We start from the raw sequence: 72,089 nt of genomic DNA on the forward strand, positions 1-72,089 counted from the left end.
ACTTTTACTTGTAAGGGCACGGTCACACCAAAGTATGGCTGCCAGCTGATAAACTCTTTTTGTGAGCGGCTGACTAAAAACACAGAGAGCGCATTTTGTCCCAAAGCCTGTGACGCACCTGTCACTCGCTTCCAGGACCCTCCCCATATCCAGCACCGACTCACCCGATTGGACAGAGGGGGAAAACCAGCATCTATCTGGAGAATTTATCTGCTCCAGCATAAACGCAAGGTCTGCGCGGCACGCAGAAAGCTGCGCAAGACCATAAATCCACGCCATTCACATTGTAATGCATTGGCGGAATCTACTCTCATGGGTAGAATATTTTTCCGTTGTGACTGTGCCCAAACAGAGTATTTTTTCTACATTGCAGTATTGATACTTTTACGCAAGTAAAAAATTACTAGAGTACTTTTTCCATCACTGACCTCTTTATCCCGCAACAAAACAACTCTGCTTGCTGCAGGTCCTGGGTACCCTGCTCATCTACATTCTCTTCATGGTGGAGGAGTTCCGCAAGGCTCCAGTCGAGAACATGGACGAGGTCATCTACTGTGTCAATGGCACCTACCGCCTCCTGGAGTTCCTGGTGAGGGACACACAGTAGTTTAATAGTCAGTGATCGGCTGGTCACTGGTTGAACGGGCCACAACATTGGGAATGACAGTCACTCACGCAGCAGTCAGCTGAGCTCAATGCTCGGTTTCCTGTGATCCTATTCACAATGGCCCCCGCACAGCTAGCCTCAAGCATGCAGCCACATCTAAGGCCTAGTGAGAATGCAATAAGCTGGTGTAACTCACTTATTTATTTACTTGCATTTAGATTATTAACTACTGCAGTAATTGTATTAGTAAAAGTGAGTCATTTCGACGTCTAGTTATGAGCTGTTGAATACAGATGTCTGAGTTTAAAAAATAAATTGATAAATTAATTAAACCCAACCTAAAACTAAGCATTTTCTAAAAACTAAGGCTAAACTAGCAAACCTGCTTTAAAAATGTAATAGAAACTGAACTGAAATGGAAAACAAAGTCAAAACGAAATAAAAAATAAAAAACTTAACCGCTCCTCCCCTGCCCACCAGGTGGCAGTGTGCGTGGTGTGCTACGGCGTGTCAGAGACGGTGTTTGGCGAGTGGAGCGTGATGGGCAGCACCATCATCCTGGTCCACTCCTACTACAACGTGTGGCTACGTGCCCAGCTGGGTTGGCAGAGCTTCCTGCTGCGCCGAGACGCCGTCTACAAGATCAAGAGTCTGCCCACGGCCAGCGAGAGCCAGCTGGAGAGCTACAACGACATCTGTGCCATATGTTACCAGGTATGAGGAAACGTGCGCGCGCATGTGTGCAGTGGTTCTCAAACACTGTCTTGTCAAGGACGTGGTCGGGATCCCCCATTTGAAAAGCTTTCATGCGCCGGGGGTACGGTGCAGTGTTGTTTTTGACAGCATATTTTGATTTAGTTTTAGTCATAGTCTTTTGAATAAAATGTCACTTAGTTTTAGTCATAATTTAGTCACCTTAAAAGTTTTAGTTTTAGTCTAATTTTAGTCGACTAAATATCATGAGATTTCAGGCATCTAAATCTACAGTTGATTTAGTCGACTAAAATGTATTTTGGCAGGCCTTGATGGCATCGTAATGACTGATTTTACACTTGGTTGCGTGCTGGAAATAGCCGTTCTACAAGCTCACAACGCGTTGCGCTGCGACGCGTTGTGAGCTTGTAGATTTTCTATTTTCAGCACGCAACACCGGAGAGCAACCAAACATAAAATGACTCTCTTCTCCACCAGTCCCTCCCCAACATTTTAGTCTACTTTTTATTTTGTTGACGAAATTGTCAATATATTTAGTCTTAGTTTTAGTCATCACAGCGTACTTTTTATTTAGTTTTCTTCAGTAAAAGTCGACAAACATTTTTCGTCATAGTTTTAGTCGACAAAATCAACACTGGTACGGTGGCGCAGTCGGTAGCGCTGTCGCCACACAGACACTGGGGGTGCTGGGGGCCGTGTTCCTACCTAGGTGGGGTTGGTTAAAGGGCCTTTCTGTGTGGAGTTTGCATGTTCTCCCCGTGTCCCTTAGAGTAGGTACCCTCACAAAAAACATGCAGTAATCCTGGTCTCTATACTGCCTCTATACTGGGTTGGGGGGGTAGTCAACCTAACCTCAGTAAAACTATACCTTAACCCGAACCTCAGTAAAACTAACGCTGGTGAACGCTAACCTGGTGAATTTTAACCTGTTCGGACCAATGGCAGTTCGAACCATGAGGCAGACCCCAAATGAGGGCCTGGAAATCCCATTGAGCAATTGGGAGATATACAAATATATTTTAGTTGATTTTGACGAAATCAAGGGAATTCCTTAGCAATTCTAAAGTGCTTTATAAATGTGTGTGTGTGTGTGTGTGTGCGTGTGCGTGTGTGTTTCCTCCAGGACATGAAGAACGCGGTCATCACCCCCTGCAGTCATTTCTTCCACGCTGGCTGTCTGAAGAAATGGCTCTACGTCCAGGAGACCTGCCCCCTCTGCCACGCGCAGCTCAAGGGCCAATCGCCGCCCGCCGCCGGTTCCACCCAGGACTCCCCCGTGGCCAACCAGAGCCCGGTGGAGGCGGGGCAAGCAGAAGCCGCTGCGGGTAGCGGCGGACAAGAGAATGGGCCTGCTCTGGACCGCGGGACGGAGGCAGGAGGTGACGGGGAGGGGAGAAGAGAGGACGGACCAGGAGAGACCTCGTCCTCCTCGCTCTCCCCTCCATTCTCCAGCGAGCCCTCGCCCCCCCAGGACTCGGTCAAAACGGACAGGCAGGACTGCTCGCCCTCCTCTCCCTCATCATCATCATCATCATCCTCATCTCTTCCTGCTCCTCTGCCCTCTGGCCCTCCGGAGAGTCAAATGGCAAATGAGCACCCCCTTCCCGTTCCCCTCGGCCCCTCTGCCTCCTCAGACTCCTCCACCACGACAGCTGATCTCGCCGCTCACCCTGCCCCTCCTCCGCTGCCGCTCTACCCCCTGGCCTCTCGCCACGCGTCGGCGTCGTGCTGCCGGCGTCGCGCCGTTCCTCATCAGTCCGCCTCTGACCCGCCCACACATCCCGACCCCGTCCCTCAGCTCTACACAGCGTACCCATCGGACAGCCAAGACTCACAGAAACGGGTCGCGGTCTGACCCCGACAATGGCTGAAGGACGCTCATTTCCTCCCTCACATGCAGCCTCTGAGCCCCATCACATGACGTGCGCGCTCATACTGTACACACACACACACACACACACACACACACACACACAAATATTAATACTTAGTACTCCAGTGGCCAATTTTCTGGCTCCTATGCCGCCTTGTCCTTCTCTTACCTGTTGAGCCTGCTGCCATGAGCTTCCATTTTTACATCTCAAATAGTCTGCAATGAGTTCAGGGGCCATATGTATGAAGGGTGTGTACACATCAAAAATATGCAGAGCACAAACCTACGCAAAGATCAGTATTTATGTAAAGGAAACCTGAAGTGAGAAGGTGTTGTACGTCTCTCCATGCTCTGCAGGAGGTGTACGCAGGTTTTCTCTGAGAATTATTTGGTGAGGATAGATCATGCAGGAAAATTTCTAAATGTGATGTTTATTTATTTTTATTTTCTTACACACAGTGTAGTAGCATTTTACTCTACTTTATTGGCCAGTATGTTTTTATGTGAAATAGAGATTTATCTTTGGTTCAATTCATTATGAACGTATGAGCAGATATATTTCTCAAAAAAACATCTGGGCAATGATGTCTCCCTGGACGAAAGAGAAAGAAAGAAACAATTGTTTGGCGCAGGTTACCAGGTTTCCTTCTCCAGTGTTCGCAACACTTGCCCTGTAGACACTGATCTGCATTTTTGAAGTCCCACCACTTTTTATTTTATTTCTTCCACAATTAGTTTCTCTGAACCAATGCTATAGTGTAAATATGTTTACAGCATGAGCCAGTTTCACTCTTTTTCTTTGATATGCCAAGTACGTTGCCAATTAATATTGTTTATTATTTGCTACCTCCTCAACTAACATCTGATGAGAAACTTGAGAAACTCAGGCTGTGCAAGTTTTCATACATATGGCCCCAGTTCTTTGACGTTAAAAGTCTAAGTCCCTAGCTGTTCCTGTAAAAAAAGAAAAATGCAGACATCATCACTCAATATTTACAAAACTTACATGCTCAAATGTAACTGCTTTGCAGTGAAGGCACTTAATGAAATACAAAGCGTGTAATTTTTTAATTTGTCAAGTTTCAACACTGACTCTGAAATTGTAATTAAATAGCGGTTTCCAGGAAACAGTCCCTACCACCACAGATACAAGAGAAACAAGAACACCATCTTTAACTAATCAAAATGAATCAAAGTTTTGGATCCAAACTGTGAAATCCTGAAAAAAAAGAAGAAAAAAAAAAGAAATCTCATGTCCTTCAAACATCATTACATTTCAACCACCAATAATCCTTGTTTCCTTCTCATGACATTTCATTTGATGGCTGTACGTCCTGCCTTTCTCTCTGTGCAGTCTCGTTCACACCACTGTTCATGTCACACTTTGGGCATTGATTTTTGGTTATATACAAGTGCCACAGGCAGGTTTTCTCACAGGTACGGAACGAGGCACAGGCAGATCAGGCCATCGAAAAGACTATATGGTGATTACGTTTCGAGACTTCTCTGTTGAATTTTAAATATTGACTTTTCTGTTGCATTTTAAATACCGACAGAAACAAAAGGCCAATGCTCTGAATGTCTCCATTGGTCGATACCAAGTATGGACCGAGACTACCTCTGTTAGTTATTGTTGACAATAACAGTTGACTGGTTACCGTTCTGCAAGGGTGTCATGCAACATGAAGCACTTTGCTGCGTTGAGGATGCCTGGTGCAGGCCCCCAATCAAGTATTGCAATGTGAACCATTTCCACGGGCTCACGTGGGACCAGTGTTGTCCAATCCTAGCTCATTTTACATGCTATGATAATTTCCTTCCTTTTCTGTTAAGTTTGTGAATTCATACTGGCTGGTCCCAGCAAAAATGACGCTGTTCCCAGTGATGTCCCATGGTCGCCAAACTTTCACATTGCTATTGAGCGATCTTTTTCTTTCTTTCTTTCTTTCTTTTACATATGCCAATTCTCCTTCAGTGGAATGATTTTGGGATGCCACGCTGTAAGGGCTGTGGTCCTCATTTCAGCCTAAGACATTGGGAAGGATCCCTTTGTACACAGAGGGGCACCAGGATGGCCAAACCTGCTAATGTCATCATTTCTTGACTTCATTCGATGAACATCTCGCTAGCCTAGCTGGCCGAGAAACACAGCCCAACCACACACACCCATCTAAACATTTTCCCATAAAAACTGGCTAGTGCTCATTCATGGCCAGGAGAGGCGTGCATTTTTGTACAACTGACCTCTTAATCAGTTGATGAAAGGTGCATTCCATAAGAGTGTGGTTGAGTTGCGTCTTGATGGGATGAATGAACCAGGGGTGGCTTTAAATGTGCCCATGGCAGGATAATGCATCAGGGTCCTAACATAAGAACTGTGACGCAGAAACTATCAGGAGAGGAAGCAGCCCTTTTGGACAAAGTGTATCTGTTTCCGGGCTAGCCATTGGTTGGCCAAGTAAAGAATTCAGGGTCAGAGGTTTTGAACCAGTCACATCACAACCCAGCTGCTTCATTCTAAACCGCATTACTCGAGCTGCTGCTTCTCTCCAGTCATTTCAGTCCACATGATGGAACCACCAGCAAGTTGAGCCATTTCATAGGAAAGCTCAAGTATATTGCATTTTTCTTTCAACACGCACTGAAAGTTGTATCCTTGTCCCAGGTTAGTAGAAGGGGCAGGACAGGGAGAGGTGTGTGGCCTTTGTCTGTGAGCGTCTGGCAGACACAGAGACGTAGAGACATGGCCGCATATAGATTTGTCGCACGCTTAGGGCTTGCACGCTGCATTTCTGCTGTTAACATAAACTATATGTTTGTCCCTTACGTTCCTTAACCTTGCTATATGCGTATGTATCCTCTGCCATTGTTTTATTTTTGTTATGGTTTTGTGTTGCAATTGCACTAATGTTGTTTATACTAGCAATGCTCTAAAGCCCTTTCTGTGGCTGCGAGCAACCAAATATCCCCTCTCTATTAAGTTTGCATAATATGGGAAATGGCCCATTCTATTCATGTGTGTACTGTATATAAACGTCACATATACGACACCTGCATATGAATGAACTGGGAGGGGGTGTTGATTATATAGTATATACGATGTGATCTGGGCTTCAAAAGTATAGCATCTAGATTTGTCTTTGGTACTCTATAAGACTATTACCTCTGGAATGCTTTGGAAGGGAGACTGAGCCCTAATCTGTTAGACCAGCCAGTGTTACTGTACCTTCAATCTGAATGACGGGCCTCAAGCTGGTGTGAACACTCCAGTGCCCTCTACTGGTAGGAGTGGGATCAGCATTGGCACCGACGGAAGAAGATGCACTAACCAACCCTTAGCAGTGTTATTACTACTACTCTTAACTATGATTACTAAAGTTCCTCTTGCTATTAACATCTTAATTGTTGCTTTTTTTTGGCATTGGCTGATGGACTGACAATGAATACATGACAAATGGAAATGTATGATCGTCAACATGACCAATGCTCTTTGTTTCACACAAAGTTTTTGTTCAGAATTATAGAGTTTGGTGTATTTTGCACATTGTTCTTTTGAAAGATGAAAACAAGGATTTTTTAAAGGGCCTCTAATTTTATTATCAAAATATTAGTTCCATTCCTCATAGACCTGGACCATAAAAACATAGGAAATGGTTACTATTAATTTTGGTTTACTTTGCCAAGTTCTGTCTTGGAGGGAGTGGCATGCATGACAGACGGTCAAAAGTGTTACAAGTCAGTGGGATGGCACTGTTATGTGTGTCTGTGCGTTCCTCTGTATAATAATGTCATTTCACATTGGTGGTTGAATGGTGAACAACAAAATAACCACCATTGATTCTGCCTTTGTACACATTTAAACATGGTCCACGTGTTAAACTGAGCATATTATGAAGTTACATAAAGCTAGGTCAATATTTGGAATCGCGGTAAATCCAATAACAGAAGGCTTTGCTTGATCAACACCAAATTAGATTATATTCCAATGTTTCTCTGGGATTTCAGCTTTAGGATGCATATATACAGTATATATAGTGTCCTACTCCTGTAGCCAAACATTTTAGGAACTGCAAATGCAAGACACAGTTGTAGTGTTTTGCTGTTGACCCTTCTACAAAAGCATATGGATGTAATATCAAATTAGCTTGCATGTATTTATTGACCCCAATTTACATTACAAGTTTTGCTTTCTGTCCCATATGTGTGGTTTAAATAATATTCAGTGAATACCGAACACATTTTGAATATTGAAGGGCTTAGGAAGAGAGAAACCTTTATTGATCCCTTTGGGTCAAATCTGGTGGTGTACTCATGTAATCTAGCAGCAACAGCACAGCAGTAAGTGTGAAATACAGGATAAGTACACTTGAGTAGAGAGATGAGAGTATGGTATTATTAAATTAAATAAATAGACTTAGAGTTCTGACACTAGGCCTCTTCTTTTGGTCTGACTGAATTATCTCTATTCTATAAAATATAAGTATGTACAATATATCACCAGTGAAATATACAGTATGCATGAATATACCCCCCCGTTATGAAGGCTGCTATGCTGCCATTATAGTCAGACACACACACACACACACACACACAACTGCATGCAAGTATCAGTCCTACAGCTGAAATCCCATCTAATTGCATTGTCATATTATTACTTAAAATCTAAGTAACTGTACTGTACATATCATTTTGCTGGAGCTTGGTACTTTGCAGAATCAATTTCTGTCTGTTGAGATTTTTACGAGGTCTGATCATGTTCAGGATTGCTCTCACTGAGAGACACCATGCAGATATTCTGTTCACTTTTTTTTTATTGCATACACATGTTCAAGGTGCTCTGTGAAACCTTCAGTCTCTGAATGCCATGTAAATCTTTCAGTTCAACGCTCAATGGTTTTTGGATTTCATGCCTGGCGTTGCCTTGGGTTAATTTGCAAAAACTGAATGTCAGAAATAAAAGGAATCTAACAAACCCATCTGGTATTCTCAGCTTGTTCAATTGAACAGTAGAGACTAGAGAGACAGCGGTGAATGACATAGAGAGGTATGGTTTACCTTTGTGTGTGTGTGCGTGTGTGCATGCGTGTGAGTGCGTGTGTGTACTGAGTACTGACATCAGCTCAGTATGTCCATGTTTCCACCGTAGTAGTGGCATATTAGAGTGGGGTGTTCCGTGGCGCACTTCTAACCATGCATGCACCAATGGTTACAGTGAGTGCATGCATAACATAACAGATTTTTGCATAATGTGCGTAGCCACTCATGTCAATGGTTCATAATGTAATAATAACTGCAAATTGTTGAGAGTTACATCTTATAATCACTATCAGTATCATGTTAGTATCATGGCCAGTATCATAGTGGGTATGATGTCAGTATTGTAGAACTTTCCAGGACCTTAAGTAGGCTATTGTTATTATTATGATGATGATGTTATAGTAAATGAGTGATTTTTTTTTTTTGTATGTTCATTGTTCATACATTATATTCAGATCAGGGGTCTTCAACGTTTTCAGGCCAGGGACCCCCTAGTTGAGAGAGAGATGAAGCAGGGACCCCCACAACCTTTTCAGAGATTCCATATAGTTTCATTGTTTGACCATATAGTTTCATTGTTTGACAGCACAATCATCATTTTGGATTCATGTCAATTTGTGTTTTGAGATATTTAACCACTTGAACCATCAATACTTAATAAACTTGACCTTTCACCCTGTACTTAGTCTGCTCTTTTCCCCCTCTACACCAAAGAAGAGGGGGATAGCCGAAAATAGCTGATCTACAAGCTCACTGAGCTTGTAGATCTGCTATTTTTGGCTAAAGTTCTCAGGACACTAGGGTTCAAGTGGTTAATATAAAAAAGATTAAAAAAAAAAGCTTCTACCACACAAAGATTTGGAGGACCCCCTGGAGTAACTCTGAGGACCCCCTAGGGGTCCCGGACCCCCTGTTGAAGACCCCTGCTATAAACCTCAGGTCTGACCTAGCAGGGGACTTTGAACATGTCAGATGAAAGTGGCATGACTCATGAGGGCCACAGGAGGGTACATAGTTTTGAATAGGTCAGATAAGCAGCTGAAGGACAGTGGCTATTTCCCTAGAACAGTGCTGTACCTTGTGCTTCCACTCTTAAGACAATACTCTAATCTCATGATTAATCAACCGGAGGTACAGTAACTCACATGCCTAAAACCAACCCATAATCAATATGTCAGGAGATGGTCACAGATGGACACAGGTTTCTGTGTCACTAGATCATGGTGTTGTTGCTGTGTGTCATTCAGTGTGTGTGTGTGACTGACTGAGTGACTGACTGAGTGACTGACTGGTATGTAAAAATTGGTTGTTTAAATATGTGGCCATATTTTCCCAAATATGGAGATGACCTATGTCTGACATCATAGATGTCTGATGCCATTATATGGGCCACTATATACAATGCCATTATATGGGCATTCCCAGATATGGGCTTAATATTGATGACATCAGATATCTCCATAAATGGGCATACAAGGGACAAGGACGTGTATAACAGTTCCTGAAAAAATAATGCATGCATGGCTGTATTGAAAAGGATAGGCTTATTGTAGGCTAACTGCCCAGGGCCCACCATTTCCTGAACATTCATTAATTTCTAATATTAATAACAACTCAGAACACACAATAATGAGGAGAAATTACGAATACTAGTGGGACAGGGGGCACTAGGGACATCTGGACACCATACTTTTGTTATGACTTGGCATCTGGACGAGTGGGCACCTGGACATCTGGGCAATAGGGACATATGTGGGCAATCTGGGCATTTGGACGAGTGGGCACCTAGATGAGTGGGGACTTAGGGCCCCTAAGTCCCCAGATGTCTCCACCCCTAAGTTAGGGGTGGAGACATCTGGGCACCTGGGCACCAGTTTTTGGTTGAGCGGGGAACACACCTTTTTTGGGGGGGAAGTGGGGAACAGGGATGATGACCCCAAGTAGGGCACTCAGATTTCTTACTTAAATTAGGCCTAAGTAAAAGTAACAATACCACAAGTAAGTCTGTATTCCAAATTGTCATCAAAATAACATACATACACTCCTAGCAGGGCTCCCAATGTTGTCATATAGGACTACTAGCCTACTTCCCAATCATATTCATATCAGTAGGGTAGGGATCATAGGTTGGGAGTTTAATCCCATAGTCTTTTTTTTGTATTTTAAACATGCAACGATTAAAGGCCTACTGTAACATTTCAAGAACTTAACACACTACTGCGGTCACATAAAACATTTTACATCATCATCTAGCTTACTAAATAGGTTACCCAGCAACCAAGGGGCCAATCACAACGCTACGGCCCCTCCGCGCTATGGGATCAACACTACCGATACATAATCTTGCTGCTGTCGTTCGGTCTCTGCAATCAGTGAGTGTGGAGAAGGTAAGGATAATACATAAACTGGTCACTTTTATAGGATAACTAGTGTACACACGCTCAGTAACAATACTGTAATAGTGTAATAATGTGCTGCCTTGTCAACTAGACGTTAGCTGTCGACCATCAGCTAACGAATGTATGATCAACTCGTGTTGTAGGTTGTTGTAGGATGACGTTAGCTAATAGCTTATAGCTTATGTGTTGAACGGCGTAGTAAATAAAGTTTATAGATAGAGAATATGTCTGTCACACAGTACTGTTCTGTACACGGCAGGCCAAATGATGTCAGATGACGGCTGCTAACGACGTTTACATGCTTGCTGTTGCTAAACATGATGCCACAGCAACACAGCCAGCTGCAGGGGTAACGTTAGCCCACAGCCATACATACAGCTACTTTGTGTCAGAAAGGGGGCAAAGTCCCCCCTGAAATCTCAAAATACTCCCATCTCTCTCTCTCTCTCTCTCTCTCTCTCTCTCTCTCTCTCTCTCTCTCTCTCTCTCTCTCTCTCTCTCTCTCTCTGGTCCCCCACCCCACTGCCAATAATAATGAATAGTTCCAATCTGAGTGGTTCTTCTGACATTCAGCCTATGCCTCCAGTGACATAATGTTGTATAGGTTTCAAGATGTCAAATTGGATGTTTTATTTATTTTGTATAAGGCAAGAACAATGGCTTCTGTTAAGGCATGCCAACCTTCCGGAAAGAGAGAGACTGTAGTTTATGTTAGTGTGCCTTGGAGATTGCCTGGAGATCTTAATTGATCCCATTGAACTCCAAAGGGGTTGTGCACTTGAGTTGATTGCCATAAAAGTGTCAAACACGTTCTGTGCTCGTTAGTGCTATCTCTAATCAATGAATGCATCAGAGACAGCAATCACTTTGATATAGCTGTCAGAGAGGGGAACAGGGGAGTGAGTGACACAGATTTGCGATTCTACCATTACAGAAAAATACTGTCAGATACAGCAATACAAAGGTGAGAATCTTTCGATGTGTCATTCTATTGACATTCTTTTGACAACCATTCTTTTGACAACCAGCAGGTTAGCTACTCACCCGTGTCACGGTTACTGAGGTTAGGGTTTGCGTTAGGTTTAGGCATAGAGGTTAAACATTCACCCGCGTCGGCAGTCGAGCTACTCACCCGCGTCGGTACCCGTGTCGAAAGAATGGACTGTCGAACAGATGCTATGTCGCAATATAAGGTATACATTATTATGTTGATGAGTGATGACTGGTTTTTTGTTTTGTTGTATTGAATAATAAGCAATATCGTTATTTGACATTTGTGTGCTGGCAACATGTGACACCTGTGTTTACCACAGTGGCTGTAGTGTTACTTAGTTGACACTAGCGGTCCGGGCAGCTAGGCTCCAATGTAGCCTGACAGTGCATCGCAGAAGTATGAAATAATCTTAAGTACAGTTGTTGTTGTTGTTGTAGGAATGTAAATGTCTGAGGAGGACAGAGAATCGCAGGAGGATGAGCTGCTTGCTCTAGCAAGTATCTATGATGAGCAGGAGTTCCACCGGGCCAACACGGCCCAGGGAGGAGAGATGCAGATGTGTCTGGAACTACCTCCCGACTTCAAAGTTGTCGTGAAAGGTATGCTGTTGGAGGAGATGTTTGTTTACTTTAACTATGTTTTTCTTTCGCTTGTTTGCTATTTGTCTTAGGGACTTTGGGAAAAAAGTATCTCAATGGAAATGTTAAGCTTTCAAACTTTTCTGGGGTTTTATCCTTTTGACAGATGTACAAATACTACAGTATATTACTTATGTTACAATCAAGTACATTATTTCCAGATCCGTTTTACCAATTATAGAGGGTTTAAGTGTTGCTCTCAACCTTTTCTAACCTAAAATGTGCCACGTTGAATTGTTTGACAGCGGAAAAACGGGCAGAATACAATGTCTCCTTCCTACCTCCTCTGGTCCTGAACTTCGAGCTTCCTTCAGAGTATCCATCTTCCTCCGCACCAATCTTCACGATCAGCTCCAAATGGCTTACCAGAGCACAGGTGAGGCTCATGCTGAACAGAAACCTCACTATACCAAACATTAGTCTGTAGAAGCAGTGTACTGTCATTTCAACACTACAGCTCTGACGACCGTGTGTGTGTGTGTGTGTGTGTGTGTGTGTGTGTGTGTGTGTGTGTGTGTGTGTGTGTGTGTGTGTGTGTGTGTGTGTGTGTGTGTGTGTGTGTGTGTGTGTGTGTGTGTGTGTGTGACTACATATCTTTCCTCTTTGGGCCTCGTTAGATGAGTTCCCTGTGCAAACGTCTGGACGAGCTGTGGGAGGAGAACCAGGGCTGTGTTGTCCTCTTTACCTGGGTCCAGTTTCTCAAGGAGGAGGCACTGGACTTCCTGGGTGTCCAGTCCCCTCTGGAGGTAGTCAGGGGAGGAAACAAGGCCAGCAGTGAACGCAAGAAGAGTGAGCCTGTTACAGGTACAATATGAGAGCAAGTGTTGCGTGGGTTTCATTTACTGTGCTTACTGGTACAATATGAGACGATGTGTTAAGGGGCTCATTAGCCTGGCTATGCAAAGAGAAAGCATAATAATAATAACTTTAATCTACACAGTAAAAAAACAAGGGAAACAAAAATAGTTAAAATGGATGAAACAAGAAAAGCAACAGTTACACTAAGTCTAAGGTAAAAAGGCAACAAATTCATCAACAGAATGCATTATTTCAGGAAAGAGTGTCCAGAGACTTAATATGACGCAAGGAAGAAAGAAATAGAAATCTGTACATACAGTACATAGGCAATATAGATAGACATTACATAGATATACACAGTACATAGAAACATCTGCAGAGTTTCTGTCTCTCCCTCAGTGAGTGAATAGAAACCATGACCATTATCTCTGACTGATCTCTGACGGACGAGGAGAGGTGATGACATGGCGCAGTTCAGATTGTTGTCTTGTGGCCACAAGAAAAAGTCGTGCCTCACGAAAGCCAGAGCTCGGGAGTTGTGCTCACTAGATCTTCATCTAGTGGGCACGCCTTACAGTTACAGTGGCCACAACATTAGACTCTTGTGCCTTGTGGGCCCATCTTAAGCGTCAAATACAATTACACATTGTGAAAGGAGATGTTTTTCAAGTGGACTAGCTGTAAGCTGAGTGTAAGCTTCACTATTGTTTCCCCAGTCATGATGGTGATTACTATTGCATGATGTCATAGCGTGCATTTATTGGGATACATGATTAGGTCATGTACGTTAACAGAAGTCAAGGCTCGCAAACTTCAATGTGCCTGTAGTCAGGGTGGATATATCATCAAATGTTAAATGAAACATTTGTAAATGTGCTCAAAATTAACTGAGGTCTTCGCCCCAGACACCTTCGGATTTAGCATTTGTTCTCATGCCCGCCATGACATTAGTTGTGTGGCTTTAATATGAATTCGATTTATTGGTGTTTAGAGTTACATTGTGCCATCATGCCCACGGACTTGCAGTTAACTTCAAAACAAAGCACACTTTAGAGTTACATTGTGCCATCATGCCCACGGACTTGCAGTTAACTTCAAAACAAAGCACACTTTAAGAGGGAAAGACGGCTTTGTTTTCTACAAATGAACCCCAGTTTATAAGAGCCCTGAGTTTCACTTTCAGTTTTAATGACTTGGATTTTAAAATAAAAGGATTTCTCTGAAAACGTAGATGATAAAGACACGACTAGGAAACTACTTACAGGCCTAACGTCAGTTGCACTACATTCAATATTAGTTACTGTGTCCAAGGCTCATGAAGTGAGTGCACTACAATGTTAATTTGTATAAATATGACGTCATGCTATGGTTAACGATGGGTAACCACATTCACTCCCATAAATGTGCCTTAAAGCCCCTACCCACCAAGGAGGCTATTGTTTGTTTTTACTTTTTACTATTTTGTAGTAGTGCTCATGGTTGAAACTACATCTCTACAGTGTGTGTGTGATATTACATTACAGTAGTATTATGGTATTTGGGTGTTTGAGCTTGCTATTTATTCTGTGGACTGTTGTGTTAGTGATTGCATCATGGTGCGCAGGCCGGGCAGATATTTCGCATAGTTTAGCAGCATATAGAGCGTATTGTGTCCAGCAGGCTGCCAGAATCCTTAAATTACTGGTCAAATAGTGCCCCAATCCAACCCGAGACTGCATTTGAATAGGCTGGGTGTGGATATGAAAGCTCATCTATTGAAAATCTGAATTTTGCAGTCTTTACCCAGTTGAATGTTTGACTGTGATCAGGGGCAGACAAGATGAAAGTTATTAATGTTGTCAAAAGTCAAATAATGGCCGTTATAACCGGTTTGGCTGATATCTCTCGAAACATACTGTATACTGTATATGCACTTTCCTTCAGTCTCTTCAGCCGTGAAGTGTTCCGGTAAATCCTCTGATCAGGAAGAAGAAGAGCGACCGAGGAAACAGAAAAGGGGAAATTCTGAATCGCAGTCGTCTCCATCTTCGTCCCCGTCGCCCTCGTCTCCGCTGGACCCCCGGGCCGTGCTGGCAGTGGACCCACGCGCCGACATCCTACCTCAGCTGTTGGACTTTGATGAGGCACAGCGCCAGAAGGTGTTTGATGGCAAGGTGTTCTGCTGTGGGATCTGCTTCATGGAGAAGCTGGGCTCGGGCTGCCTGTGCTTCAATCAGTGCCAACACGTCTACTGCAAAGCCTGCATGACGGAGTACTTCCAGATTCAGATACGAGATGGCAACGTACAGTGCCTTAATTGCCCCGAGCCAAAATGTACCTCTGTTGCCACACCACTGCAGGTGAGCAAGGCAAGGGTTGTGAAAATAGCCAATCTACAAGCTTTTAGATTGTGTGGCTCCACTGAATATTATGGATTTCACTGGCACATGATAAGCACAACATAAGTTGTAATAATGTTGTCTTTGATACGCCTCGTGTGTGTGTGTGTGTGTGTGTGTGTGTGTGTGTGTGTGTGTGTGTGTGTGTGTGTGTGTGTGTGTGTGTGTGTGTGTGTGTGTGTGTGTGTGTGTGTGTGTGTGTGTGTGTGTGTGTGTGTGTGTGTGTGTGTGTGTGTGTGTGTGCGCGCTCTCTAGTTGCCTTATGCATCATGTATATTTTGCCAGTAGATTCCTGGTAACGAGAATTTTGCTCTGGGTATATCCTTCTCTCTGTCTTGTTTCTCAGGTCAAGCAGCTGGTGGACGAGGAGCTGTTTGCTCGATACGACCGCTTGCTGCTCCAGTCCAGTCTGGACCTGATGGCAGACGTGGTGTACTGCCCCCGGCAGTCCTGTGCTGCCGCCGTCATGGTGGAGCCAGACACTACCATGGGCATCTGTCCTGTCTGTCGCTATGCCTTCTGCACCCTCTGCAAGCTGGCCTACCATGGCCTGTCCCACTGCAAATTCAAAGCAGGTCTTTACCTCTGTCTCCTACTGTTCCTCTTAGCCTTTTGCTTACCATCACCTATTTTTGACGAATTTCCAACAGAAACAGAGATTTGCCTTAACCCGCTAAAACCATGAATGCACACCTGTGTCATTTTAGATTTTAGCATTGTTACAAGTTTTTAAATCTTCTATTTTTGAACATTTCTTTTTTAAATTTGTTCGAACACAACAAAAGAAATCTTCTCTTCTGGCATTTCCTGACACAAAACATTTTCAGATGGGGATCCATGGGCAAATACATATCAATTTGGGGGTCCTTGTCCACGAAACAGGCCTTAATGGGTTAAAGTCAAGGCAAGAATTTAGCTTTTTGGCTTAAATGAATCATATTCCTGCGGAGGCATACAAGGATGTTTTTGCTGTAGACTTATACTGACTGGCCATTGCCCAGATTAAAACCCATAACAAAGTTAGATATCACAAGATAATAACAAGTTCACCATGTATTGAAGAAGATGACTTAAAGCCAGCGTCGCCTGTTCCCTACAGATGATTTGCGTGGCCTGAGGGACGAGTATCTTTCCGCCAGTACAGAAGGGAAGAAGTTCATGGAGCAGCGCTTTGGGAAGAGGGTCATCCAGAAAGCAGTGGAAGAGTCCTTCAGCAGAGACTGGCTCACTGAAAACTGTAAAGGCTGCCCACGCTGTGGGACAAATATACAGGTATATGTACACCATGGGTTGGACCCAGGCCTGGAATTTCATCATTTTAGGGGCAAAGCCACTTGACATTTGGTGTTGTTCATTTTTGGAGGGCACAAAGGCCAAATGCCAGGGCAGGAAGGCCATCAAATTAAACATTTTCATTTTGGTCCATTGGAAAAAAAATAATGAATTTAAGGGTTAAGGATGTACGTAGGCTATCTAATGTAATATAGACTATCTGCTGTGAAATAAATAATGGTATTTACAATCTGATCCATGCCCATGATGCCCATGCTGCACCAATCAAAGATACTGGATTGGTTTAAAAATGGGGACTCAACACAAGACACTGGTGTCTACATGACAAGAAAGAGACTGGTGTCTAGATGTTGGCAAGACCGATACAAAGGAGAAAGTCGTACAGTCAGCTGGGGCATTAAGGCCACTGTGACCTCAGGGCATGCCATTTTTTGGAGGGGCACAAGGCCAAACTGAGGGGCAATGACGGCCATGGCCTCCCTGAAATTCCTGCCCTGGTTGGACCATTTAACTTAAAATGACAAATACATTGGCAAAGGCAGAGATGTGGAAAGACATACGTAGGTCCCAATCTGTACGAGAGAGGGACGTTTTTAAACTTATAGATGTTTGGGGGAAACCACACATCTGACTGACTTCACACGTGGGTCCTCAGCAATACACAAGCCAAGTTTGAAGTCGATGGTTTAGATCACTGGTTCCCAAACACATATTTATGGGTCCCTTAATTTTTGGTTTCCTACATATAATTATTATTATTTCAAAACATTTTCAATAAACATTCCCAAAAAAGCTGAATTCTTCATGAATTAAAAACAAAATTCAATAGATTTTTCCCCCCCAGTAATTTCATGAAGAAATCGAAGAAAAAGAAAATCATAAATTAGGACACAAATGTTTAAGAAGTAGTGAAGATAGCCGATCTACAAGCTCACAAGGCGGCACGAAGCGACGCGTTGTGAGCTTGTAGATCTGCTGTTTTCACTAGTTTGGGTCCCGGGCAAACGTCTAATTTCTCTTTTGGGTCACTGGCTAAAACGTTTGGGAACCACTGGGTTAGATGGTTCTCGAGATAATATTAAGGACACGCACACACACGCACACACGCACGCACAGCGCGCACACACACACACACACACACACACACACACATTCAGTGAATTTATAGTGGTAATGTGTTAGAGACCCCACTTATGTCATGGGAGCTCAGACCCTTCCTTATGGTAGCTCAGCTCCCACATAACTCGAACAGTCGTTTCTGCCCTGGTTTCATTCTCTCTCTACCTTGTGTCCTATAGAAATCAGACGGCTGCAACAAGATGACGTGCACATCCTGCAGGCAGTACTTCTGCTGGTTGTGCCTGGGACAGCTCAGCAAAGTCAACCCTTACAGTCACTTCAACAACCCCCACTCTCCCTGCTATAACCAGTATGTAAACCCCACTCACCCTGCTTACAACCAGACTTTTTGATTGATTGATTATTTTATTAAACAAAAATGGAGAACAGTACAAGTAAAGTCAATACAATAGAAATGTAGTGCAGTACAAGTACAGTTAAACACCCTGCCTAAAAGGAACATCCCAAATAAGACCTTTTACAGTCTTTTTTACTTTAAGTCCTTGGTATTTAATTCATGGACATAACAAATAGCAAGCAAAGAAAACATTCAATAATACCGCAGTTATAAAAACACTATATGTACAGGATAGTGGAAACAAGGGGGTGGGGCCAAGGTAGGGGAGGTGCTCACTTCTCGCCTGTCTATGGGAGAAGTGTTAACTACCTCCTTCTCTGACCTCCTGAAAGGTTGCCAGCGAGCTACATGTTTTAAGGGAGGTAGTCAAGGAATTCCACTTAAACCCTGATTTCTCTACCCTCAACTCAACCCTGATTGGTGACAGAAAACTCAGCGTTAAATTATGCTTTTTGCCTTCACCAATTACAATTCCTGTTACACCACACCTCAACACCTACAATATACAAAACTCTTCACATACTGTAATACATTAAGTTTACAGTAGCTACTAATATAGAATGAAATAATTAAAGTAATTAAAGTGAAACATGTTTGCATGTTTGGAATTGGAACAGCTGAAATCAATAATATCAGTATTCCGATATTAACCTACATTAAGTGAAGGTGGGGGTCGCATGTGGAACCCGGGGCCACCTGTGGCCCATGTACTGTATGCTTTAAAGACATGCTCTGTGTTGTCTGTTCCAGACTGTTCCAAGGTGTGGATCTTGATGAAGAGGATGCCTTCTGGAGCGATGAAGAGGACTGATCCACGTGCAATAAATAGTGCATAGCAGTGGATCGTGGTTTACTGGTGCCACAAAAAAAAACTGACATTAATTTTCCCTTGGAGATTAATTATTTTAACTCATTTACTGCCCCAACCCGAGAATCCCTGGAAAAAGCCGTTGGTCCAGGCCGCCAGGCCCGAGAGACCAGAGAAAAAAGTGCTTCCGGTCCCATTCGACGGACGGACCATTTCCGTTTCCGGCAGATAGCCGATTATCCGCTTCCTGATCCTGTTTCCGTTTGCTTACTGTGTAAATAAAGCTGTGGCTAACTCGGCAACGGAGGCTCCGAATTGCAAGCAGGTGTTTTTGTTTGGAAGCTGTGAACGGCGTGCACACACGTGGTATATGATCCGTGCACGATTGACACGCACGCGCCCATGTTAAAATGTAAGAAAAGTCCAGCAGAGAATGCCTAGACCGGATTGTGGTGAATCATGACCATAAAACCTTTGTTTATATTTATTTATACAATATACTACATTTAATAAATAACCATTGTTCAGCGGTTTAAAAATATATATATATTTTCAAGAAATCAAAGGTTTTATAGTCATGGTTCACCAGGATCCTGGATGGGTTGAATCTAGGATTAAAATAATTGATATAAATATTTTTGTAAATCACTATGGGAAAAATTAATGGCAGATTATTTAATTTTTTATAGTGGCAGCAGAAAACCACATCCACTGCTATGCCCTATGCCTCCCTGCTCTGTGCGCCATTTGAATGCACTTTAATCTCCCCCTCACCACATCACACACATTGACCACGCTTTACTGTATGCACATCTGCACAGAGACAGTTGTAGTGCCATAGCTACAGTACCGTCTGTTGACAGAATAGAGATGGTCACTTATAACAGTGTTAGTAGGAAGGCAGCAATGGATTTTCTTCATAGTGAGTTTGGCAACATACAAATGTATCAGGATCTGGAGTAAATGCAGAAAGTACAGTCAATTTCCCAGAAGATATCACATCACAAGACCTCAATTTAGCGTAATTTAATGAGTCATTCTTGGAAATGTTCTACTTTAATGAAGTTAAGAAATTGGCATAGATTAAATGGTTTTATTTGTCAAATTAATTTTCACAGTTTGGTACATAAATTGCTTTTGTAAAAGAACACGTTCAATGCAAATATATTATTTTTGATTGATTAATGAATTAATTGCAGATTCAATCTATTCTGTTCAATCAGGAATAAACACTTCCCTCCTGTAATAAGTGTATATATTTTCACATGTGTTCTGGCGTAGTTATAATGAACTCGAGATTGAGATAGATAGTCTTAACAAAGCTGCAATCTGTAATTTTCATGTTCTAACCAGAATTTGAACCTGGGTCTCATTTGAGACCAAACTTCTAAGTTATACCGCTCTCCAAGAAGGCATCCCTACTTGGCCTAGGGAGAAAGGGTTATGCTTATGAGCTTCAGACAGTACTACTTGTAAACCAGTAGGTGTCCTACCTGACACAAAGGTCTACATTTCTCAATGGAAATGAGGTGCTAGTAGTTAGTGTATATTGTCATCTATCATATTCTGTCATACTCAGTCTACAGTAAAGATTGGTTAAACGTTGTATTCATTAAAGTAAGTTACGGATTGCAGCTTTAAAATCAGTATGGAATGGCTGACTGACTACTATCCCCGGGCCAATATGTATATTTATGGAGGAAGACATGTCAAACAACTGTACTCTGGCTGTCTAACGTAGCGATCGGTTGCTTCTTGGCAATAGATGCATACCATGCAAAAAGACTGGTTGCATATTATGTAGACGATGTAGCACGGCCAAAGAACATTGCCGTTTACACATTAATTTTCATTCTATCAAATAATATACATAAGTGTAGATGACAATTATTTTACTTAATTTCTTCAAGAACTACAGTATGTTATTCTGCAATGAATGTTTAACCTGGGAAATTTGTTCAGTACAAAAACACTTGGCAATGGTATTTCTCCTCTTCCGCATTTAACTATAATATCTTAAAATTCAAGATATGGCCCAAACTGTGTTTTTACTTTTACAAGTCGCATGACCAAAATAGCTGATCTACAAGCTCGTAACGTCTCAAATACGATGCGTTGTGAGCTTGTAGAACTATTTTGGGTGTGCAATACCGTTGTACAGCGGAGAATACAGTGTATTAGGCTGTATAATCTTACTACTTACAAAGCACTTCAGTCAAAGAAATAAATAAAAAGGGCAGGAGATTTACGCTATTAGGTTTAGTTTAGGTATTAGGACTTTTGAAGCTAATAGGAGTTCAATACATTTTTATTTAGCTTTTTATTTTAATTGAAGTAGCAGGAAGAATCATCAGATTCTTATACTGTATCTTCTATGTATTTTGGCGAACATCAGAGCGAATGTTTTTGTTGTTGGTTAGAGTAGATCCTTTGCTGAGTTTACTGATGTGATTACCCAGTGCAAGAGGTGAAACTGTTGGCAAACACCAAACTGTGTGGGATGGTAATTCACTACTGCACACATTTGTGTCCCTCCTTATTTATAACAACAATTTAGTCATGGTTGCAGTAATTTTCTATTGCCAAATAATTATTGAAGGCCATAGAAATATAATTGTTGTTTTTCTTTTTTTGTGCACAATCATTTCTTCCTTTTTTGAATTGATAAAAATGAAATCATTTATGGAAAGTTTGTGGCTGTCTTATGTTTTGTTTATAAAAGAACAGTGCCGGATGTATTGTTCTCCTTAGCCAATGTAAGTTATGAATGGTCAGTAGGTTCTGTGATGATTATTAAGGTCAGCATCACTGGCTTTTGAGATCCTGATGAAGATCCTCTCTATAGTAGCCTATACATCTCACTCCTGCATTGCACACTGCTATTTTGGACAGACAGTGCTTTTGAGCTTTACATAATATAAGTTCATGAACAATCACAGTCAAAATCAGACGCTCTTAGAGAGATTAACAGATAGTAGTAGTCAGGGATCCACATGCCCAAAAGCTCAAGGAATAGGGTTGAACCTGTGCCGCACTTTTTATTTCTGTTTTATCTATTAGTTTGGTCATTAAGGTCCACAGAATCAGAGGCCTGCTCTGCCGGAAACATCGCGAAAAAAGTTATGGCCATTTTTATATTCACTGCCCCATGACTCCACTAGAAATATAAAAAAAGAAGAAAAGGAATCTGCTTTAAGTAGCATGTGAGGGGTCAAACTAAGGGTTCTTCATCATTCTGAATCCATTGCAAGCATTTGTTTTGCATGAAAACATTCCTTGGGCAAAATATAACAACTGTGAAAAGTGATGAGTCATCACTTTTTTTTCCCATTTTTCACAGTTTTGGGTGGCAAAAATGTTGCCCAAGGAATGTTTTTCATGCAAAATAAATGCTTGCAATGGATTCAGAATGATGAAGAACCCCTAGTTTGACCCCTCACATGCTACTTAAAGCAGACTTTTTTTCTTGTTTTAATATTTCTAGTGGAGTCAATGGGACAGTGAATATACAAATGGCCATAACTTTTTTTCGCGATGTTTCCGGCAGAGCAGGCCTCTCATTCTGTGGACCTTAATGACCAAACTAATAGATAAAACAGAAATAAAAAGTGCGGCAGAACATCACAGGTCCTCTCCCATTTTGGTGACTGGATCCCCGGCTTGCCACTCTCTAAGAAAATGACAAGGTTGTAGTAGGAGGTATAAATTAGCTGCCCTCAGACTAGAGACGGAGTGGAAAACAAAAACAGATCAAAGAAAAAGACCAAGTTTTAGAAAGAGACAACCTGGTGTACATATTAATTGTGATGTTTCTGCTGTGCTACATCGATAGGCCTAAATGTCATTCACTTTTTTTCAGTAGATTCTCATACGAATAACTAAGTCCCTGTAGAATACCTGTGTCTTTCAATGTCCAGAGATATAAAACAAGAAATTGTTAAGCAAAATGAGGAACCAGTCAAGTGAGCATTAAGCCTGTCAAACTGAGATGAAATGTCAAATAAAAATATATTCAGTCAGTACAGTCCCTAGATAGATTAGTCATAGTGTTGAGTTACATGTACATGCAGTCAGCAGGTTTCATCGAAACATTTATTTTGACAAAACTCCACCCTTTAATCATGGATCCTTAAACCTTGAGCGCTAATAAAATAAGTCTATGTGTATTATTTATCAAATACACAGAGTACTGTATACACCATTCTGAACAGTGAAATTCTTGTGACATTAAGTGACAATACATACAAGGGATTTTAAAGGAGATCGAAGAGTCACAAATATGTGCAAAAAGAGGAAAACATTACATAATAATACAAAATCACACCTGTGTGAAGTGAGCAGTGCTCACTTGGCTCTTCACACCGATGAGGTTGGATGTGAAAGGGTACTTTGATTGTAGTCATCATACTGGGGGCCTGGGCTCATTGAATGTACCACTACCTTGCCTCAAATACTGATAGCATGTGACATCATGTGTAGTTAACCCCATGGGAAACCCCACATAATGTCATCCAATGGGAAGAATACTTAGTGGGAACTGGGACGATGTAGGGGTTAAATAACTCCAGCAGATGGCAGGAATGCAACACAATGGATGCAAGCTGCCATTAAGGAAGGTGTGTCTCTTATCATTTATCAGAGCCATATATAATCTTTTAGGGGGCTTTTGATACAACAAGGGCAGGCCGGACTGTGCGGTCGTGGAGGTTGTAGCCCACCTTGATCACAATTGTGGTGTGTTCATACGGGGCAAAAATGTCTGGCCATCAGGTTTTATCTTCTCTAGAACATGTTTGGAGAAGACTTTCTGGATCTCCACCTCAGTCATCACAACGCCTTCAAACAGGTTCTTCAGGTAGGGGTTCCGGGCCAACTCCTTTAGGCACATGGCCTTCTAGTAGTAGAATCGCAGTAGAATCATTAGCATAATGGGGACCGTGTGGGAGGGGGCAATCCTTCAGAGGTATGAAGATGGCAAGAAGACGGAATCCTATCACACCACAAGCGTTGCCGTTCCTGGCAGTCGGACAGGATTGAGAGTGGCCCCATTTACACTGGCAGCCTGAATCAGATTTGTGCGACATCCAGATTGGAATCCGATTGGTTTAAATGGTCACATGTTCACATGGAAGAAATCAGATTTCAATCTGGATGTGACACAGATCAGATTCAGGTTTGATTTGGCTGCCAGTGTAAATGGGGCCCAAGAGGCACGTGTTCATTACCATGCAGCCTGCGGGGTCTTACCACAGGGAACTGTGTGGGACATGTCATGCCCTACTTATTATAACTCTGGCAACAGTCCGCCATTCCGAAACACCGCTATTCCGAAGCAGGGTTAGGGTTAGGTTTAGGGTTAGGGTTAGGGTTAGGGGTAGGGTTAGGGTTAGTTAGGGTTAGGGTTAGGGTAAGGGTTAGGGTTAGGGGTAGGGTTAGGGTTAGAAGTCAACGTTCGGAATAGCGGTGTTTCGGAATGGCGGGGTGTAACCTATAACTCTATGGCCGATGCCTTCACTGTTGGCTAGCTGGAAGCCTCATCAGTGCAGAGTGAGTACAGCTGGGTTTGAGGAAGTATAAGGACCTCTCCTTGCAAACTCTCATGAGCTCCTTGTTGTAGCAGGTTGTGCTTGGCCACTTAAACTTTTATACAACACTCACCCAGCACACTCCATACATCCATAGGCCTATACTGCAGAGTACATGACTGTGGTGAGAGCAAGACTGACTTGCTCACACCTCATACCGGTTTATGTTCATGATTGTTGCTTTAATTCCTTAATTTAGATTAGAATACTAAGTATAACTGACTTGTGTGTGGACTCCCTCTTTTTGTCATGTATTTCCCTAGTGCATGCTATCCTGGTTGCTTAGAGTGGTTGCTTGATGAGTGGGCGTGAATAACTAAAGCAGATTGACAGGGAGGGACCAAGAAACACATGGGAGGAGTAGATCAATAAGCACAAGTGCAACCACTCACCTAGTCCTGAATGACAGACCCAGAAAACACTGCAACTGAGATCCTGACACCAAGTAATATAATCATAATAATGGGTGTTGCACTAAGTAATCTTAGAACAGGTAGGCTATGTTTGGATACATACAATTGGTAAATAATTTACAATATCTAGGCCTATGTAAACATTTCTGACTTGATGGCATATGCCTACCCTAAACCTAATTGAATCAATTATGTATTACTGGTTGATTTTCATTGTGTGATAGATTTCGTGTGACAGTGTTTAGATAAAGTGATTCAATAAAGGCTGTGAGTCTGGGTAAAGATCAACGAACAGGTTTTTTTTCCATCCAAGTCTGCTATTTGCATAGAACCAAATTACACATGGCAACAGCGCGCTCATCACTTCAATGTTTAGTTCGCTGTGGATTGTGGGAGTTGACACTGCCCAGTGCCCAGGCTTGTTACCGGGGACTGACAGACGAACACCAGTGTTCCGTCAGGATACATCATTGAAACACGCTCGTCATGTTCCTCAGTACGCATTTCACGTCAGGTTGGCGGATTTCACAATAAGTGTTCAGTTGAGTTGAAAAAATTATAGACCTATATTGCAAGTGCAACTTTATGAGCCCAGTTCGTCTTGTGAATGGTTATGGTTTACCAGCATGCTCTGGGCGGGCCAACACTTATTGTTCTGTTGTTGTGGTATTTAAATGTGCTTGTTTATTTGAATTTATTGTGATTGATACTATTTGTGCCTGTTACTCATATTTGGTTTTCATATGTTTGACTGTGTTGGGCTTGGTCAGGAAATGGGCATTTCCTGCTGCCCTGCATTGACAATACACTTGACTTGACCAACACCTTTGGTTTCTGTTCAGCTAGCCAAACCAACTTTTCACTGGAGATATTTAGTGAAGGCCAAAAACAGACGTTGTTTGCCAGGTGGGCTTCCACCTGGGGAATTGCCACCTGCTGCAATGACAGACAGCGTTCCTGGGTCATGACAGAACCTGGGGGAACTGCAGTTTTCAGGGCCTAGAATTATATTATCAACATTTTGTTAGATACTTTGTGGCCCATGCCAGGCCACTGCACTACCTGACACAAATAGTAGGCCTTACTGTATGTGAAGAGGTAGGTGAAGTGAACAGCCAACCTCAGTAAGCCCTTTATTGTGGGCATCCGTGCCAGTGACGGGACTGTACCTATGTTCCCCAGGTTCTATGTTCCCCACTTTCTTACCACCTAAACCTACCCCTACCCCTAGGGGTCTCCTGAGGAGAGTTTTTTGATTGATTCAGTACTTTAATTGTCAGAAATGTAAACAACACGTCGTACAGTATGATCCTACAGCTAAAAGGATAAAACAAAAGAAGTCCTGGGTACTTGTTTCCATTGTGGTCCTATGTATTCAATTCGTCAACATGGCATCCACAATGAATGAACACAATAATAAACAAATGCAAACACTATGTAGGCCTACAAAAGTTGGGAAAATTATATTTACCTCCCCTTTTGGTCTCCTGATGTTTTTTCCCAGGCCAATTTTGAAAGAAACCAGTGTTACATATCCTTTAATTAACGGATGGTGTCAGAGCATTCTACATTTTGGAGGCAGAGCAGTAGCATGAGAACTTTCCCATGTTTGTTCTAAATTTGGGTGGTACCAGATCATGGTCGCTCCCTCTAGTGTTGCGGCTGTGGGTGTCACTCACTCACTCAAGTAGGTTTGACAGGTATGAGTCACACAATCATTGTGTAAACCCATTGCAAAATGCTGGCAGCGTTCCAGCTCGCTTTCTGTGAGGCCAAGGGACAGCTGGCCTGGTAGCTTGAGACTTGAGAATACAGTTATGGTTTTTAGGTGTGCCACCACTATAGTGCATTGTCTCCATTGGAACGTTGATGCTCTGTCCTGTTAGGCTACTGGGAAAATATACTTTTCAACGTTGTCTTTTAATATTTTATATGCAGCCTATTATTCAGACTCCACCTTAGCCCATAGCACTATACCGTAGCACTTGCCCTCAATGACCATAGGCATGTTTATGTTTTTTGATTTTATAAAGTTTTTACTGAATAGGTACTATGTTTTATTTCTAATATTACTATTTCTATGCATTTGATTTGCTTATTGTAAGGCATATTCTGGATTAAGCGTCTGCTTAATGCTGCCTAAACCATTTAAGCATTTACAATGCATGATTGGTAATAGGAATTTACGTTAGTTGTATTTTGTTTTATGATCTTTTTTAGATCCGTATAATACATCTGCATTTACAAGGTTCGTCTCATAGACAAATTCACCCAGTATGCTCTTATTTTGAAGTCCGTCAACCGGACATCGCATGCTTATGTGATCCCTATTTGACGAGCGTGTCGTTGAGATTATTTAACCTGACTGAACACTGATCAGAAGACCGTGTAGACATATTGCTGTGCCGTATTCCCGTAAGTAAATCACAGGGTCGGTCGGGGTGCTTAAACGTCGTTTTATGGGGGTTTGCGCAGCGTTGCGCCAGGTCCACTCTCCCGTGTAAACCTTGTCATTTCGCGTTACGTTTCCTTGCATGCTGCTGGGCCGATAGGAGTGTTGAGAGGGAATGACTGTCGGGGCAGCTGCTTGCCACTGACATTTCGGTGTGTTATTATTTATTTTTGCCCCTTTTCCCCGGTAATTTCCACGTCAAAATATTCACTGTGTTATTATGGGCTGGTGTACTTGGTTTTGGGGCGTTCGGCAGTTAAACTCGGAACGGAATCGAATTAATGGTGCAATCCCATCATATTGTAAATATGTACACACGTGATCCAGTGGACTCTTGACACGCGGAAATCGCTCGCTCCCCAGCGTCAATGTTTTATGCTCCATCGCGCGATGTTGTTGCTTGACAAAAAGAAATATTAAAAAATGTACCCATGCTATGGTTGTTGTCTTGCCTTGTTGTAGATCTGTTATTATTGGCAAGAAGCAACACTGTATGCTGCTGTCATAAGCCCCCAACATTCTCCTGGCATGGCACCTAACACCTGTCCAGATGTTGCAGCCTTGCAGGGAGGAATAGTTCTCCCAATGACTTTATTTCATGGTCCTTATGCTCTATAAAAGAAAATAACAGAAGGGAAATGGGTTGTTTTCGCCCCAAGAAATAGAACATATTTAAAAGGCTGACAACGAGGGTTAGAAAACGTGACATTTCGCAATTAACACTGTAGCCAGGCATAGGCTAATTGATTATTTATCTAGGCTTATAACACATATTGCTAAATTGCCTTTTTCTTCACAACCTTTGGTTCAATAATTTCTAGTCTAGGAAGATATTTTAATTCTTTATAAGGTTTAACTGAAAAATTAATCAGATGTGAATTTGAATAAATAATTGGCACTGGCACAGCATGCACTGCTGTCAAGTAATCTGTCCAGGTGATGTTTAGTCTTGAAGGAAGACTTTGGAGAAATGAAGACTGGTGCAGGAGTCATCGTGGCCGTGGCAAAGACTTGGTCTTTGGAAAAGTTTTGATTTTATTTTTTACATACCATTATTATCTCATTTTTATCATAATTCCCAAATACTGAATGGCATGTTCTGATTCTTCAGAATATGTATGACACTGATTTACTATGGCATATTAGGAGTCCGACTTGTACTAATGGTTCTCAAATGTTTTATTTGCAGAAGAAGGACCCAAATCTTCGATTTGGTTCCATTTGGTTACAGACATGTTATGGCCATCCAGGGCTCTTTATGTGTTTCTGGTAATAATATTACCAATGATTGCGACCAAAGATCGCAGTTTACTATGAGAAACATCACAGATTGTCCACATCCGTCCGTCCGTCCGTCCGTCCGTCCGTCCGTGTACACATTTACGGTCTATCGAGTTCCCTGATGTCATCAATATTAATGATGCCCTGTTAGAGAGATCCCTGTGATACCAGGAGGAACAATCCCTTTTATGTCCATTTATGGAGATCCCTGATGTCCACATCCCTGATGTCCACATCACTGTGGCGAAACCTCGCCTTTTGGGGCGAGGTCGCTTTTTGCCCTGAGGGTTCTTCTAGTTGTAGTATTATTGTCCACTCATTTTGTGTGTCCGTGGCCAAAATTGAATTTTGACAAAAAAGTCCACCACAAGCCAGCATGGCGATGATTCCTGCTCTGGTGGCATACAGGGTCATATGAGGTTCCAGGGGCAGTCCCAGGAGGTAGCCTAGAGAAGCAGAAGGTTCCTGGATTGATCCGCAGCTTCATGTTGCCACTTAACCTCCAACTGCTCCCCTGTGCGCACACTCTGAGCAAGACACTGCTGGTTCAATGCAGAGAAGTCATTTGTCCCTCTGGAATCATTCAAACAAATCAAAGTGTACTTGTCTTTACCTACTGATTGTCATCTTGCTCCCGGCCCAGGGGTTTCTTTCTATCATGTTATTATGGCTAGAAACAATGAACTTTGATTTCACCTGCTTGTCAGACCACCATCATGCCACATAACCATTCAAAAGTCAATTGACATTTCCACTACCTGTAAAAAATATTGACTAAAGATTCTTAAAGGTCTTTCATGTTTGACCAAATCATTTAGTGTCAGCCCTGTGCCCAGGCGCTTTCGAGCGTAATGGTTTTCTCGTTGTCGTCATAAATGATGACGATAACTTTTTATGAAGCAGTTATCAAAATCAGCAACCGAATAAAATAAGTCGCAACATATATGCTCAAGGTGCAGTGAGATTTTTATTTTTTTCAAGAGAATCAAACAATTTAAAATCAAGGAAAGAAGTGATTTAAAAGAAGACTGTGACATAGCAGGCCTGTCTGTGTGTTGCATGTTGTCAATGTTGTCCTCCTGGGTGTCGCAGCAGAACCTGACGCTGTCGGTGCCCTCAGCACAATGTCCAGCCGAGGAGGAAAGAAGAAGTCGACTAAGACCTCCAGGTCCACCAAGGCGGGGGTCATCTTCCCTGTGGGACGGATGCTCCGTTACATCAAGAGGGGCCTGCCCAAGTATCGCATCGGGGTGGGGGCTCCTGTCTATATGGCCGCTGTCCTCGAATACCTCACCGGTGAGCTACTGTGTGTGTGTATGTATGTATGTATGTATTTATTTTTCTAGGAGGAAAACGGGGAGCTTGGTTTAGCAAGGCAGACAATCGTGCCGCCCGAGTTGGCAAGCCGTGTTGGACAGAATCGTTTATCACGTTATGCAAAACAAGCACTCCCTTCCCCCTGTCAAGCTAATTTCACAAGCCCTATATCTTAGGTAACAAAATTATTGCCACCAGTGGGGGGTCGGATTTAATTGAATTTCATTAAACGGCTTTTGTTTCATAAAGAGATTTCCACCTTTTGTTGGTAAAGTATAGTTTTTCCACAATATTCTATTCTTAATAGTCTATTTTTTATTATCAAACATGTTTTGCTGATTTCATCTCTGTGGTATCTTTGTTGTTGTTTATTTTCTAACAATAGCTGAGATCCTGGAGTTGGCGGGTAACGCAGCGAGGGACAACAAGAAGGGTCGGGTCACCCCGCGACACATCCTGCTGGCAATCGCCAACGATGAGGAGCTCAATCAGGTTGATTGTTTCTCTGTGATCTCCACACCAAAGGAAACTTTAAAAAAAAAAAGTTTGGTAGACTGTACTCAAAGTTATATTCAAAGTGTAAAGAATTCAGACAAAAGCATTTAGAGTACTGCTGCAACAAATCAAAAGATTGTCTAAACATCCAGCTGTCTTAATCAGGTATTAATTAGTCTGATAAAGAGCCTAAATCTAAATATGTCATTGTAATAATCAACATTATTGGATCAGTGTAAGATTGGAGTGTGGTACCAGAGTGTGGTACCAGAGATGATTATTCTTTGACACAGGACACAAGGAGCAATTTTCTCTCTCTGACTAGCTGCACTGTCATTTGATCATTTGTTTCAAGTTTGCTTTGTCATTCTTCAGTTCAATATTAGGGGTGTAACAGTTAATCAACATAATCAATTTGATAGAAATAATGAGTATCCTTATTGCCACGATCTTTGGTGGTTTGTCAAACACAGTATTGACTGTAGCCAGCCATGGATGGAAGTGCACCTGCTCCACACCTTGAGTGCAATGAAATGTTTACTTACTTGAATAGCAACTTACCGTATATGACTTTCATATGAGGCAGTTAATGAAAGTATGCACAAGGTACTTACACAAGTGCGCGTGTATTATATAGAATCGATGCATAACGGTACAACGCAGGTCAGGAGTATTAAGATAGTATAAATTCTCTGGTGTCCCAATTTTGGGGATGACAAAATACCTAAAATATGGTACTCTATACTGGGCTGGGCCTACTACCTTTTCCCCTTCATACCAAATCTTTTTACTGTCACGTGATGTGATCTTTTATACCTGCAGTTTTTTTTCTTCTCCCCAGAACAGGAAAGCTAGGGTTCATGTGTTTAATTGTGTTATGCGTTGACTAATAGAATGGCTCTTGTCATGTGTCCCCTTGTGTAACTTGTGTGTAATCTAATGACTGACCACCACTGTATCGGTGCGATCTAATTCCACTGATGTCCCTCTTTCTGTATCTCTCAGTTGCTGAAGGGTGTGACCATCGCAGCGGGTGGCGTCCTGCCCAACATCCACCCAGAGCTGCTGGCCAAGAAGAGAAGTGCCAAGGGCAAGCTGGAGACGCCCGTCTCACCCGCACCCGAGAAGAAACCTAAGACGGCCAAGAAGCCAGTGACAAAGAAGCAGAGTGGAAGGAAGACAGGAAGGCCAAAGGTACACAGAGTGACTGAAAATATAATTGCGACCGAAGGTCGCAGTATACCATGAGAAATGTCGCAGCTTGTCTCCGTGTCAGTCAGTCAGTCAGTAAGTACACATTTTTACAGTCTATGGGTTGGTTCCCTTGTCACTGTGACATAACAGGTGATATCACAGGTGACATCACCTATGTAAAAGTCCATATATGGGTATTCCCCAGAGTCCCTTTTATGCCCATATATGAAGATCCCTGATGTCATTGATATATATCACTGGCCAGATGGCCAAGACATGGCCCATATCTGTGTGGCTGGTTCAGATAGGGATCTCCATGTATGGGCATAAAATATATTGTATGTACTGTATATGGATACATGTTATTATTAACTCTTATACTGCTTTGGACGTTCCTGTTCGCCCCAATTCTAGAGAGTGGGGACGGCCAATACGGCCGTTCGTTCGTTTGATGTTTTTTATGGATTATGATAAAAGACGTCCTTGCGCAACTTTTGAATGCATAATTGGTCGTCGGTGTCGTTTTGAGGACAGCCGGAAACCGGTCATAAAAAAAAAAGTAAACAGACTGTCCTGGCTCCGCCTGCCCAGAGCGACTCTGCGCCTGCCTATAGCTGCTAGCCTTGAGGGACTATATTGTTTTATGCATCGGACTGTTAGTAGAGAAACGTTGGTAAAAGCGATCATTTTGTCGGAAATCAGTTGTTTTAAAGTATTAGTAGTATTGTAATCATAGGCGACTCTAGCCTCTTCCAGCAAGGGGTGCACGACCTCTATTACCTCATGCACGCGCGCGCAGCGCGTGTGTACGTCGTTCGCGCGCGCGCGAAAAAAATTGCGGATATTAGCGGTTTTGTAATGTTGTTTTAGCGGATTTCTGCAGTTAATTTTGTACCCAAATGTAAAAATAAGTTACTTGCGGTTATCGGTTTCAAGTTAAAATCGGTTCGGTTCTACACGGCGGCAGAACCATTTTGGGCTTAATATAGGGTTTATAAAAGCATGATCTGACTGTCTTAGTCTTACCTTGGGCTGGTCAGGAGGAAATGGTTCAGTCACGCACAGTGAGACAAGAGTCCTGGCTGATAGAGCCTGAGGTCTGTGTTTTGTAGAGGAAAGTCAGGTACAAAATGATCCTCTCCATGTGATGTTTCAGGGCAAGCAGCTATATTATAATATCTACCGGTAGTCACGTCCATAGTAGTGAAGAGCTCGAACTCCATGCTTTATTTTTAACAGATGTTGTTTTCAATTTCAATACTGGCGCGTGGATATGACATCACATCAGGAGGGGAGGGGGGGGCTGCCTGGAGCTGCCAGCCTCTATCACTACCACTAGGGGGTGTTGTTGTATTCGGTCTGAGTGGATGTAAAGTTACATTACAAAAAAAAGAAAAATCAAAATGGCCGCCTGGCGGCCAGGGGTTGCACGTGCACCCTAGGACACCCCTTAAAATCGCCTATGATTGTAATTGTAGTAGGTAGTAATTAGTATTTAGCAGTACTAGAATATTGAGATGTATTAGGCCAAGTAGTATGCCCTGCTCAGCTTGTTTGTATCATTCCGCCGAAGCAAAGCGACCATCCCCCACCACCCCACGGCCGAGGTAGCAGAACCACACAGCAGATCCACGGAAGAAAAGTTTCGACAACAAACTTTGTTAGAATTAGGATTACAAACCTACCCGCGTTGGTGACCCAGGACCAGGCAGCGCCCACCACGAATGGTGGTGGTGGTCGTGATGATGATGATGATGATGATGAAGAAGAAGATAAAAAGATTCCTGTAGTGTAGCCGTTGGCTTTGAAGAGAAACATATTCCATTTCTTGGTGCCGTTGGTCGCGAAGAACCGGGTCAAAAAGTGCATCAAGAGCCTCCTGATATCCCGATATGGACTCGGAGACCCCCGCCGTACCTGACACCTCCGCCGTTCGTTCCTGAGAGTGAGACCCCCGCGCTGGATGGATCCCGGCACGGCACAGTGGACACACATCTCCGGCGCAGTAGAGATCGCCGCCCGCCGTGACCGCCGCCACCCATTCAACAGCCAGACGTACAGAGGCAGAGACTCACTGGACGATGGCCATGATTCTACTGTCCAACGTGGTAAGACTTGAATCCAGTGCATCTGCATGTGACTGTATGTGAAGTGAAAACATCGCTTCAGGCTTTCCACTGCATCCGTGAGGAAGCCTGGTTTGATTGAGCCTAAAGCCTGGTCTGGTCAGAGTGATCTCTATTGCGAATAGACCAGTGGGATCCGGTCTAGAGCCCGCCTACTGCATCCGGCTATTTACACGTACACATACATGCAAGAAATGTTTCCGTATCCGGACCGGATCAGTAACTTGATCCAAGCAGTTAGGATCCACGTGCATGCGTTTGTTTTTGTCGCTACACAGGACACGTGGAGTTCCTATCACGCGCGTGCACGTACCGCGTGTAGTGTACGTGCACTGCACAGCTACTAGGATTATTTGATGGGAATTTAGGATTTATTGGCTTAGTTTGTGTGTGCGTGCGTACGATGCGTGTGTTTGTGAGAGAGGGAGGGGTTTCTTTTTACGTGTGCTATGTCGTCATCATCATCATCATCAGTAGCTGATGATGTCGCTTTTCAGTTCAATTCAAAGGAGCTTTATTGGCATGATAAAACATACGTTTACATTGCCAAAGCAAGTGTTACAAATAAAAACTGTTGAAAATGGGGAACATATATACAGTTGGAGGGAGTACAGCTTTGTGTAAACAGAGCTATGTTGCATTGTGACATTTTATATATTATACATACAGGGTAGGCTATAAAGGGCATTTCACTGTGACAGTAAATGCATGGTAACTATTTACTATATCTGCATTTTATGTATTACATATGAACTTATTGTAAGTCATTTGCTAAATGTCAAAATTGTAAATTGATTTGTTTACATATAAACCTTTTGATAATTTCCTGGCTATGATTTTAGATGATGAGTCGACGATGATGAGCCTACTTCTTCATTGCCACATCGTAGTCGTCCAAGGACAAGGATAGGTAAAGAACAAAAACCTTTTTTCTGTAAAGCAGACTTAGCACCAGACACATGCTCACATAGACATCAAAGGGGGCTGGAGCCCCTGCCCTTTTATCCATCTGTAAAAAGTGCCCTCTCCAGACCATGAATGCTGTTTTTACATAATTACTATATATATAGTTTATATATATATTTGTGTGGTAAGCAGTGAAGTGCATAGAATGTTAGAGAATTTCTAAAACAGCCTTTTGATGAAAATATTAGGCCCCCAACCTCCACCCATTCTGCTGTGACGCGTTGTGAGCTTGGAGGTGTACTATTTTTCATGTATTTTATAGTAATTATGTATTTGTATAATTTACAGATCGACCATAGGCTTGTGTACGTGGTGCAGACTCGGTGTAGCCCTTCCGGAGGAGCCTGGCTGTAGTGAAACAGAATGGAGCCCCAGGCCCTGTGCAGGCTGAATGAAAAGCTAGGTCATTCACTTGCGACCTTACAGCCCACCCCCCGTAAAACTAGACAATCATTTGTACTGTACTTCAACCTAAAAAGTGTGAGATAAAGAGAACCCTGAAAGCTGAAGCAGGATTCAGGCTGAATCTCATGTCACTGTGTCAATGTTCTGCACTGCTCTTACTGCTCTTACACACTAAAAGTGTGTAAAAAAACACTTTTTCTTGTTTTTATTTTTTTGAATTTGTAAACAACCACTGATCATAGGTGTGATGTTACTGAAGCCAACAATAAAAGGCTAAAGAGAGATTTCTGCCTGAAAATGTCTTCTTCACAAAAATGCATTTTTCTCAGCTTTATGTTCTCAAAGAGCTGTTTTTTAGGCCATATTCAGCAGCTTCTAGCTAATGAATAGAACATGATAAAAACACGAAATCTTTTTCTGTTGCAAAGTAGACATTCTATTCTTCGTTGCCATATAATTGTTGTCTTTATAGTCAAAGCCAATTTTCTCCAGTAGGCCTTCAAAGATGAGCGACAATTCTCAAATTTAGCTGGCAGTGGATGAAGCTTTTTGTTAAATTCTGTGGCAGTAAAAGAGTTAATAAAGAATAAAATAAATAGTCCATAGATGGGCATTCCCAGAATCAAAATCCCTTTTATGCCCATATATGGGAAGGGACCTTCTGCCGTAGTAGAGACGGCTGTGGCGACTGCAGGTTTATCTATCGAGCGCGGATCATTTTCGGTTACCGTTGTCATCTGCCGTTGCCGTAGCGTTGCTTAAGGTCGCTAATATTACCAGTAAGACTCCCTAATCGGGAGATAAGCGACCGCCAGCCAAGGAGTGTGTGTGCAAAGTTGGCATGGATAGGGGCAACGGTGCCAGAGATAAGAGTAGGGCAAAAGTGTGACGCGACATGACGAACAGACTGCCGGAGTGACTGACTGACAGACAGCCGGTGGAGCTTTTCATAGTAACTTGCGACCGTCGGGTCGCAATTATTATTATATAACATAACATTCAGACCTTTTTTAAAGGTGTGTGTGTGTGTAGATCTCTTGGACTGTATGTTTGTTTGTGTTTTCCCCTTAAAGTCAATATCTGCCAAAATATCTGTTCAGAACTTGCACAAACGTATAGAGTAAATGGTGTTTGTGCCTCCAGCAGTCAGAATAGCAAAGTAGAAACAGTGTGCGCTTGTTATTGAGCCCGGTGTACACCTGAGGGGAGAGGCTCTTGAACTTCATAATAGCAGCCAGCTTGACGTTACTTTACCTTGAACATGGTCGTTCAGTTATTATGCGTCTGATTTTTATTGGGTTTTTAGGGTTAGTGCAGGTGAAATGATGTTGAAAGGAACGATGGAGCGAGGGGAAGAAACAAAACCAACACAGTCGTAGCATTGTATGAGCATTGTCCTTAGCATTGTGTGATGAAGTGTATTCATATTGGTATTGACTTTACAGTATGAGAATCACAAATTACCGCAAGTTGCATCATATCTCCATTACATTACAGTATCATCCTTGGCTGCTGTAGCTCAGAGCTCCATGAGCCACTGTATTGCACACATTTCTCTCAATCGGTAGCAGCTTATTGTTAATCAAATGTTTTCCGTTTCCTGTTTATTGTGCTCAACATTAGCAACATAACTTTTAGCAATTAGAAAGCAACAATTAGAAATGGCTATAATTTAGAAGTTGTTTTACAACATAACATAATGATGTTACAAAGAGTGCTGTATCAATCAGCAAGGCCGAGTTCTTTTCGCTGCCCCGGCCCATCCCGCGGCACCCATAACGGACCAGAGCCGAGATCTTCTCGCGGCCTGTTCTGTCCCACGGCACCCACGGCAGACCGGAGCATCACGGAGGGTTAGATATTCACCCGCGGCGGGACCGGAGCATCGCTGAGGGTTAGATATTCACCTGTGGCGGGACCAGAGCATCGCGGAGGGTTAAATAGTCACCCGCGGCGGACCGGAGCATCGCGGAGGGTTACTGTAGATATTTACCCACAGCGGGACTGGAGCATTGCGGAGGGTTAGATTTTAACCCACGCCGGGACCGGAGCATCGTGGCAGGTTAGATTTTTACCCGCGTTAGTTTTACTGAGGTAAGGGTTAAGGTTTGGTTTATGTGCTCCGTATCGTCAGCGGTTATCATTTCACCGGGGCCGTTTGAAGAATCAATGTATCAATGTTGCATTTTAAAAATGTAATGTACTGCAATAAAAATAAAACTGAGTTGATGTTAGGCATGTCACAATTATTACATAATCGTGTGATCAAAATTACTTGAGATAATTGCAGAATCGTCAGAACAGTTTAGCAATTATTTGTATGACAATTGACAATTAATCACCATGTACAATTTTATGATGCTGACAACCCTATTGATGTGTTCCTTTCAGAAGCAGGCTGAGGTGAGCAAAGCGGCGTCAGCAGACAGCACCACAGAGGGCAGTCCAGGAGATAGCTTCACCGTGCTCTCCAGCAAGAGTCTCTTCCTGGGACAAAAGGTATGTAGCCTGGGATCAATACCATTTTCAGGTTTCTGATCCGGTCAGGAGCGGAAATAAGTTAACGAAAAGTATTGACAAAAATGTGAAACATGAAATGTAAAACATTTAAAACATTGCAAAAAAAAAGTTGCAGTCATCAGTCGGACTACAGGCGGCCGGAACCACCAGTGGTGTGCACCTCCAAAATGTTAAGAATTTGATTAAATTGGCATAATCGTTTTGTTTCTTTTGGTATACGATCGTTTGTTATCTTCATCTTTTATTCTAACTCATAGCGAGGTCTGTGCCAGCGGTCCGTGCCAGTATAGAAACATTTTGACGGAGCATTTGTGGCACTCTGATTGGTGTGTCTAATTTGTCAGTGGAAACTGTCAACAGGAAGACGAGTATGAGTTTTAAATTTTGGGCTGGTAATTAATTGAATATTTCCTCGTATTGCCTCTCCCTTTTTGGTTTGGTTTCCCTGAAGTACATAAACACCAGAGTGTAAGGTGAAAAACTCTAATCTCTTAACACCAACGGAACTTTTTTTAACCCATTTAGGCCTAACCTATAGAATAGGGCTAAATCAGAAATTAGCCTACAAAACAAATATGTTGCTACATACTGTACATGTACTGTAAGCCCCTCCCAAACAGCAAAATGTGTTCCCGGCCTGAATGAACTAGTTCCGTTTATCCAAGAAGATCTGGGTCCTTGGCCACGGGGCTGACTAAGGATGGGACGATATGAAAATGTCATATCACGATTATTGTGACAAAAGAAATAGCGATTTACAATATTATCGCGATAATCAAAATCCATTATCCTGGGGTTGGAACATTTGACAAAAAATAGCAGATCTACAAGCTCACAACGCGTATTTTTTGGCAAAGACATTTGATAGAGTGAAAAAAAGACTGTATCAAGTACGTATATTATAAGTACCTTTTATTACCAATTATAGAGGGTTTAAGTGGTAACAGATATGCAGCTCGTCAAATAAAAGGTGAATTGATCCTAGTGCATGACGGAGCTCGATATCACGAGCTCCGTCATGCACTATGTTTTTTTTTTATCGCGATAAACGATAATATCGCATATCGTCCCATCCCTAGGGCTGACAGGAAAGAAAATCACATACACATATGAAAGAAACTCCTATAAGTCACAACACTGTTTGAACTGTACAAGTTCAGCTGCCTGCAACGCCCAAGAATGCTATGGCAAAGTGTGTATGTGTACTTCCTTGCTTTGCCGCTGCTGTTAAAACAATCAAACGCTTTGTGCTTTTCTTTTCTGTGAGATCACTTGCTGCTTATGTCACATGCTAGCAAGCTAATTAATCCAGGCTGCTGCAAAAGAAAAAAACGTTGGCGTAGATCAGGAGCTGATGTTGCCCAAAGCGTTCACCTAGTATAGTCTGAGTAGTTTATTTTTACAGGTTTGGTTTGCGTTTAACAACATTAACGCTGACATCCCTATTTGGGGTATGACATTAAAAAGAACCTAGGCTTACAGACGGTATATTATGCTTAATTTATACCTGTGCCGGTGTTGTGCAGTGAAATAGCCGTTCTACAAGCTGATAACACATCACAGTGCAATGTGTTGAGAGCTTGTAGATTGTCTATTTTCTGTGTATGACTGTGCCAGGCTTAAGCGGTTAATGCATGGTGACACACACACACACACTCACACTCACACACACACTATTTTTGGATTCCCCAGACAGCTTGTAGCAATGGGTGCCACCCGCTGCTTCCCCCATCATCAAATACCCACATTTTTGGAAGGAATCTTACACAAATGCATCACATGCTACTGGGTTTGAAATAGATACACACCCATTGTTATAGATTGAAACGGCAGATTTGGTATGCTCCATTGAACCATTATAGACATTTATTACAAGACCCAACATATTACATTATGCATTAAATAGAATAGACTAAAAGGCCAAGTCGCATTGAGTCTATTGGATTTTAAAAAGTGATCATTCTACAATAAGTAGATCATTTTGGATGCATTCCAATATTCTCCCTTGCCATAAAAAGGGCACATCGAGAATACTTGACTAGGTAGGTAGCTAATCAGAGATTGCTGGAGTTGCTAAAAATCAATCCAAGGTAATGATTCAGATGAACAGTAATTAACTCTCCCACTGATTAGCAAAATAAGCCTGGAATAAATGTAGCTGTCTACCATGATATTTTACAGTCTAGTAATTATATGAGCTACACCAGTCCTTGCTTGGTATTTCTCTTGCACTGTATTATTCTGCCTCAGTCAAATGCACATCATTATTCTTCTCCACCGTCCCCACTGGGCAATTCTCTTAATCAAGTCTAAAATTCAAGCTCTGCGGTAGCTCAATAAGTGATTTGCTTCAACTTGAAGGGATAATGAATGATTCATGAATCTTGAACCCTGCAATACTAACAGACTTTAATACATTTCCCTGGAAATTCCTGCCATTAAAGGGATACTTTGACACTTTGAGTTTTAGTTGCCTCTTCATCTTCCCTCACATTCAGCAATATTCACTTAATTCGGAAATATGTTATTTATGCTAGACCCGAGGGGGTCTGCCAATATGGGTCCATGTGGCTTGGCTGGGTCACTGACTGACCATGGTTGTAACATGCTTGCACGAGTGAGTTATCTGTTACGTAATGGGGCTGGTCCTAATGGCATTTCTTAGGCCTCTTGTCTTGATATGATCTCAGGTATGTTAGGCCTATTAATGCTCTTGTTTTAATGCTCTCATAACGTTTTAATGCTGTGGTCGTCTTAATGCTCTCGTCTGCTGGTGCGCCATGAGGTGGCTGCACTGACGAGGGCTCCGAGTCAACTCTGCAAACTTGTGTGGTACTGTGTGTCTGTATTACTAGCTCTTTTTGCACAGTCACTTTTGGAGTCGGCCTGTAATGCGAGGAAATGTTCAGTTCCTACTGGAAAATAAGCTAGATGAGCTGCGTTCACGGATTCAACACCAACGGGACATAATGGGTACTGCAGTGTTTTGGCTTTTACTGGGATATGACTGAAGCCATGCGGGACCAACTGTGCCGTCACTCTGGCAAGTGGAGAAAAGAGAGAATGAGCATTTTGGTTCTCCTTTGGGATTTCGGCTCAGTCCTACTCACAGCTGTTATGTCCCACCACAGCCTGATGAATCTCTAGGACTGAACGAGCTGTATGAGATTTTAAATGGACTGGAGAACTGCATGCTGACTGTACTACTGTGTTATGAAAAACACATAATCATAATTAATCAACACATAGCCCCACTGGCATGTAACCATATCTAGTCTTGCCTTGTTTTGTTTTTGAACAGTGACGTTTAATGAAATTAACTCATAAAAGGCACTGCTCACTTCACACTTGGCTTTTTGGAAACGAGAGGCACACATAACCGCAAAATTCACGATCAGAATAGAATGACAGGAATTTGTCTTGTTGCTGTTGGTGCAGAGACGTTGTGGGTTGGTGAAAGTAGATTGACAAGGACTGGACTTTCTGGGACAAAGAACAGCAAATGCTATACAAACACAGACTATACAACATTCACTATGTGCATCCAGGCAAGGTGAATATCACCAAAAGAGTCAAAGTATCCCTATCCCTAAGATCAGTGGTTCTCAACCTGTGAGTCGGGACCCCCAGGGGGTCCCCAAATTATTTGGGGGGGGGGGTCCCCAGATGATTAACTTAATGTGCAGCATTGTTTTCTCACTCAACAGTAAACAAACCAACACAAAGTTTACATGTATAGAGGGTATCTACAGTGACAATTAAAGGACTTTTAAGGCCTTTTTAATACCTCTAAAATGTCAAATTAAACATTGGCCAAAGTGTCAAATATTAGAGTCTGAAATTGTGAAAATAGTCGATCTACGGTGTTGTGAGCATGTAGATCTTCTATTTTCACAATTGAACTGTGTTGAACAAAATGTAATGACTCAACTCAACAACAACTCCAAGTAATTGTTAAAGTATGATTATTTTGGGGGTCGTGGCCTGAAAAGGTTGAGAACCACTGCCTAAGATGATGGTGTGTGTTTGTGTGTGTGAATCTTTTCTAATGGCTTTGCCTCCTCCTTTCCTTCCTCCTTCTCCCTGACCTCTCCCTCCCTCCCTGTATGGCATGCCTCCTCTCCTCCCTCCTCCCTCACCGCTCCTCCTCTTGCGCTGACCCCCCCCTGAATCCCCTGACCCCCTTCCGCAGCTCAACCTCATCCACAGCGAGGTCAGTAACATGGCTGGCTTTGATGTGGAGGGGGTCATCAACCCCACCAATGCTGAACTTGAACTTAAAGATGATCTAGGTGAGGCTCCCCAAACCCTCCCACACAGCCCCTCCCCCGTCTCCCTGCTGGCAAAAAAAATCTTTGAAACAACTCCTGTGATGTCAAAGCTTTCAATTGGATGCAAATTACCAACTAATAACTAACGGGTGACTTATGAAAAATATTGATTCATCTCCAATTCTTAAAGTCTCTTAATCACAGTTATGTTTCCCGGTGGAAACTAAATGACTCGTTGGGGACGTTCAAGGATTTTATTAAATGTCTTCCTCAGAGCAGTTGCTTTCGCTCATTGATGTTTTAAGGTACATTCCAGGTTGCCACAATTGCACGTAGTACTTAAAAGTACTTAAAAAGGTCAGCCTCATTGCATTATATATCAGTTACATGCTAACATTGCAGTAATGCAAGGAGATGTTGGTGTTGAGACGTTGGTGCCTTGGAACAAGTCACCACTTAGAGATGGGTGCTTGGCATGGCTTCAACAAAAAACCTGCATGCAGATTTGTCCAGTGCAACCTTGCTGTGCAGGCGGCCTGGAATGTGGTCCTAAAATTCTGGGTTCTTTCTGTTTCTAAGAGGAATATTCCAGAGATCGGGATTATATAGTTGGCCAGAAAATGTGAAACCTATTTTAGAGAATGGAATGTCGGTTGTATGGATGATTGATGATATAATTTGTATTCAAGAATTTATTTTCGTGTAGTGACTGAGACGTGTCATTGATCTCTGCTTACCAATACATCAGGTGACCTCTAAATTCAATATACTGGCTCTAAATTCAATATACTGGCTAGAACAGGGGTAGATGGCAAACCTACGCCTCCTGCTTTGAAAACCAGTCCTCATAACGTCCCAATAAGAAGGACCACTTTATAGTCTTTTCATTAGTTCTGCATTGCAGTTATTTTTTCAAATCCCCAAATTGTTTCCATCCAGTCCTAGCCCCTACATTGACTTAAGATGGCACCAGACGTATTGGTAGATAGAGATCTCAGAAATGTCTTGCTACATAAGAGTGCCAAGAAGTCTCCTGCTCTCTCTTATTTTTGGCTATGTGATCCTGTCCTTGGAATAACCCTTGAACACAAGTCCATGTAGTCGCCTCTTTGAGTGTTGTGATGTCAACAGTCAATAAGGAATGATCTCACTTCTTTACTTCCTGTGACACCCTTTCAGTTACAGTACAGTGTATATATTTTATTTTATTTGGTCATCTTGTTGCCACTTGTCACTCGCTGTGTTTTGACCACCATGTCGTTGCCTGTTGTTGTTGTTCTTGTTGCTGTCGTTGTCATCTGTAGTTGCAAGTTGTGCAGGCCGACATTTCCATCGTCGAGAGCGACGCTATCGTTCACCCGACCAACTCCTCCCTCTATACAGGTGGTGAAGTAGGTAATGGAACCATCGCCACCTCCGAGACCACGGCTGCTCGTGCACTGCTCTCACTTTCTGTCTCTCTCTCTCTCTCTCTCTCACCCACTTTCCCCTTCCCTGTCTCAAAATGTTCCTGGTAGCTTGCACTGCAGTCGCCGAACAAATGTTCACACAGCATTTTATGTCTAAGACAACTACAGTATGTTTTAGGGGGACTCTACGAGATTGTTGAGTCCACAATCTTGTCGACTCTACACTCTACAAGATTGAGTCCATCAGCAAAAGCAGCCATTGGTCCTGTCCTCCCCTGTACTGGTCATGTCGCACAGCAAAATGAATCAATACATTTGTATCACTAAGTGCTTGCACCAGGTTCTGGTACAATCATGGTATTAAATATTCAGCTGTAGTTTCTCAGGCAGAAGTATTCGGCGTCAGCAGAAATGGAAAGAGACACTAGTTGTGCCATCTGTGCAGATTTACAGTAAAAGCAACAGTAAGTAATTCATATCATGCACAGAGTTTCTGTTCACGTCACTTGTCAAATTCAGTGAATCATGCTGTTTGTCCTTTTGTTCCCGTTAACTGCAGTGTGGGTTATTTGGGGTCTCGCTCTTTTGTTTTGCAATCGAATGCTTAATCTGTAGTCGTCATATGATGTTATCGTGTGCAGAAAATAGCAGATCTACCAGCTCACAACACGCTGCAGTTCGAAGGGTCGTGATGGACGTAGATCTGCTATTTTCGGCACGTGACGCTAGCGACGAAGTATAAATCAGGCTTAACCTTCCTTGAGTGATTGATGTCTGCTGTCTGCTTCTGTTATGAATAATACAATATTCTTTCTCAAGATATCACATTCCGCAGGGTTCATCAGAGGACATTTTGCATCTAGAAGTTTGAGTTAACACAGCCAATTAAAGCACAAGCTGTTCACACTTCAAAAGCTGATTTTTTTGTTATATTTGTGTATCTAAATTAATTGGCTCTAGTCACTCTGCTGTGGTGAAGAACAGGTTTTTATTAAGGAGTCTGTCTGTTTCAGCTGCAGTGTTTCCAAAACATTTGTGTTCAAATGCCGTCACTTCTCTTCTCTTTGGGTTTAAGTTCAATAAATATCAACTTTAAAAGAACATTAATCAAACCGGTGCTAAATCTAGTATCCGTTTGGGCTTGTGAAATCTGGGTACATTCCATTCCATTCCACTGTATAATTATATATATGTCACGGTTAGATAGAGAAACGGTGAGATAGAGAAACGGAGCGCTTGCCGTGCCGCACGGGGCGGAACAAGCGGTCGCCACAACAACGTCCTCCAGGCGGAGCCACTCGATTGTCCACGACATTGCAAGCGGCGCGAAGGCCAGCGGACCTTGGTCCTGCTCTTCGCCCCCGAGCGCCGCAGGCGCGAGTGGCCGCGAAGAGCGGGCCAGGGCGCGAGTTACGAAGCCGTGGTGAATGCAATCGTTATATTACGGCCTGGGCAAGCCCACGATAAACGCCCTGTCCAAGTGACTACAATGGAGCTAATGGCTAAGCTAGGCTAGGCTAGGCTAGGCTAGGCTAGGCTAAGCTAGGCTAGGCTAGGCTAGTAAATAAAGAAAGAGAGTCGCAAACGAGTGACGTCAGCGCCTTCACTATTGAATGGCTGCGTCGCCATCTGGTGGTGATTAGTGTGTGGTGAACTTCAAAACGAGCGCTCTTACCACAGTCTCACTGAGTTACCCAAAATGACTGTAACATATATACTTCACATTTTCTTCAACGTAATACACATTGTAACAGATCTGTTTCAATTACAAAACCAGTGTAAAGAACTTGTCGACTATCAAAATATTTTGAAGACTCTCACATTTAGTTCACATTCACGTACATGTGGTGTCCTTATGTGTAAAGCTCTGTTAATCAATTTGACATGGAGGGTGTCTTCAATTAATGACATACAAACATCAATAACATGCTAATAATACACAAACAACTCCGTGGTGGCGGGGTGGCCCTATAGGCCTAGAATTATTGAATGCTTTAACTATTGAAAAATAGCAGATATACAAGCTCACAGCGCGGCACCGAGTGCCGCGCTGCGAGCTTTCTTTTAAAGTCGTGAAAATGTGTGCAAATCTTTGAATATATGTATTTTCAAAGCGAACGTTTGTAAATCAAATTTTGCTTCTGGGTGGTCCCTGGAACTAAATATTTTGAGATGGGTGTCTGTGGCCAAATACACATCATTTTGGGGGTCCTTCACATGAAAAGGTTTGAGAACCACTGACATAGTAGTCTCTCAAGAACAGACTAACTGAGCTCCAGTTAAGTGAAAAGGACCTTTTCTTTGATGATGGCTGGCCAGATTGCTGACATAGAAACACAGGTTTTTAAAAAGTCAAAAGACACTTATAGAATCGGGTCAAAATTCTAATTTTCACGATTTAAAAATAGCTGATCTACAAGCTTGCAGCGCGGCACTCGGTGCCGCGCTGTGAGCTTGTATATCTGCTATTTTTCAATAGTTAAAGCATATAATAATGATACACAATAAAGTGTACCCGTTCTGAATGGGTTAATTAGAGGCGATATAAAAAGTGATGTTGAACTTTGGTAGGACCTTGGGTTGCATACTGTACAGCTCCAGGATCACGATATTAATCCAAATGCCAACGTATTAATCTGTTGCTGCTGTCCTCTGTGATCGAGGAACCAAAAATAGCCATTCCATCCATTATAATTGCATGGTGAAGGTCTACAAATATTTATAGAAATGTAATGAATGCAAACGAAATGGATTCTGTGTGTGTATGGTACTGGTACATTCATAATTGTGGGAAATCAAAATGGCTGTATTCATAATACCTTTCATAGAAGTTCTCTATTGCAACAGAAATAGAGGTAACTAATATAAGTATAATGTGAGTGATAACACCAGTAGGTAAGCAAAAACAAAATGTATATGTTTGTGTGAATGTGTAATACTGTCTGTCCATCCATCCAATCATCCATCCATCAACGCACAACTTGGACTTATTCATGCCCAGGTGGTGATAGCTGTATGATTCAAGGCGCTACCAAAGTTCACCATTGATTTAAGGATTGGAAAGTCCAAAAAGCAAAAGGTTTCATGTATGGTAGTTTTTAATCGTGTCCCTGTCTTTGCTCTATGGGAGTTACAGTATGATGGCAGAAGCAGAAATTCAAAGGGGCAAGAGGAAGTGAACGCATTTTGCATGTAGACGTGTTTGTGTGTGTGTGTGTGTGTGGCCTTCCTGCTTCTCCCATCCATGTGCATGGACATCGCTCCTTCTCTCACCGGCGGTCTGTTAACAGTGTAATGGACGCACACTGAGCCCAGACCTCTCTCATCCCCCACAGGTAACGCTCTGGAGAAGAAGGGAGGCAAGGAGTTTGTTGAAGCCGTGCAGGAGCTGAAGAAGAAAAATGGCCCTCTAGAGGTGGCTGGTGGTAAGTGCATGTGGCAGAATATGTGCCTGTACAAAGGATTCAAGTCAGATACTCTGTTGTCCTACTTCGGCGACCCTTTCAATGAGGCAAGCCCTTGCTGGCTTAAGCAAAAAGGGTGTTAAATATACCTCTTGAACCCTTAACGTTGCTATTCATTCGCTGAAAATAGACGATCTTGCCAGCTGTTTGTATGGCTCAGCTATTATTTTTATTAACAGGCACAACCCTGATATAGAGCCCTGGGGGACCCCAGTTAACTAAGTATATAGGGTTCAAGGGGTTAAGTTCAATCACAGCAAACCTAATTTAGCCTTGGTTCCCATCTGAACGTAGCCTACCTGATATAAAATCCTTGCATTAACCATGTATTCTGTAGATGTGTTCATTTCATTTGACAGGTAAATAATATGAAGAAAAATCCATAATTAGCTCTGAACTTAATTCAATCCCATGTAACTTAATGAGCTCTGAGTCTGAACTGATTTGAATATAATTGAAAATAATGTTAATTGTATTAAAATGATATAATATGCAGTACAATATTGTGTGGCAATGTTGGCAGAGAAATACTTTAACAAAATGGTAATCATTTCACACATTGTACTTGTATGTATACGTATTAATGAATTATTGCTCTTGTATTGAGTACACACCAAATGTACTCACACTGAGGGTAGCAGTGCCAGCATATATCAATAATATATTTAGTTTGTACTGGTGGCAATGAGCAGGTTCCCAATCACAATTCCACTCACAGACACAGATATCTGTCCAATGGTCCACTTCTACTTGGCCAGTATTGTATGTTCTTTCTTGTTATCTGTACTTTTATCTCTTTAATGCTGAATTTAGCAGCTATACTCAAAGAATTCCAATGCATTCGTAACATGGCAAATGAAGTCTCTTGAAGTCAACCCATCAACCATCTTGGATAAAAAACAGTAGATAGTTTGGACTCTGATAGTGTACCTTAGTTAGACTGAGCGCCCTCCAGTGGTCATGTCACAGTATGTATTCCAGAAAAAACACAGAGCTACTTCTGTTGGCATTCATCATTACATTACATATCACAATAACTGTATGGATAAGCCCTCCTCCAGTTGCTTTGGTGTGGACATGTACCGTACTCACACACACATACACACTCACTTTCATCGTCCCTGTCGCTTTCAGCTATTCTTGACCTTCACTTATTCTTGCTCATTATCCTCCTGTCTCATACTTGGACACACATCACAACTTCATCCTTCCTTCCTTCTGCATATTTCACCCACTCACACACACTCTCTCTGTCTCTCTCTCTCTCTTACATACACATGCGTACATGCGCTCACACACATGCCGCCAAGTTAGCACAGTGTCCTAATCCGGGTTCTCCTCGAGGAGATCATAAGTAGATTACCAGGTGACTGAACCCCAAGCCAGCGGAGGCTGACATGGATTTCTTGGGGATCTGGGTCGGTTTTCGGAGTCAGAAATTGTTCTGCCTGCTGGAGCGCAACGGTACTGGACCAGACCCGCTTCAAAACAAATGTTGAATAAATTCCCAAAATACTTAAGGGAAAGGGGGGTGGGGGGTTAAGCACAATGCCTGGTTTTTAAGGAAGGGAGGACATGATTTTAAGTTACCGAGTTGTGGTTCACAGTCACACTTTTAATACTGAATTAAAATCTCCCAGAATGCTGACCGTAGAAAAAACTCAAAGTCAATAAAGGCTGGAATAATAAATTGTAAGAAAGTCTCACTTGGTTGAGGATCTGTTGCTGCGTTCAGGCTTATAAGCGACCAACATTTATGTAAAATGTAATAACTAGGAGCCTGGCCTTGGAAGGCTTGAAAAGGCATCAGTAAAATCCGTTCTGACTGAAACTCAACCGTTGTACACTTCTTTTATATGACCGCGTGGGCAGTAGTTCCACTAATAAAACCGAATGTATATGTATTGGTGAAGACAATCTCAAATATCGACCATAGTAGTGCTTGATTTATGCCACTGCATGCAAGCTTCTTGTTTTCAACGCCATGCATGTGCATGTGCCAATGCCCTATGGTAGTTAATATTCCAAAATATTTATTATAAGCTGTACCACTTAATCTCTCAGCTTTTGAGGTGAAATCAAGTCCTCTTAAATTAATTCCATCTACTTATAATGAATAGCTAGCTCAGGCAGAATACAGAGTGCATAAGTGCAGAACGACAGGTTAATATAGAGATAAACATACAAGCAGGCAGATGTCCAAGTGAGACATCCCTTTCTTTCAGTCATCTTATTTAAAATATTATATGAACAAAATACCTCTATCACATACAAGAAGACAGGCAATCAGCAATTATCAAGCAATTATCAAGTGACAAAATGAAAGGAGACAAGACAATGAGAAAACAAACTGTCTATATACAAATAACAACCCACTGAACCCAGGTTCAAGAGTTGACATAAAAATAAAAAGATCCCTTGTGTACAACAGTGTTTTTCAAACTTTTTCACTTCAAGGTCCATCATGTAATGTATTCAGCATTTGAGCCGCAGACCACCATTTGATGAGATCAGCTTCTCAGACCCAAAACTTTGAATATTTTGTTGTCGTTGGTTAAGATTTTGTCCGCAATTCCATGCTGTATAGAGTGACATTATCATCATACCTGGAAGTTATGCAGGAACGCCCACAAAAAAATACTTTCTGGCCTTGACAGCCCATACATGCAAACAGAAAAGTCCTATCTGATTGCATTAAATGACGTTAAACTCACTTTGCCACTCGATTTGCCATTCACTTTATGCATGCGCAATTGCGCATACACCCTATTGATGTGGTTCCATAGAAGAGATGACAGCCAGGCCAACCTTGATCAAAATAACAATTCTTCTACATTCTCTAATTGTGCAGACTTATTGTAAATTAAGTAATGTTTAACAATAATTAAACTCTTGAGAGCGTAAAATGAAACCAAATGGACCCTTAAGGGTTAAAATGTGCAACAAAGAAAAAAAACAAAAGAAGAAATTACATCAAGGCCCAGGTGTGTGTGTGTTTGTGTTTGGAGGGTGGGCTTCCATATAACATAGTACCGTTGGAAATTAATATTTCATTGGAGATAAACATTACATCAAGGCTCTAAAACTTAACATTATACAGTAGGTTCATTCAAGGGGATATACAATACACCAGTAATGTTCCCCTAATGTTCCACACAAACACCATATCACCACAGCAGGCACCATTCCTAACTTATTCTTTACTCACACTGGCGTTCTATTGTTCTTATTCTGTCTTTACTCATCTATTCTCGACTCTTCAGTAATCGCACACCAACCCGTTTTACACACGTTTCCTCCTGTGTTTTTTTTTTGTCAAGTTCAACTTTACAGGCAATCATGAAAATACAATCATCATCATCAATCCACTTTCCTCACAAGAAGATCACACAGTCAGTCTAACTGGCACTCACTCTCATGTCTTAGGTCTCTCTGTGCCATCTGGAAATCAGCTTGTCCCCGACTTTGAGTCTGTAATTCGGTCCGATCCTGTCACACGCTAGCGGTGTGGCCTAATGAAGTATGACTACAGTGCTTTCTCACTTCACAGCGTCAAGGGCTTTGGCTGAGTTACAGTGTCTTACAGCCGGCTGTTTGATGGCAGACAAACCTAGATGTTTGAACCAGCACAGAGCTCCACTGTTTCTCAATTACATCCAGGCTCCGAGATCAGGACGAGTCTCTTCTCTTCTCTTCTCTTCTCTTCTCTTCTCTTCTCTTCTCTTCTCTTCTCTTCTCTTCTCTTCTCACTGCCGTTCATTCTTCTTTAAGATTTCTGCCTGTCTTCCTCCTTTTGCAGGATCTTTACTTCTCCTTTAATCTCAATTCTTCTCTCCTTACACTCCTCTCCTCGTGGCTTCACTCCAACTCGTCTGCAGAAGTGATTTCTCCAGCCCACCTCTGTCTAATACCCTGGTCTCAACAGCATTAAGCTCTCCAATTTTTTTCCCTTCTTTCATTGCACAAAGAAAACTGTTCTTTCAACATGTTGGACTCTCCCGGTGGACCTCTTGGCTTTTCAGCTGTGTTAAAACGTGTTCAGGCAGCGACTCAGGAGGTAGAGTGGTCGACTGTTAAAACGTGTTCAGGCAGCGACTCAGGAGGTAGAGTGGTCGACTGGGAACTGAAAGGTCCCCGATTTGATCCCTGGTTCGTCCTGGCTTTGTGTTGAGGTGTCCTTGAGCAAGGCACTGAACCCCTACCTGCTCTCGATGAGCTGGTTGGAACCTTGTGGAAGTTCAGAAGTTTGAAGCATGGCAACAAATGCATACAGTAGCCCCTTTCTGACTGCACATAAAGCAGGGTTCGTGCTTACTCTGCTTACTATGATTCACACTTTTAAGTCACTCTGGATAAGAGAGTCTGCTAAATGCCTTAATTGTATATTCCTTTATTTTACTTGTATTTAGAATTCATCATAGAGAATGTTGCACTTTTTATAATGTAAAGTAGCTGATCTTTAACCCCCCTCTCTCCATCTACTACCTCTCCCTTTCCCTTCATTTAACCTCATCTGTTAATTTCTTCACTTCCTCTTCTCCCAGTCTGTCCTTTTTTCTCACCTCCTCTTTTATTATGCCATTCTGCCATTTCCCTTTCACATTTTTTCTTCTGCCTTCTTCTCACTGCACTCTCACTTCATTAATTTGAATTCAATTTAATTAATTGAAATCCAGTATGCTTTATTGGTGCCAAAGTTAGATAGATCATCTGAACTGTACTTTTTTTATTCTAACATATTATTTTTAATTGTATCCAAATGTTATTTTATTATGTGTCTTCTTAATGCTTAACCCTTTGAATCCTAGTGGTTCCTATTCTGGGGTGAACATAGCCGATCTGCAAGCTCAAAACTCGTCGCGTTTTGACCTTGTAGATATCATTTTAGTTTCGAGCGAAAACAGGGAGGGCTTAGTAGAAGTGGACCTGTCAATGAAGTATAGGGTTTAAGTGTTAATGTTTTATGTCATCCCTCAGCTGTGCTGTCTGCTGGCTTCGGTCTACCTGCTAAGTATGTCATCCACTGCAACAGTCCAGGTTGGGGCTCTGACAAGTGTGAAGAGCTACTGGATAAAACGGTGAAGAACTGCTTGGCACTGGCTGATGAAAAGAAGCTGAAGTCAGTGGCCTTCCCGTCTATTGGGAGTGGGAGGTAGGAAAACGCGAATGCGCGCACACAAAGACCCAACACACACATGGATTATATTGAACTAAAGTATTGAATTGCATTTGTTACCATGCTAATTATCAATCTGTCTGCTGCAACTCTTAATGAAAAGAAATGGTTAACATCTGGAGGAGAGGATACCACTTCTGGAATAGCTTTGGTAAAATAAAATAAAAACAAGAAAGGAAATATAGTTGCTGTTCGACAGTTGTTGTGTACAGTTGACATTATGTAATTAAATATTCAAGCCATGCTGGTAGCTTTGTTTTTTTAACGCATGTTTAGTGCTAGCGTACTGTCATGTTACACTATTACTCAATGGCTACAGTATGTACCAGTGGTTTTAAAACTGCCCAAGGCACACCTGTAATTATAATGAAAGAAGCTGATCTACAAACAAACGTGTTGCAATGCGATGTGTTGTGAACTAGATCTGCTAATTTGGATAATTTCGGATCATTTTGGATCAAAGTAAACCACAGCTACAGTATATATGAACTGTCTTTTGCAAACCATGGGTGCAACTGTTGATCATTTTCTTAGCGACCATTTAGATTAATCGAATAATAATGACGTTTGTGTTTTTTATATAGTAAAAAACATTTTTATCAACAAATCAATTAACCACTTAATAGTTCAAATAGCCAATCTACAAGCTCACATTGTGTTATATAGTGACACATTGTAAACTTTTTGTTTTGCCTATGACTTGCCCAAAATAAGGTTGGATTATGAATCGATTATTTTATTAAACCGACAATTTACTTTTCAATCGTAATCAATTTAAATCTAATGCGTTTGATTAAGTGTTGCATCCTTTTAGATGCTGATCATTGATTTGCCTGTTGTTCTGTAGGAACGGCTTCCCCAAGCAGACGGCTGCACAGCTCATCCTGAAGGCCATCTCTACCTACTTCGTGGCCACCATGTCTTCCACCATCAAGACGGTCTACTTTGTGCTGTTCGACAGTGAAAGCATAGGGATCTATGTGCAAGAAATGGCCAAGCTGGAATCGAGTTAAAATAACTTCTGTTGTTGCCCTCCTGTTCACTCCCAAACACCCCTCGTCTTCTTGTCACAGATGTGAGGAATTTATAATTTTAGTTTTCTTTATTTTCTTTTGTTTTGCCAGAAAATGGGAAAGATATTTATGGGTGTTAGTTTGTTCGTTTAAAAAAGATGAAGAAAAAAGCGGCCGGGATATTGATTTGCGTTGTTTTTATTTCTCCTATAATCTCTTCTGGATTTATTTTCCTCTGTGGTGTTTAATGTACTGTAGAAATGCACTGCTGTTGCTGCAGCTCTCATACAAACGGTGTTCCACAAGAGAGATCAGGAGAAGTGAGTTGGCCAACTTTTCAAGTTTAAGGAAACATTTCTATTGCAGCGACTCCCAACCTGTGGGCTGTGAGGATATTGCAAGTGGGCACCCAAATAATTTGCAAAACACTAATGCTTTATTGATAGCATAACATTAATAATAATAAAAATAATAATGTATTTTTTTTCTTTAAACTAGAATGAATGCGAGCACAAACACCACGCACAAAACCGATGCCGGGTGCACGGCTCCAAAAGTATATAATGTAAGGAATGATAGCCAGCAGTTCTTTCCAATTCAGGAACTTCTCATTTTATCAATCATGCAGGCAACATGGCAAAGCCTTCCTCAGTGTTCTCATACTGTAAAAGTGATACAATGCAGCTATGTCGTGACTCAGCGGAACAGAGCTTGCTGTCGTTCCTTATGTGATTCTTTTCTTTAAAATCTTAAAGTTACTTTTCAAGATTTTCAAGTCTGCCTCGATCCAAAAAAGGTTGGGAACCGTCGTTGCAATGTTTAGTGTGACATAATGTATGTAAAGATAGCTAGTCCTTGGTTACAAGACTTTGGAAGAAGGCCAAACATGATTACGGGTTCATGCATGTGACAAGCGGTATATAAGCTATCCTCTTTCTTTTGAACTCAAAAATGCAAAAATAATACTGACCTTTTGTTTTTACTCAGTGTACTTTCTGGTTATCAGTTCTTTGCTTTATTGGAACATCTCATGTTGCTGGTGCTGTATTTGAAAAGGTTTGCCGTTTGATGGTACTGTATAATTGAAGGATGAAGCCTGATTTATGCCTGGGTGCATATCGTGTCTCTCACACAAAAATAGAGTAGGCAATCTAAGCTCGCAATGCGTCGCACCGATACACATTGTGAGCTTGTAGATTGTCTGTTTTCTGTGGGAGACACTGGCATGCAGCGAGGTATAAATCAGGCGTAAGGTTTACGGTTATTTGGTCTTCGGGGGACAGGAATGGAAGGAATCATGGAGCGGATCTAGTTTTCGTGATGCGTGTTGTGAAATCCCGTCAGTTTGTTGCCTTTCTTTAGAGGAAGATTTTTGTTGCATTTGTGTGCTGCAGAAACCTTGAACATCCCCAAAGCAATCTTTTTAGAAATAAGAGATATAAAGAATTATAAGATTATTGAGACCCTTGTATATAAATGACTATTATTGGTCTTGGTCTGAGAAATATAAAATATTTTCTACTCCTGTTAGCAATTAATACATAAAGATTCAAATTGGAGACAAGGTTTTTGCAGGACAAAATGGTTCATATTGTGTGTTACTATTATAGATGGAGTACTTGTGAAAGTTATAGTAAAATATTTGGACTGTAACATTTTTATTTGATATTTAAATTTTTAACACTGATTACAAGGCACTGGTAATGTAGAAGGGGGGAAAAAAACTAAATTAATGAGGTTGATTTTTGTTAAGCCATAAAGAAATGCAATTGCTTTGTTTTGTTGAATGAGGGGTTATCTTCCCCACGCCACTAGATGGCTCTCTCGAATCAGAAATTGAGTCTCCACCTGGGCCATGTTCTGTGCCGGCTTAACCCATTCAATGCGGAGGTTCCTAGTACCAGACATTGGTTTGATTTGACTTGGATTTGGGATCACAACAGGCACCCACTTGAGACCTGACTGCTTTGCTGCATTTGGACTTTTCAATAACTTTCTTATGACAAAATGTAAAATGCTTTCTAAATAATTGCTACAATCAACGATCAAACACAAGGTCTGTACACAGTCCGATAATAAAATGCCTTTAAAAAACATGGAAATGGTTCCTGTCGAAATTATGAGCTCATTTTGTATTATATGCAGACGCTGGGACCCTGCCAAGAGTTCTGGGCCCCATAAAAAGAATAACTTTGGCCCTCAAAGCTACGGTATGTGTGTGGAAAAAGTGCGGGTGAGTATCCGGCAAAGTTTTTGTTTAATAGAAAATGTCACTATTCCTCCTGGAGAAAAGCTGCATGTGTGTGTTTTAAATATTCTTTTATGGCATTTCTGCCTTATTAGATATTATAATATGGAGAGCGACAAGACAAATGGCAGAGTGGTAACATGCAGCTGCATCGAAAGTCATGACGTAAGGTATGAACGCATGGGAGAACTGTGTGTGTGTGAGTGTGTGTCCGTTTGTCTTCATGTCCAAACTTAAACTGTAAAAATCTGAGTGCTACATTAACTCTGAGAGTGTATGAATGAAACCAATGGATGATTTTGGGGTTCAATGGTTTTTACTTGTACCCTCAGACTTGAATTAAACACTCGAGCTTTTACTGTGTGTGTGTGTACAATTCCAGATACAGGTTCGGTTCCACATGATGTGCTGGCGGTGGTGGCACGCAAACCCTTCCTTCCGGATGCAGATCCTCTATTCCTAGACGGGAGTCCCGGGTCCGAGTCCCATCCCAGGGCAAAGTTAGCAGGGCACTTCGAGGACCAGGGAGTCAGTCGGGGGTCACTTTCCCAGCCAGCCAGGGAGGCAGGGACCCGGGAGTCGGGACCTCCTCTGAGGGCGTCCATCTGAGGCCTAATCCACAGGAAATACAGGCAGGTCCACCCCAACCCAGCCCCCCACCCACCCTCATCCTCTTTCTCTCTTTCTTTCTCTCTCTCTCTATTCCACTCCAACCCTGCATCCCATCCATCCATCCATCCTTCTGTACCCCCCAACCCCCACCTTCGCAGGCCAGAAAAGCCCCGTAAATTCAAAGCATCTGTACGGAGCAGGGGCCAATCCAAAGGCCGCGCTTCTCAGAGCCCGCGCAGATGAAATTTTATTCTTTGCACGAAAAAATTACTTGCGGGGGTAGAGAACAAAACACAAAATAAAGTAAAGCAAACAGAGGGGAAGATCAAGGCGGAGCGGAGACGCGGGGTAAGACGCTGGTCATCAGAGATCTGTGTTCATAAGAAGAATGTAATATTATGTCCTTTATGACTCCAACCTTTGCCGTTCTTAACAACAACAGCCTGTTTCAAGGGGTTTATTCCCTTCAAGGGATACCTTGACTTTTCTTTTCTTTTTTTCTCTTTTTTTTTTTTTTTTTTTTGGCTTCCAAGAAAAACTTTATACGGAATGCCCTCTCAGTTGTCCTGAAAATGGCCTCTTGAGACGAATGTATATTTGATCCTGTGATGAAATTGCCTTTAATATAGATAGATTAGCCTCCGTGTTTCCTATGCAGATATTGCTTAATGAAATCATAGCATGACCAAGATTTAAAATGTCAACTTATCCCTTTAAGCATTATTCCCTATGTCCCAATATATGATTAGCTACACGTCAGAATGCAATTAGATTGGGGTCATAGTTTTAGTTTGATGATATTTGCCAGGTTTTAGAAGTTGATGAATAAAAAGAGAAGGCAGCTCTGCATTATTATGGGTTGTAACATTTTTACGTGACTTTTAGGGCAAAACCTAACATCATGTGCATTTGTGCACCCATCTTGTTTGATCAAAATGAGAGTTTGAGTGTCTAATAAATGTTAACCGTCCAACTAACGGAAAGACAGACATCCCTATCACTATGTAACATAACGCGAGTGCTAAAACCTCACCCCACAATTTCATTCAATGCTACAGTACTGTATATTGAAAGCTATGAAAGCCGGATTTACCTCTCTAAGCACTGCTCTGGCAATATTTCCACGTGGTCCTATTTGAGTTGCATTAACTAGTGTATAGCTCTTTCCTGTTGTTGAAGAGGGGCAGGTATAGTCGGTGAGGCCAGGCATTCCCAGAACGTTTTCAGTTCCAGGAGCTCAGAATAGATGCACACTAAGCCATGGAGCCCCATTTGATTAGACTTGGTCCACCGGAGTGCTGTAGGAGAAGGCTGCGCTATGATCTGTTGCAAAATTGCAAAACTCCACATGTACAGTATGAGGATTTAACAGTAGGCCCTACACAGTGAGAGTCAAGCAAGTCAAGGAATAAGGTCATATTATCATAAGCCTACACTGGTTCATTGTGACGGAACATAAAATGAGTTAATTATTGTTCATTTCATTTTGGGGGCCCACAGGGATCCATTCAAGGACCCTCGAGAGACACTGGGAGCTCACTTTGAGAGAAACGGAGCGTTCAGTTACATTTCATGTTGAAATAAGTTTACAAGGCAGAATCGTGCATAAGCCTGGCAGTAAAGTGATTTTTCACATTTCAGATTCAGCAGCTGTGAAGGATATTTGTGGATGTGGTAGCATGTTGCTGTGCCTGTCAATGAAGTTTAAACAAGTAGTCTTTGGTTGCTTTTGGTCAGCGTCTGCTGTGATGTGGTGAGAGACATAGTCACACGAGATCCTCGACAAATTCCGAGAACTCAAAGGATGGATTTACGCGAGAACCTAGAAAATCTAATTTCTGACCTTATTTGACCCACAGTAGACAGTATATATGTAGGAAAATGTAATTAAATGCATCTGGGTCTATGTCAGACCTGGGTCAAATAGCACATGCAAATTGCCTTTAAAGTTTGTTTAAATGTACCTTCAGCACCAGAGTTGTGTTTATTGTATAATGACTATTCAGATAGTATCACATATAGATATACGAGTCGAGTCAGCGTAGAAAATACATTCTGTGAACTGTTTTCAAATACCTTTCCCCCAGATCTTTATCCTACTGTAATCCACATACTCATAATCGACCAATCAACCTTATCTTTGATCATTCTGCCACATTTTCTTCACCATTTACTCATATTTTTGCTGACTTTTCCAAAATGTCCGTCTGCTTCACCGCATGACGCTGCTGCTCACTGCCAATATGGCATTACGAGTGAATTTCCTCTCAATCAAAGCTAAATCTACAGCATGGGGGCTACTTCTGTTGTGGCTTACATGGATAGATGTAGCTGTCCTGACGTCCAACATGGCTGTCCGCTCCATGCTCACAAGTGCTATGTCTTGCCTGATTTATGGTAACTCCTATATTTTATTGAAAAGTTGCACAACGTGATTTGATTCCAATTCCAAGCTGTGTGTGTGTGTGTGTGTGTGTGTGTGTGTGTGTGTGTGTGTGTGTGTGTGTGTGTGTGTGTGTGTGTGTGTGTGTGTGTGTGTGTGTGTGTGTGTGTGTGTGTGTGTGTGTGTGTGTGTGTGTGTGTGTGTGTGTGTGTGTGTGTGCGCGCGCCATGTGGCCTGCTAATTAGAGAGGGATTCCTTGTTGTGAACTCGGTAGGTTAACTACTTAAGCCCTATTTTATACTTTGGCTCGGGAAAATAGCCAATCTAGAAGTGTTGCATGATGCATTGTATAACTACTGTATAGATATGCTATTTTCACTATTTTCTGAAGTTAAAAGAAATTGCACCTATGACGACGTGCCCAGTCTCAAAGTGGTTAATTGCCTAAAATGTAAAAAATAGAAGTAGTTATCAATTTTCTCACAATGTTACAGTAAAGCGAAGCCACGTCGGCTCCTATAGTATTTCCCACTATGACTCCATGTCCCATAATCCCATGATCCACAGTCATTAAACAAGGCTAAAGAAGGGATATCTAACGGCTACCAGGGGCCGGGAGGGAGTGGCACCCATTCGCACCATGTCGCTTTCAATCCACAAGTCCTTATTGAGCCTGTGTGACTGGGGGCTGCGGTCTGCAAGTGTCAGAAGATGAATTAGTATCGACATGGAGGGCTGCCTCCTCTGCCACTCTCCTGCCACCTCTGAGGGGTTACGTCCAATCCAGCCCCGGCCACATCACGCTGTTGGGCCTTTTTAATGCAGGAAACCTGATCTCCCGGTGCCTTTTGATGGGCTGATTCCCCGGCTTAGGAGAATAAATTAAATTCAATCCCCCCGCCTATAGGCCTCAGCTGCAACGGAGAGGCATAGTGATTTAGCATTTTCATCTGGGGAGCTCAGAGGGGCCAACTTTACCTTTGCCTGCTATCCACTCCACATCAACCTTGTCTGACAGCACACACGAAAAAAATAAAGTTGTTTGGGAGAAGAAATATAAAAGTTTTTTATTTATTTAGCGGCCGTAACGATGTGTGAGTCAGGGTTGACGGTCGCTGTCGAATGGGACGGGGACAAGGGTTGGAGCAGAGGAATAATTGCTGCCCTCTTTGGCTTGGCTTTGGAGAGGGAGTGGAAGGCAGAGGATGCCTGGCTCAGCCGTAGAACACCCGACTCTCTCAGGATTCCAACATTCTGATAGACAGACGGCCATTACAATATTCAGGCCTGATCCCCCGATGCCCCGTCACAGTGTGAGGGACTTTGCTAGAGCCACCAGTCTTACGTCCAAAAGGGGATAACAAGGCTGTAATATGTGTTTAGACTGCTGATCTCTGGCCTTGTGTCGCTTGGTTGTGTGACTAGCACAGCACTGCAGGGGGATTTGAGGATTATGAGCTAGAGCAGAATGCCCCTTGTTAGCGCAAATTATGAGACACAGTCTGACAGATGACTATATATATTCTCTGGACAATTAAGTAGCAATACTACCGTCCCCCCCATATGTGCAAATTGCCCATGTGCAACATGGAGAAATAAATAACTACTGTATGTATTGAGTTGCACTTTTGAAATTCTAGCTGCTTCCCTGGTTGGTTTGCATTCCAAAATGATGTAACAACTGGACTGACTTTCTTTCTCTCTATTACAATGCGAAATCACAACAAAGTGTCTCAAAACACTTTGCATATAGAGCCAAGACCCCTAGAGCCAGAATGTGGCGACACTGCCGATGAAAAAGAAACCTCGACCCGCAGCTTTGTATTTTTTCTTCTTCTTTCTTTATTCTCATTCTTTCTCAATTTCTTGACTTTCTTTCCCCCCCACTCGTCCCATTTCCCTCTCACTCTGTCTATCTGTCAGTGGCAGGCAAACATCGGTGTGTACTGTTCTTCATGATACATTGATGGTGGTGGGTGGTCGCCAGGACCATGTCTTCTTCATCCACAGTTGGGTGAGGAGTCAAAACGGAGCGGAATTTCATTTCAATGGGATAAAGTAAACTGGCCACCGGGTGAAGTAAGCCATAGGGTTCTTTTTGAAGACTGTATATAATCTGAAGAATGCGAATAGCAACTTGTGCAAAACGGCTCATAACTCTAGTCTCAGTTATTACTGAAACTTTTGAATGAAAAGTTTCATAATAATAATAACTGAAAGGCACTCAACTTTTGACGTTTTAGATTTGTTCGTTTTTGTCTGAGATTTTGTGACCTCACGAAACCCATAATTAAAGAAGGCACGGTCTAATAACCACGTGGCTTCCCTGTGGATCTCTGACATCATATTGCGGTCAGATTTTATTTATATCTTATATATATTATATATATAATATCATGTTGATTGTTAGTCATCTGCATATTTGGGCAAGGTTTCAACCCGATCTGAGGCTCTTTGACTTACATTACAAAATTAAAGTTAAATATTTCAAAAAATATAAAACATATGCGAAAGAAAATGCATGGAGAGGTATCGTATGAAGTTGCCCTACAGTATACTGTGTGCACCAAAGCTCGCTGGCTGGCGCTGATTGTCCTAACTGTTTGCAAGACTAGACACACACACACAGCCCCTCGTATAGAACGGCTGGCCCCCTACAAAGCCACGGCGAAAGAATAAAATGGCAGTCGATCTAACACAGTAAAATCCTCAGTGTTAGTTTTGTCATGTGTAACTGAGTGTACATCTGTTTGTATCTTAAAAATAAGTTGGTCGTAAAATGTTTTATTGCTAAATATTTTGTTTGTATTATGTTGATTTTCACCCAATAGAAGTAACCCCAGACCCAAGTTGGTTACAACCCCTCATTTATCTGTGACCAAAAGTATTGCAAGCTTGATTTTACCTGATAAAACGTTACTTCTTTTTGACCTTTTGACAGGTCTCTGAGGCTATAAACTTTTACAGCCGCTCGTATGTTGATAGTGAGTTAAAACTCAACCCATTCTAATCATTAAAACATTTAAATTGTCGTTCCAGTGCTTGCTCCAACATGTTGCGTCATGACCTATGACTCACCCACCAAAGACGTTTTTTAATGGGTCAGGAATTCATTCGACCTTAAAAATGTTGGGATTATTCATTTAATCACTCCCGTTGCAAGAAGAACAAAAAGAATGTGTATTATCATAAAACTCATTCCAAAGATAAATGATTAGTCTAATGTAAACTTTAAATTATATTTAATTACATCTTCTGCAACTGCTGAGATTTTCTTTTATTGATTTGCATTGGAAAGTATTTCTTCACCCATCATTACAATAACACATTACTTTCACGTCATCAATATGAATCTAAACAGCCTAAAATAGACTAATACACAAATCAAAAGTGTAACCAAAATAAACATTGAACATTGGCTGCTGCATAATGTCATCTCATTATGTGACGGAAGACGACACAGTGAAACGATTGGGATTTTAACCACTCGAGCCCTATTTTATACGTTGTCGTACGGAGGTGTCACACAACAATAATGGCTATAATGACATGCCCAAGACGGGGACACCAGGTTGAAAGTGGGCGAATTAAAGAACCACCAAGGCATGGGAATAGCACAGCAAGGTCAGATCGCTGGACAGCTGTAAATTGTACCAATGGACTTTTATTGGTCTTGCCAGGGTCTTAGGGTCTCTTTAGGGTTAGGCTGCAGTTTCTCAGTGGTTCACACATAAGCAGACACACACACACACACACACACACACACGCACACACGCGCGCGCACACACACACACACACACACACACACACACACACACACACACACACACACACACACACACACACACACGCACACACGCACACACGCACACACACACGCAGGCACACAGACAAGCAACCCCAGCCCTATCTCCAGCCTGCCTTTGTGTTTGGGGTTAATCTGTGGGCCAGATCAAAGGGTCAGGTCCAGGAGATAAACTCTCGGCCCTAGAGCTTCCATCACCCCCCTCCCCTCCCCATCCCCTCGGCCATATCTGCGAATGATTAAGCTCAAGGTGATTCACGGCGGCTCGCCGAGGAGCCCCGGAGGATTCTGGGCCAGATAGAGGAGGATTTGTCCGAGCCATCGCTGTCGAACTGGCTGCCATTCAGCCGCAGACACACGGTCGTTACACTGTCACTGGGCTTTGAGCCTCCGCATGCTCCAAACCAGACGTGGGAGCCGCTCAATAGCTCCCTTGACATGAAGGACTTTTCACCTTTGACAAGATGGGATCTGTGGCGCGCTTGCTCCAACGCACTGACTACCCAAATTATACTGTCTCTCTGCTTTGTATGAATGATCTCCGCAAAGGAATCCTCTGGCTTTTCAAAAGGCCAAATATTCCGGCTTGTTGAATGTCGGGGAGGCTTTATCGAACGAGGCGCGCGGGGGTGGGGGGTTGGGGATATAACTGAACGAGCACAGCAAGTCTGGCTTGTTCCTGCTTGATTCGGAATACACGCCTTTTACAATCTAAAGAGGGAGGCGGATGAATGGGTGCGTGTGTCATCGCCGTTGACATACTAAATGAAGGGTATCAAAGCGTGGAGGTTCTCCACAGAGGGAGGGAGGAAGAGAGAGAGAGGGAGAGTAAGAGAGCAAAAGAGAGAGTGAAAGAGAGCAAAGTTAAGATGAGAGCATGAGAGTCTGATAGCATAAGAAAGAAGGTAATCTTCTCTGAGATGCTTTGACAGAGACAAGCAAGCCTCCACGTATGCAATGTTTCCATTAGAGCACTCTGAAAAAGAGGAACTCGCCGCTTGAACCTCTTGGCTGATTGTCAATGAGCTCATCCATCATCTGTACAAAGTGAAATCCACGGTGTTAGTTGGACTCCTGTGGGGAAGGCCTGTACAGATCGCGGGAGGTCGGACGGCTGCCCTGCGGCTGACTGGGAGCTCAGCCTCCTTCAGAGGAGCTTTGACACCTTCAGAAGGAGAAAGGTGACTCGGGTGCGGGGTGTCCCCCACCCAAGATGAGAGAGGGAGGAAGGGAGATTGGGGGGGTGGGGGAAAGGTGGGGGTAGGATGAGGTTGTACCTTCGGGCTACTGGTGGCGCCGTGACTCAGGATTGTGTGTGTGTGTGTGTGTGTGTGTGTGTTTCTTTACCGTTGCCTGTCCATGTGTCTGTTTGCATGCACACACATGCATGCTTGCACACATTTGCTCAGGCTGACGTGGGTGTGTTGTGTTTCCAGTAGCGAGTTTGTCTACCAAGCTGCTTAAAAGGGTGTGTCCTCTGCTCCTGGCCCTGATTACTATATAAACTATTACCATTACTGGACTATGCAGAATTCAAGTAATCTTCTTAAGTCCTATGGCATAGGCTTCTGGTGATCGGTTATACTAGCAGTGAGAGACACCCAGACAGGCCTGCCACAGACAAACTGAACCAGCGTTTTTTGACTCCGGTTCGATTGGTGTTCATTTTCGAGTCCAGGGTGTGACCCTAAATCCACTCAGCTCTCTCCAGAGTGGGTCCAGTCTGACTGACGCCACAGTCCGCGGCAGACGGGAACCCTGACAACACCAGAGGCTAGGAGTCAGGTGGCAACAGATGTAGATATGGAGACACAGTCTGGATAATGGGATATCCTCCAAAACACAGATAGCAAGACGGAAAAACAGATCTACAGATTCATAGATAAATGTATACTACATTGATACAGAAGTACATACACGCACGTATCGTCGTCGTTGTGAAAATAGACGATCTACAAGCACACAACGCCTCTCATTGCGAGGTGTTGTGTGCTTGTAGATCTGCTATTTTCACTACTTTTGTGTGAAGTAGGGTGATGAAAAAACATACACATTTGAAACTTGGAGATGGAGAGGTTTCTGCCTGACAGTGACATGTACATGGGTCGTTGCCATACATCAACGGAGAGTTAACCACTTACACTCTACTGTAAACGCTTCATTGTACATCGAATGGTGAAAAACACCTGCATGCTTACAACCCGTCATGGTGTGACATGTTTATAGTTTGTAGATCTGCTGTTTTTACTATTTCTGCTGTTTTTTTTTTAGGTACATGCAGAACCTGATTCCAAAGTACTGCCTTCACATTGACGTATATAGGCCTAATTTAGACTTATTTATTGATCTCAGATGACATTTCATGATCCATGGTGGATCTTCCTTGGGGTCAAAAAAGTCAAAATTAGGCTATATACTGCACCTTTATATGCGTTGTATTTTCAAATCATTGCCATATACGTTATAAAAATACACAACGCTCCAAACAAGCACCCACAGGCGCACCACCTCAAAGCAAAGGGTTAAACGTTCTCCCCAGTCTTATCGCAGGCCCATCTTCTCATGCACCCGTGCGTACAGCCAATATGAAGGGGCTCAGAAAGAGGATGTCAGGGATATTCGTTGAAAGATGGACTCTGTGACGCAGTGGGCAAATTAAACCTAAAGCCAACAGGCCCTTAAATCCGGCCTCTTTCTTAAAACAACAATTTGACACAGCGGATCAATGGTGAACTGTGCCGCTCCAGTGTCAACCTGGGAGTGAAACAGTAGATATCTGATTCAAGCCTGGGTTACTTCTTAAGTACTGGGTTACTTCTAAGAACGTTTGTGTCTGTAGAGGGAAGGCATGGTATTCACTGGTGGCAGCAGCACTGTTCAGACCTGGGTCACATAGAGTCCCCATTCTGGGGGAGAGCATTCCGTGATCTACAAGCTCAATGCATCACAATGTGTCACATTTGTGACACATTGTGAGCTTATAGATTGCCTGTTTTTGTAGATTGCCTATTTTGGATAAAGAGATTTGGTGTAGAGAGAACTATTCAATGTACTGTAAGGGTTTAATTTGTTGGTAATACTGTACCTGATGGGTGAAGGTTTACCTCACTCGGGGTCCCCAAAAGGTTTTTTTTTCTCTTACAAAACTTTCAATTCATTTCCTAATGATTATCTGCAACAACTTAATATGTTAACCCCCCCCCCCCCCCTCCCCCCCTAAACACAAAACCATAAACTGTCCACAACATATCCCAGAGATAGAAAGAAAAATACTATGGTATTATCTCCTACTGAGGGGAGAATGACATCAAATCTACAACCCAAAAACCATGATTATAGCTTTTAAAACTAGCGTTTGGGCTGTCAGCAGACCAACCAAGCTGTTGTTGGGCTTTATTTATTGCATTGTATCACATAGAAAATATAGCCCTCCTCCTCATAGACAAACAACATGTGGTAAACAAATGTTTGCGATTAACTTGCAGGTTTATGATTCATAACCATCAAAAACAAGGGTCAGTGTTTATGGCCATGAACCATACAAAAAAAAAATGCCGCAAGAAAATTATGAATATGGTTGGCAACAGCGGGCTGTTGGGATTTATTTTCCCTGAGACCAGATGAGATAGTTGATGAAATCAGTGATGGCTAGCTGGCAGCGAACGCGCCTGCACCTGGCCGCTACAATCCAAACCTTCAGGTCTCTCACACGTATTCATTTCTCAACCAATAGTTAAAGGCAATATTTCCAATAGATGTTGTTGGCGCCGCGGAACTGGACTTTTAAGATCCCCTCATAAACCTCACAAGGGCCACAGATTTGTTAATGATGGTCAGATAAGCTTCGATTTCATGAGTTTATTATGTACACCTGTCAATATTAATATTGTAGCACTTATGTGGGGTTTGCGGTACACGGAACAGTCATGTTACACTACACTATGTAGGACTAATGGTAGTATACTGTAGTGGAACAGTATTCATACATTTATGTTTCCCAGGGCTATATCTTTTTTTTATACACAATCCAGAGACTTTGTTACGGTATACAATACACATGAAGCTGTGTGCGTTATAAGGAACATAAATGAACAGTGCAATTATCCACCAAAACGTAATGCCATAACAAAATGGTATCGGTAGGCGGAGATCTCCTGTATCGTCTACTTACAGTACAGTCTAACCAAGCACCCTTGAAAGAGCAGTTGACTCCTTTGCCGTAACAATGACGGGTGAATTTAACACCGAGACGAGGTCCAGTTAATGTCAAAATCTGTTCCAGAGTGCAGCGACAAGACGCAGGCTAGTATTCCGAAACAGCCGTTTACAATGCATTAGAACTCCATCTTCCCTCGGACAGATGCCGTATAAGTCAGAGGCTGTCAGGCGTCCAGCTGGGTGAAGACAAGCTCATTGATCCTCAGACACCAATATGTCAGAACCCACATGAACGGGCCGAGGCCTACAGACACAGGCTGGTTTTTGTTTTCATGCAGTATGTCTCCTCTCCTGTCAAAGTGTCTGCTCCAAGACAGTTGCGGAGCAGCCCCTCTGACCAGGAAGATGCCCCGGCACGCCAGTTCTTACTAGCACGCGGTTTGTCTGTATTTTATGTATGTAGAGTTTGTCTGTCCCGGAGTTTGATATAACCACCCCCTCTGGTCATTCATTTGTTGCGCCAGTGGGGATGGTGATCCCTGTTTCTGCATGTCGGACTGAATTAAATATGTGGAGAAATCTAGACTAGATGTGTTTGGTATTTATTTTTGATAATATCAGAATTTAATTTTAAATTTAGAAATAATCGTTTAATACCCTAGTGTCCCTATTTTGGGCTTATTTCACCCCCAAGAAAGATCTACAAGCCCACAACGAATCACGATTTGACGTGTTATTTTCATTTTTTCTATAATTGATAATAGATCAGTTGACCGTGTGGAGTTGGCCTGTAAGCCTGGACAAATGAGTTTTCTATCCCTCCAGTAGACAATATGAGATAAAAACAGCCTAGTAGCGTTGTCCTAACCTAAACCTGCTTTCCTCTTGACTGAGAGTAAATGTACTCATTGTACCTACTGTGGTGATGAGATTACCTCAGTCCAGGCATACATAGACAGACATCACACGGTGGTAAATGAATGCCACCGGATCTGTGTCTTACTGAAAAGACAGATTAGGTCTAGGTAAATCTCTAAAGGGAGATGGACAGGCCAGGCCGACCTGGTGGTCCTTGGCTTGGGGGGTCTTCTGGCCAAGGTGGGGGAAATGGGATGTGTGTATATGCACACACACACACTAATTGATGTAAGTACATAAATACTTACGTATGTACTGTATCTGTGTGTAAGTACATACTGTGTTTGCACGAGCATGTCCATGTATTTTGTGTGGCGGTCTGTCATCATTTGTTTGTATAGTACCACGTATGACATACGAGTGTGTGTGTGTGCTTGGGGTCTGAAGGTCTTGACACACCCTGACAAAAGTCTCAAAGCCTTTTTTTCCCTTGACCTCCCATACCTCCAATGAGACAGGACCTTAGGCCACACACACACACACACACACACACACACACACACACACACACACACACACACACACACACACACACACACACACACACCATAGTGCCAGTGAGACAGGGGTCTGGAGCAGTCAGCAGACCTGGGTGTCATCTATTACTACCCTCACAGTTCAAAGTCCATCGCAACAATGACACACAATCAGGAGCTTATAGAGGGGATCTGGACCTGTCACTGTCTGGCTGATGGACACTCAGAGCAAAGTGTACCAACGTGTGTGTGTGTGTGTGTGTGTGTGTGTGTGTGTGTGTGTGTGTGTGTGTGTGTGTGTGTGTGTGTGTGTGTGTGTGTGTGTGTGTGTGTGTGTGTGTGTGTGTGTGTGTGGTCAATTCTAGAGATGGGTTGAGATATCGGCCATTATCGCGCGCGTGCGGTCAATTCTAGAGATGGGTTGAGATATCGGCCATTATTTGTTTTGTCGCAATGCAACGTATTGTGAGATTGTACCTTTGCCATTCTTTTCTTATTTTATTTTGACAAGGTTTCTCAAATTGATTAGAAATGTTTTTTCTACTTTTTGAGAAAATATCGTTCAAGACAGCCGCAATCGGTGGCCTAGGTCAGACTCTCCAAATTCTGAATCGGCGTCAGATTTGTGGGATTGCGAGTGCATGTCCATTATTTCCTTGTCTCTTCCGCTCTCCTTTTCCTGACATCTCTTCCTTGCTCATCCCCCAATCCCCCTGCCCCCCAAACTCCCTTTCTCTCACTTTCTAGTTCATTCATTCCTTCCTTTAAAGAATGAAGGGGTTTCAGTTCGGAAAAGAGAATAAGACAACATGCTCAATCAGAGATAATGGAGGCGCTGGAATGTCTTGGAGTGGTTGGGATCAGTGTAAAGAGTAGCTTACCGTTAGGATAATTACTTTCTTTTTTTGCTGACCTAGGTGGTCCTCATCAGAGATGGAAAAGTACTCATTCTGTCACTGTCAGGGCATGTAAGCGTAATTTAAGCCTTCCGGTGCTGAACGCAGTTTTATATATTTAAAGAAAAGGCCAGAGTTTTTTTTATTAAATTGATAAAGAAAATAGGATTGATACGTTTGGGACATAGTGTTCGGCCTATGTAACTGTTGATCTACTGTTATTTACTATCCTTTAAAGTAGCACTTAATTTAGTTTGTTAGATTGTTTGTTTCTGTTAGTTTGGTGCGTATAGAAACAGGGTGTGAACTCGTCCAGGTAAGCTCGCTTCAATTGGGAGCAAAGCTCCTGTTATTGCATCGCATGCTACAAGCTTGTATACGAAAAGCTTTTCATATCAGCAGTGACTATGTGATGATGTGATAACAGGCATATAGAAAGCCAGAGTGTTCAAGTGTTGCCTTCGATTCCTCTTAATTGTAAGGGTTTGGATCCAAAATGGCCGCCGGAGGCCACAGAATTTGTTTCTGGTTAGCTTACATGTCTGGTACTGGAGTGAAACCATATTTTTTGTTTTACCACACACGCCAGTAGTTTATTTATTTGTCTCCTGTCCACTTGTATAGCATAGGCTGTAGGCTGCATGTGAACTTAACCAGTGTCAGTTCACCAACATTGGTTACGTTTGCATTCATTGTTGGTTATTCGTTCCAGTTATGATGTTTACTGTATGTCCGATGATACATAAGCCACTGTCCTCCTGCGTGTACGTGCTTGTGTGTGATTGGAGTGTGACGTTTCGCTAACCCCCACCTACCCTTGCTGCAAAAAGAATTTGGGGAAACACCACCTGTCTGTCCTAACACACATGGACACGCACACACATCTTTTCAGCCCCTACCCGCCCATTTAATATATTATCTATAGTGTCCCCTCCGTTGGTGTCTATGTGTCGCAGTCATTGTCTGAGTCCAGTGTAACAGGAGAGCAGTCTAGACTGGCTGGCTACTGGTTCTAATCCTCAGAAACATGCAGCTGAATCAATCTGAAACTAAAGACCCACTGACCCTCCCCCGAGCACCACCACCCCTCATTCATTACACTAAAAACATAAGGCACGTATCACACACACAAGATCTGGTCCAACCCGCATCGTATTACTCAGCCATAGCTCAATGGGGATAGTAGAGGGTCCCATGTTCGCTTCCCGTACCCGGCAATGTGTCGAGGTGTCTCATGAGCAAGAGACTCAACGCCTAATTGCTCCCCCCCTGCACTCAGGTCTGACCACTTGGGCAGCAATCAGCTGGGTGAAGCTGAAACGGAAACAGACCCGTAATGGTCCATTCAGTTCCATGTGTACAGTAGTATGCTCTCAAGAGTTACAGACCTACAAGGGTTCATTTGGAACCCTGTCAAGGAACCCTAAGGGTCCCTGGACCTCCTTTTCAGAAACACTGCTTATAACTCTTAATGGTGGCAGTGGTCATTATTGTGGTGATAACAGTAAAAATCACAACAAGACAACATCTACCACTAATACTAAGCAGACAGACCTCACTAATACTTCACAAGCCAAACTAATACTCAAATGTACTTTTCATGGTTAGTGAATATGTCACAAATATTTTCAAACGGTTAATAGCTCGCTTTTATAATACAACATTTCTGTTACATCAGAATTTGTTTCCACTTTAAACCTGAAGTTACTATTTTGGGCATGTTATTAAAGGAAAATGTTGAACATTTCAAGCTTATAACAAGTTCACCATTGGTCTTCTATTTTTGCTATTCATCTCACGTCAAAGTACCGCATATAGGAGAGCTTAAATGGCACGTACAGTTTGATAAATGCAACAGAACTGACATAGTGACATACTGTATGGTGGTTCAAAGTCCACATTGAGGGACTGCATAGCTACATAACATCAGGCTCTGGATCTGGACATGGATCCAAGGCATGGGAACTTTGAGAAGGCCAACTAGACATGCATATGGAAGGGATGATACATTGATAGTACGGGGTGGGAGGGTTAAAGGGGTATTGTGTCATGTTTGTCCTTCACAATGCATTGGCCCCAGCCTCTTAAGCCGTTTGTTAACATTACATTACACGGTCTCAAGAGAGAGCAGCGCATGGGCTGTTTGGAATGTCAAGTTACGATGGCCATTTTTGCCCTGTTAAGAGCCATGTAACGGGCTCACATCAGAAGCATATTTTGACTTGCTATTCATGATTTGTAATTGTTCCATGGACGTAACTCCAGAGGAAGCTCCTCTGACATTGTTCCCCCAAACTAGGTATATATGAGTCTACCTAATTTGGTAAAGACATTTGTGGCACCCTATAGTGGTCAAAGTGAAATTGTGTTTGACTCTGCATTGTTTAGAGGCTGAATGTGTTCATGATTCTTGGCATTTTGTGTAAAATAGCTTAGGCCAATCTCTTAAATGATTTTAACCTTATCGTAATTTTCTTATTTGTTAACAATTTACTTATAATGAACGTGCAATTGTATTTTATTTCATTGTCCTGTACTATTCTAATATTTATCTTGTGCTGTTTTTGCGAACCCAACATTTTGCTGCTTATACCTGTAGCAGTGAGTGACAAATACACCCGTCTTCATTCTTCTTGACACACAGACAGGGTGAAAACGTCAATCTCCACCCCCGAAGGACCCCCGTCCTTCATCCTGGCGAAGATAACAATAAACAGTATACAATAACAATAGCAGGCTGTGAGGTTTAATCTACGTCACGGTTCATCAGCAGAGTAATCAGACCACGGTCCTGAAACACAAGCGGGGTAGTAGACTGACTGTGTCATCGTATAATCAAACAATAATATTGTTCTGTCGCTAGCCAGATTAGTGGACGCACGATACCATAGGGCAGTGGTTCTCAAAGTGCGGTCCGGGGACCCCCAGGGGTCCTTAGGGTGGGTTCCAAGGAGTCCTCAGCCAAAGTAGATAATATAGTTATAGTGTCACACTAATTCCAACCTCTTAAACCAGTGGTTTTCAACCAGTGGTCCAGCTTTGATAGAGAGTTGGTAACCAGAGAGTGTAAAATGAAACCAAATGGACCCTTAGGCCTACTTAAAATTATTGTTCTGACATAAGGGTGCTGTCCCATAGGAGAATAATATTGTTTTAGGTCATCAATTTATATAAAAAGAAATAAAACAACCCCCCGCATTTACAGTACACCACATCAAAGTGCTGATCGGTTTTCATGCATAGTATATGATCACCCAACACAGCCGGTGTGGTGGAGCGTGGTCGAAAAGGTTCTGGATGAGCTCAAGCATATGAGCGTCACAGATGACATAGCCTAGAAGAGGTGGTCTAGACTCTAGATGACGTGACAGAGAGTTTTTCCAAGAGGCCTGACAGAACCCGGATCGTCTTCACTGTGCTGTTAAACGGCATCTTAGAAGCTGACACAGGGATGGTGGAAGGGTGAGAGGAGGAGGAGGAGAAGGAGGGA

General features: G+C 42.4%; 3 protein-coding genes across 6 annotated transcripts in view; all 3 read left to right on the forward strand.

Moving 5' to 3' along the window:
* The window catches only part of LOC308304027 (RING finger protein 145-like), a 31,054-nt gene extending 27,763 nt beyond the window's left edge, over positions 1 to 3,291 (forward strand). Inside the window, exons 10-12 of the mRNA XM_080748585.1 lie at positions 467 to 589; positions 1,088 to 1,321; positions 2,445 to 3,291. Of these exons, the coding sequence (XP_080604711.1) occupies positions 467 to 589; positions 1,088 to 1,321; positions 2,445 to 3,176 (1,089 nt within the window). The 3' untranslated portion in view covers positions 3,177 to 3,291. The remainder of the gene's footprint in view (positions 1 to 466; positions 590 to 1,087; positions 1,322 to 2,444) is intronic.
* A 7,259-nt stretch (positions 3,292 to 10,550) lies between these two features.
* Positions 10,551 to 20,205, forward strand: LOC308304275 (E3 ubiquitin-protein ligase RNF14-like). Of its 2 annotated transcripts, none has more exons than XM_080748842.1 (9): positions 10,551 to 10,618; positions 12,062 to 12,223; positions 12,508 to 12,638; positions 12,880 to 13,066; positions 14,984 to 15,399; positions 15,785 to 16,013; positions 16,538 to 16,710; positions 18,030 to 18,160; positions 18,959 to 20,205. In XM_080748842.1, exons 2-9 carry the CDS (start codon positions 12,070 to 12,072, stop codon positions 19,017 to 19,019), a joined length of 1,482 nt encoding a protein of 493 aa, XP_080604968.1. In that variant the 5' UTR covers positions 10,551 to 10,618; positions 12,062 to 12,069; the 3' UTR covers positions 19,020 to 20,205. The 2 variants fall into 2 exon arrangements, with proteins under 2 accessions (XP_080604968.1, XP_080604969.1); XM_080748843.1 differs by lacking the exon at positions 10,551 to 10,618 and adding an exon at positions 11,566 to 11,594.
* A 7,164-nt stretch (positions 20,206 to 27,369) lies between these two features.
* On the forward strand, positions 27,370 to 55,141 carry macroh2a1 (macroH2A.1 histone). 3 transcript variants are annotated; one of them, XM_080749814.1, is made up of 9 exons: positions 27,370 to 27,429; positions 29,840 to 30,043; positions 30,450 to 30,556; positions 31,565 to 31,753; positions 37,642 to 37,749; positions 43,346 to 43,436; positions 46,786 to 46,875; positions 51,892 to 52,066; positions 52,938 to 55,141. In XM_080749814.1, exons 2-9 carry the CDS (start codon positions 29,872 to 29,874, stop codon positions 53,101 to 53,103), a joined length of 1,098 nt encoding a protein of 365 aa, XP_080605940.1. In that variant the 5' UTR covers positions 27,370 to 27,429; positions 29,840 to 29,871; the 3' UTR covers positions 53,104 to 55,141. The 3 variants fall into 3 exon arrangements, with proteins under 3 accessions (XP_080605940.1, XP_080605941.1, XP_080605939.1); XM_080749815.1 differs by lacking the exon at positions 43,346 to 43,436 and adding an exon at positions 41,963 to 42,062 and having other exon boundaries at positions 27,375 to 27,429; positions 29,843 to 30,043; XM_080749813.1 differs by having other exon boundaries at positions 27,375 to 27,429; positions 29,843 to 30,043.
* Positions 55,142 to 72,089: the final 16,948 nt, after the last annotated feature.

This window comes from Nannobrachium achirus (assembly GCF_963921795.1).
Source record: "Nannobrachium achirus genome assembly, chromosome: 19".
Taxonomy (NCBI): domain Eukaryota; kingdom Metazoa; phylum Chordata; class Actinopteri; order Myctophiformes; family Myctophidae; genus Nannobrachium; species Nannobrachium achirus.

Coding starts and splice junctions, on each gene's coding strand:
- LOC308304275 (XM_080748842.1), top strand. CDS start 12,070: ATGTCTGAGGAGGACAGAGAATCGCAGGAGGATGAGCTGCTTGCTCTA. Junction 12,224..12,507: donor CTTCAAAGTTGTCGTGAAAG/GTATGCTGTTGG, acceptor ATTGTTTGACAG/CGGAAAAACGGGCAGAATAC. Junction 16,711..18,029: donor GCTGTGGGACAAATATACAG/GTATATGTACAC, acceptor TGTGTCCTATAG/AAATCAGACGGCTGCAACAA.
- macroh2a1 (XM_080749815.1), top strand. CDS start 29,872: ATGTCCAGCCGAGGAGGAAAGAAGAAGTCGACTAAGACCTCCAGGTCC. Junction 37,750..41,962: donor GTCTCTTCCTGGGACAAAAG/GTATGTAGCCTG, acceptor CCCCTTCCGCAG/CTCAACCTCATCCACAGCGA. Junction 46,876..51,891: donor CCCTCTAGAGGTGGCTGGTG/GTAAGTGCATGT, acceptor GTCATCCCTCAG/CTGTGCTGTCTGCTGGCTTC.